This window comes from Benincasa hispida, chromosome 1 (genome assembly GCF_027475165.1).
Source record: "Benincasa hispida cultivar pf3 chromosome 1, pf3_genome.v1.1, whole genome shotgun sequence".
In the NCBI taxonomy this organism is placed as follows: domain Eukaryota; kingdom Viridiplantae; phylum Streptophyta; class Magnoliopsida; order Cucurbitales; family Cucurbitaceae; genus Benincasa; species Benincasa hispida.
Window position 1 is genome coordinate 8,616,911 of NC_143478.1, and position 72,089 is coordinate 8,688,999.

At 35.9% G+C, this 72,089-nt stretch overlaps 3 protein-coding genes and 1 long non-coding RNA gene across 5 annotated transcripts; all 4 read right to left on the minus strand.

The window, feature by feature from the left end:
• Nucleotides 1–750: 750 nt before the first annotated feature.
• LOC120081391 (pathogenesis-related genes transcriptional activator PTI6-like) lies at nt 751–5,819 on the minus strand. 2 transcript variants are annotated; one of them, XM_039036224.2, is made up of 2 exons: nt 5,679–5,819; nt 751–1,889 (listed from the first exon to the last, which is right to left on the minus strand). In XM_039036224.2, exon 2 carries the CDS (start codon nt 1,869–1,871, stop codon nt 1,023–1,025), a length of 849 nt encoding a protein of 282 aa, XP_038892152.2. In that variant the 5' UTR covers nt 1,872–1,889; nt 5,679–5,819; the 3' UTR covers nt 751–1,022. The 2 variants fall into 2 exon arrangements, with proteins under 2 accessions (XP_038892152.2, XP_090168257.1); XM_090312131.1 differs by having other exon boundaries at nt 751–5,541; nt 5,679–5,815.
• A 3-nt stretch (nt 5,820–5,822) lies between these two features.
• Nucleotides 5,823–9,630, minus strand: LOC120081397 (ubiquitin-conjugating enzyme E2-17 kDa-like). Its single transcript, XM_039036235.2, has 4 exons — nt 9,362–9,630; nt 8,476–8,603; nt 7,021–7,125; nt 5,823–6,159 (listed from the first exon to the last, which is right to left on the minus strand). The coding sequence occupies exons 1-4, from the start codon at nt 9,429–9,431 to the stop codon at nt 6,016–6,018; spliced, it is 447 nt and encodes a 148-aa protein (XP_038892163.1). The 5' UTR covers nt 9,432–9,630; the 3' UTR covers nt 5,823–6,015.
• A 1,426-nt stretch (nt 9,631–11,056) lies between these two features.
• LOC150038219 (uncharacterized) lies at nt 11,057–12,389 on the minus strand. The gene is made up of 3 exons (XR_016528559.1): nt 12,113–12,389; nt 11,980–12,021; nt 11,057–11,888 (listed from the first exon to the last, which is right to left on the minus strand). It is a non-coding gene; the product is annotated as an uncharacterized LOC150038219 (long non-coding RNA).
• A 47,991-nt stretch (nt 12,390–60,380) lies between these two features.
• On the minus strand, nt 60,381–61,895 carry LOC120090164 (Late embryogenesis abundant (LEA) hydroxyproline-rich glycoprotein family). The gene is given in 2 exon segments (XM_090310605.1): nt 60,381–60,721; nt 60,724–61,895. Coding segments are annotated over 2 exon segments (735 nt in total). The 5' UTR covers nt 61,430–61,895; the 3' UTR covers nt 60,381–60,692.
• Between the last annotated feature and the right edge of the window lie 10,194 nt (nt 61,896–72,089).

The window sequence follows — 72,089 nt, forward strand, 5'->3', positions numbered from 1 at the left end:
TCCTCTTGTTTCAATTGCATTTCTATTATCTCAAAAAGTTTCAATTAGATTTCTATATCTTAATTAAATTTAAAAAATAATCTCTATACCACTTTTTTCTCTCAAAAAACTCCCACATTTGCTCCCTTATTTTTACTCCATTATAAACTCCAAAAAAAAAATATATATATATTTTTTTTCAAGTACTAAGAAAGTCATTCTAAATATATCCTTAATTGGTCCAATAGAAAATAGTGATCCAAATACCACTCACCACGGTTGAAAATGACCTTATAAAGAGAGGAGGAGGCTTTTGGAACAAGAAGTTGTGTTATGAACTCAAAAGTTATGAATTCTGCAAAGTTACAAACTCCTAGAGCCATAATATTAGGAGTTAATATGACATGAAATTGATGTTTTTTTAGTCGTGGGACTCATGAACTCCTTGAACTAAACAAAGAATGAAGTTCAAAACTCCACTCTCTAACTCCTACTCTTTTGGCCAAACACTCTAGATGTTTTGTAAAGTTTGATCAAATTATTGCCTTATTGGAATCAGGTCATAGCTAAACTCACACTATACAGACTACAAAACTATAAATAAAACCAAATTTGAAAGAATTCCAACTACAACCACCAAAAATGGTAATTGAAATTCGAACCTAATTTTGTTACTTTGTTTTTCAAATTTCAAATACACTACTGAAATGAAATTTTGGTCAAAATTCAAAAAGCAAAAACCAAAGAGAATAAAGTATTTAGATACTCAAATAAAATTCTGAACCTACCCCCATTTATTGAACATATCTCAAATCTTGAAAAAGTCGGGGAGTACATAAAGTTGCTCCTCACTATTCTATTTCCAGACAATACAATTCACTCCAAAATATAAAGCTCATAAAACATACATTAGAATACAAAAATAAAACAAAGAAAAATGTAGAAATTAATGATAACAAATCAATAAATTAAAAAAAAAAAAAAAATTGCAAAACAAAACCCCTCTCACAGTCACAACTGCCCGTACAATCCCAGCTAGTTTGTCAGTCAGTCAATGCAATACTAAAGGTTGGATCTTGAAAATAATTCTCTACGTCCCATTTACATGAATCGAAATCCACCGAAATGTCTCCGAAATCTTCCCATTTCGGAATTGCCATTTCCATTTGGTCAGGAAATATCGGTTGTGGGCTTCTTAAATTGAACAGTAAACTGTTAGAATTCCGATCATATAGCCAATTGAAATCGTCTTCTAATCCTGATTCTTCGCTTAGATAATGGTCAATGGCTCTCCAATTTTGTTCTTCTAATCTCAAAACGGAAGTCGGAGAGCAGAGACTCCGAGATTCTTTGCTATCGGAAACCACCACCGCCGTACTCTGATTTTCCGGCGGCGGTGGAGTGAGATATGTGACAACAGTTGTTTCGGAATGGGGAGTTTCGGCAACGAAATTGGTAAGAGCGCTAGGACCTCTAAGGCGAACAGCGGCTCGGTCATAAACGACGGCGGCTTCCTCCGCCGTGTCGTAGGTTCCAAGCCAAACTCTCGTTCGCCGTAAAGGGTCTCTGATCTCCGCCGCCCATTTCCCCCACGGCCGCTGCCGAACTCCACGAAACTTTCTATGACTCTCCGAATTTCGCGGCGAGTTAGCTCTGGATTTCGGCGGCACTTTTTTGGTGAGAAGCCTGATCTCGGTCACGTGACGTTTGACGTGGCGGATAAAGGTTGGGTCTTCGTCTTCTCCACTCGACGAATCAGTTGCATCGGCGTCGGTGTAGGAAATTCTGACGAGTTTGGTCTCCGCCGCCGGTTTGTGGGTGATGGTCCGGACTTCTCTGAACTTAATTCCGCTGGAACAAACTCGACCCATTAATGGGTAATGGAATTTCATAGTCTTCTGGACTTTTAACTCGAGATTCGTAAAAAGGGAAAATGAAATAAGATCTTTAACGAACTAAATTTACAGAAGTAGGAAAGGGAATGGGAGTGAAAAGAAGAAGAGAAGGTTCTGAATCTGAGAGGAACAGAGCAGAGCAGAGGAAAGCAAAAGTCCCAGATTTATGAGTGTTCTGTCCTCTTTACTTTTTCGAGCAAAAAAAAATTTAAGTTGTAAGCATTTATTAATTAAGTATAAATTTGAAAGATTAGAGTCGCCGCATATTTCATCGGGACTTTGTGCTTTCGACACGTGGCCGTTCCTTTTCACCTTCCCGTTTTTTTATTTGAAGTATGAATTTGGACGGGAGCAGATATTTTGTTGGTTTGTTCTTCCTCCCAAGTCCTACGCATAGTAATGACATTTCTACGGGGTTTTTCCCTTTTTTTTTTTTTCTTCCTCCTCTCTCCCGCTACAGAAATAATTTTAAGTGGACTAAAGTAGACTTTTCAAATTCTTTTATAAAAAAACTACTATAGTAAAGGGTAACTAGAGTGCCAACTAGGGGAATTCAAAAAATTCGATGACTCAAAAAACCTTATCAAAGTTTGGGTCGGGTTAGATTCAAATAAATAAATGAAAATTTTATAGGTTGGATTGATTTATGGGTTCACATAATATAACCCAAATCAAACCGAATTTATTATTAGCTTTACAATATATTTTTTTTGTTACTTATAACACAATTATTTATACATATATTTATTTTAATTTTATTTAATTCCAATTTCTTTTAAATAATTTATTTTTCAACAACTTTTAAAAGTAGTTTCTTTGTACTTTAAAAAGAAAATTTTCACTATATAAATTGAAATTGAGTTGTTAATCTTAATTCAATATATGAAATTAATAAGATTAGATTTTTATATATTTACGTTTTGCTTCTTTTTAGAACAAAATTTTAAATAAATAATCCGATTAACTCGAATCAACCCAACCCAAATATTTCATGATTGGGTTAGATTGAGTTCATTTTTTAATAAGGGTTATTTGGGTTGAAGAAATTTACCAACCGAACATTTAGATTGGGTCTAAAAAGTCTTTCATCCCAACCCAACCCAACCCATGAACACCCTTAGTATCATCCCTCCAAATATAATTTAGTGGATGCATTTATTACTATTTAAGAGATGAGAGCTTCGATATCTACCTAACAATTATTTTTTTAAGGCTAAAATAAACATCAAAAGAAATTACAATTTAACCTCCTTAGGACCTCATCAGAATGATGCAAATATACGATCTGAAAAGATATCATTCAAGATAAAAGAAAGACTCAGAAAGGATGTCAAAGATGAAAAAGCATGAACAACTTTGTTCGCCTCTCGAAAGACATGAAAAAAAATAAGGCATTAATAGAAAATAATAGCCTAACTAACACTTATTGAACTATATATATTGAATAAAAAAAATAGAAATAAAGAGTTAGCTTTTTAATATTTTTTTGTTTAGGAATGAACTTAAATATATTTATGCCAAGTTCAACCGAACAAGAAGGACGTGGTTTCTCTTTTCACTACAAATGGTGTGACCTCTAAGATGATTGAAATTTCTTTTCACAACAAATGGTTTGATTAGTTTTTTTTTCTTTTTTCTTTTTGGTTGGGGTGAGGAAATAGCATAGAGTTAATTGACTTGTTAGAATGCCAATTGAATATCTATATTTAAATTAAGGTTTTTTTTTAAAAGAAAACAAATATTAAATAACATTATTTGCTCTGGGCGAAGCATGTGAGTCCAAGACATTAAAGGAACTGTCATTCTCCATTAGATATGTTCATAAAATTTATTTTCTTCACATGATTTCCCTTCATTCTTGGATTTAATGAAGTGAACTTGTTCAGAAGATTCATCACACAAACGAAACAGCCGATCATAACCCACCACTAATTTTTTGTTTTTATAGGCTCCTGATTTCTCTATCTTCAGATTAAATCAACAAATTATATTTCTTCAGTCTCCTCTCTTCTAATTTTCTTTAGATAGATAATGATTGGACGAATAGAAAACTAATGGATAAAAATGAGAAATACACATTTGAATTAGAAGTGAACGAGTTTTATATATGTGAAGATGTGAAGATATGAAGATAAAGAATAAAATATAATTTTTAGGTATTGGAGTGCAATTAAAGTCGCTACAAGAAAATGAGATGATCATAGATATAAAAGGGAGGGCCAATATCTCCATTGGTGTAAATTTTTTAAATGAAAACAAAAATAAAATCATAAAGGATGTGTTCAAAGTAGACAATATCATATTGTTGTAGAGATATGTGAAAGGACATCCCTAACAAGTGGTATCAGAGTCATACCCTTAAATTTAGTTATGTATGCGTGCAATCCCAAGTGACAAACAAAGTTTGTAAACCTCAACGACAATCACTGTGATCTATGGTTGTTAAGTTCTTTGAAAGAGGTATGCTTCCAAAAAGAAGAGCTAGCTGAAATGAATGCAAACTCAATATAGAAACTAGAGAGATGGGCAAGATAGATAACCATTTGAGTAGAGACTATGTGGTCTTTCATTTGAATAAGAGATTGTTGAGGGTATAACCAAATCCCACGTCAGTTAGAAAAGAAAAAAGATCATGAGAATACAAGTGAGAGAGAATATTTCTATTTCGTACAAATCTTCTGAGAAATCTGATCCATAGTCCTAGATATCTATAACACAGAAAGCCTAGAAACCAAACGTCTATTCTCAGAAGATTTGTAGATCCATAGTCCTAGATATCTATAACACAGAAAGCCTAGAAACCAAACGTCTATTCTTCCCTCTCATTAGATGACAAATGTTGGGTAATGATCCAAAACTAATAATTGGGAAGTGAAGGCTCTCAAAACCAAACAAAGTGAGCATGCACGTAATAACCCGACCCTGTTGTTGGCAGAATTGCCAAGGTGTATGATGAATCTTAGGTAGATATTATGTGCCTTAGAATTTAAGTTTCGAAGTATATGAATAGTTTTCGACAATTATTGGTTTGAAAGGGAAATCTGGGGTGTAGTTCATGTCCACCTACGTTTGAAGATAAGTTGAAGAGATGGCAAAACCATCTTGAGGATACCAAAGGACAACGCAACATTAAATAATTTAATTTCTTTTTGGGAATGGGATGTAGGAATTGTCCCACTTTCTTTATCAACCAAATTGTGTGCCCTTAATCTTTTCTATTGATAGATAGATATTAATAAATTGACGTGGGAGTGGTAGGTGCAAGAAAGCAGACATTTCATCCATATTTGTCAACTAAGACAAGACAATGTCAAGACGTTTTCTGATGGATCTTTAAACTTTTTCAATTTGATTCCTATTTGAATTGTGCTTCTTCCAATTATTCATTAAATTATATACTAATAAGTGTTCTAACTTTTTTTCAACTTAATTGTGTGTGTTTTTCTAATATTCATCTGTTTACTGATTAAAATCAGTATTGTCTCGAGCCATTTGAAACTCAACTTAAATATAGATTGAAGTTCTGTCCAAAAAGAGAAGTTCTAGATCCAAGAATATATGGATTTTCATAGCCAAAAGTCTAAATGGAGAGACCTGTAATATCCTAAGTTCTTAGGTTATGTAGAGCCCTTGCCTTGCCCGCCAGCCCACCCCGTTTGTTTCATCTCTACGTTTGCAGCAAAAGTAGTTCAGATAATTTTCAATTTCTAAAGAGAAATGTCTAGATCCAAGAAAGAAATATAAGGCAGTTGACAAAATGTATGGTGAAATAAGAAAGTTTAGAATGTGGAAAAGATTGCATACCCTCAGAATTCAAGTGGGGTGGAAATGCAATAGGAGCCGCACTGGCCCATAGCCTTTATCCTCCACCATCATAAGAAGCCATGATGCCAAATAGTTCCTTCACTAGCTTGAAATCTAGGATTAAGAATTCACAGGTCATGGAACTGTACGAAATCAATTCCATATAATTGATATATATTAGTCGTAACACAAGCTTAAAGCATCATGTTGATTTTAAATAGGACAACATAGAACTATCAATTATTTCAATCTCCCACAATAGTAGATTGTACTGAAAACTTTTATTTATACATAAGAACCAACAGCAACATCCCTCATGCCCTTCCCATAATACATACTAGCCCATGGCATATTTTTGAGTCCAGCTCCTTGCAGTTGTCTCATACTTGGCCCTATCCGTCTTGTACAGATGAGCAATTTCTGGCACTAGTGGATCATCTGGGTTCGCATCGGTCAAAAGGGAGCAAATAGAAAGCAACACCTGAATATGAAACAAGAACCCTTCCCAACCACTTAAAAACTGCATGTGGCATTAATCAAAGCTAGGAAAATAGTGAAATTGTTATGCAGAAAATGGTTGACAGAGTATCAATAATGTTTGCCAAGACACTGCAGAGTAGACAATGATCACAATATTCTAAAATAAGATGCAGCACACCATCCAAATCTTAAAAAGGTGTCTGGATTTTTAGCAGAGGGAAATAGACTCTCTCAGAATTATAGACCAGGCTTCCCATGTCAACACTGGACAGCGACCACTGATACACATGCATCCCTTAAATGCTAAGTAACCTTTGTAAGTTTACAGTACTAACTTCATAAAAATTGAAATCTAACCAGAATATCATGCTGTCACCTATCCTCTCCTTCCCCATCAAGATTTTGATGACAAAAGCAGCATGGCTGCATTTTGTATGCCCCAAACTTTTTCAGTAGTTGGTCTAAGTTGATAACTTAGCTGTGTTTTCACATGACGAGTTCTTGGATTTATTTATTTTTTTAATATCATGTCTGCTTCTCTTTACAATTTGGATTGAAGGTTATTACTACAATTGGAAATGCAAGGTTGAAAAATATTGAAATGAAATAAAGATGACATGTAATGTGAAAAACCGTTGAGCACTCAAGTACAATTGACATTCACATTATTAAATCAATATGTTGAGTAGTATCAGGATTTAAATCAACTTAATGGGTTTTATCTTTCCTCTTTAATATAAGTAAATGGTGACCAACAGTTAATTCAAAGATTTTGATCCAAAGCCATGGTGCAAATGAGGCATAAGATAATGGAATTCAAACATCAAGGACTTGAATGGTAGAATTGTCAAGAGGTCAAAACCTTTGATATAGTCAAAGCTGGACTCCATTGCTCTTTCAAGATGTCCAGACAAATACTACCATTACTGTTGATGTTTGGGTGGAAAACCTTTGTCCTGAAAGCAACCTAAACAAATAACAAATTGAAACAACGTAAAAACTAATTATAGGTAAAGACACCCTATATAAAGTGACATAATTAATGACCCATAGCAATAACAGTACAAGCTCAAAAGGCTGAAAATTTTATCAAGGAAGAAGGAAAATGAGAAGGGAAAGATAAGACTTCTTCTCCCACTAGAGCCAGTGAGGGATGCAAAAACTGTTTCTAATTAGCAAAACCTAATCAAAAGCACTACGAGAAGAAACAACATAAGAAATAAGATCTCAACATTGCAATAAAAAAAAAACCCTCTCCCTTGAAAATTTCGGATATTTCTTTCCAGCCAATTCTCCCAAAAGATGACCTTGATAGTCGCTCTTTCCTTCAAATGGATGACCTCCTCACACGAGAATAAAATATTTGATGCCCAACAGAAAACCACCTCGAAATTGAAATATCGAAAAACACGCCTCCACATGCTCAAAATACAAGGTCGCCACAAAAAAAAAAAAAAAAAAAAAAGACATCTTCAAAATTAGTCCTGCACACATTGCACCACTCAAGGGAGACAGAGATTTTAGGATTTCTACCCTGAAGTCTGTCGGGCATGATCAGCCCACCATGATTCAGGGTCTACAGAAAGAACCTATGGTTCCAAATTAGATCAAATAAAAACTCCTGAAATTAAGAAACAAACTCCCAGGATTTGCACTCTAGCCAAACTCAAGAACAAGGGAAGCTCCATCCCCAAATGGGTGTCCAAGAACCTAACAAGATATATCTATATTAAGCTTTATACTTATCTCACCTAAATCAGGTCATTACATATCTCACCTAAATCATTTCATTACACTTACCTTCCCCAAATCGAGGTTTTACATTTAGCTACAAATAATGCTTACTATGGTGAAATAGGCAGTAAGCCTATTCGACAGCAATAGCACGGAATTCATATTCACATGAAAAATGTGCGAAAATTATCAATAACCTTCCATGCGATATGTGGTTTATATATCAAGTTTTCAAAGTGTGGCCTTTGTATAGTCGATACATCTGCCACAAAATAGAATTTTCAGATATCAGATAGTAAACTATTTTCTCGAACAACATCCAAAAACAATCAACACGGTTAAGCAATAGCAACTGAACTGTTTAGCTCAAGAAGTGTGAAAACAACTTCCAGCACTGACTTCACTAAGTTATTTATCCGATAAGTACTAAAAACGGTGAGAACACACACATACTGTAGCCACTAGAGTAACAAATGAAACAAGAACCACACACGGTAACAAATTATTTCAATGACACAAAGCATTAATAACGGGCTACAGAAAATGTTGACTATAACCAGATATGTAAGATTTGATGCCATACCTTGGGAGGCTTGAATGGATAATCGGGAGGGAAGTGAATAGTAATTAGAAAAACCCCTCCTGCATAAGGACTGTCTGGAGGGCCCATTATTGTTGCTTGCCAATGAAATATATCTTCAGCCACAGGACCTATTACAGAACAACATATTGTCTTATATTGTGGCATTTCAAGGGAAGAAACAAAATAGGTTTAATGAAACATCGTCTTGGTAACAGCAGAATAATTATTCGGACAAAAATTTAATCATCTAGCAGTCTGAATTGATTATTTTTCTGCTCTAAACCGGACAGAGCGTAAATTTATAATCTCCTGCTTAAATCTTATGCGATTATACCGCTCTGAGTTTAGCACAAATTTTTAATCAACTTGATTTCAAACTTGAAGATTCTTAGAATCACGCTTTAGAGTATAGTTAAAGCGTACGTCAAACAGATCCACCGGTATCTATAGTTTCCTACTCAATAGAGTCTTGCTTTAACAAGCTTAGCATATGCAATAAATTGAGCTATAATGCACGGTTCAGTTTCTATATCCGAATTCCATTCCACATTATGATCATTTTGAGAAGAGGCAACTCAAACTATATTCCATACTTAACCCGTAAATTTGAGATGGCAAGTGAGTGCTACGAAGTCCAAAACCGACTTTCCTAGACTTCCAAATGCTTAGCTAATTATGAACATAATAGTTGAATTTCAGAATTGATACTATTTCACGCAATCCACAAACAAATATTTGGATCCACTTAATTTCCAAATGACAGAAGAAGAACAAAGTTGTCCGGAGTGTCCGATGCTTGATGTAAGGACGCAGTCACTAGATCGACCTTAAAAAGTGAAGAAATAGTCAATAGTAAAAAGGAACTAGAGTAGAAAGAATACTGAACCAGCGCTACAGGAAGTAGGAGGATCTTTCTGGAGATCCTTGAGCTCTTTCAGGATCCGCTTCGACGCCATGGACGGTAACCTGGAGAGGCCTCTCCGACGAGAAAACTGAGGGGAAAATGGCGGAAATGTTGCGTGCAGGAAGATGAACAACGCCAACGAACCTAGTTGGCGGAAAGCGTAACGTGGAGAATTAGCACTCGCTTTTCTCAAGATCAATGCAGCATTTTTTAAAAGTAATAATAATAGGGTTAAAAATACTATCTTGAGTTTTGTAATTTGAGATCCGTTCGATTTTAGTTTTATATTTTAAATGCCTAACGAACTGTTAATAAACCTATGGTTCGAAATAGATGTTCCGAGGAGAAAAAATAGATGGATTTTATGGAAATATGGATGAAAATTTTGAAAATTTTTATGAAAATCGAAAGAAATTGTTATAATTAATTAATAAAATTTTTATTGTGATTGAATTAGAATATAGTTGACAATTTTTTATCATCATTTTTATAAAGTAACATAACATATAGATGTTAAATGTTGGAGGAGAAATTTAAAAAAATGAAAAATAATTATAAAATAATATCAAATATTGGAAATTAATTTCATAATAAAAAAATATGAAATATTTGCAAACAAAATAATTATAAATTGTTTATTATAAATGAAGTGGATACAAAAATGAAAAATCATAGCATTAAACTAACCTAACATAATAGAAATAGAAAAATCATAACAGTAAACATAAGAGATACAAAAAAACATAACACAACATAATATAAAAAAAACGAAGGAAGAAAAAGAAAACTCTACAAGTAGATGGAGCTTCAAAGAAAATAAGATGAATATTAGAGAATTTACATTAATTTAAGTTTGAGGTAAAATGATGTGAAAATTCAATGGAAAATATTTGAATGAAAATATGTAGTTTCTTGAAAATAAATATTTTTTATGGTAAAAAAGAAATAAGAAAAAAAAAAAAAAAAAAAAAACCTTCACTTGCACTCCTTTGAGCTAGCATACTATTGCTAAAAAAAAAATCGCAATATTGATGGAAATTTCAAATTTTCAAGAAATTTTGAGAAATTAGGGAAAATTGAAATTGTCCCTACCAAAATTTTGAGATTGTTACTAGAATTTTCAACTATGATCTTAAGTTCAATCCTTTAAAGTTAGTTGTTATCGAAATTCACTAATCAATAATAATAATTTTCATACAATAAAATATAATATATAAATACATTTTCAAATTTTATAGTAAAAATGCTAATAGATAGCATTAAAAAAAAAAAAAAAAACCATAAACAAGAGTGACTAAGCTTAAGATTTATTGAAATTAGATGAACTAAAATTAGATATTTTAAAAGTGCGGGACTAAAATTGAACAAACTTTAAATTATAGTGACCAAAATAGTATTTTAACCTAATAACAGGTTAAATTATATAAAATAATTTAAAAAATAAACTTAAACTTTTAGGCCCCATTGATAACCATTTTGTTTTTTATTTTTTGTTTTTGAAAATTAAACCTATAGACACTAGTTCCACCCTAAATTTCTTCCTTTATCATCTATTTTTTACCCATGGTTTAAAAAACCAAGCCATATTTTGAAGACAAAAAAGTATCTAAAAACTTGTTTTGGCTTTTAGAATTTGGCTTAGAATTCATACATTATACTTAATAAAGATGCAAATTATTGTAAGAAATGGAGAGAAAATAATTTTTTTTTTTTTTTTTTGAAGAAATAAGTTATAAACCAACAGAATAGCACAATCACTCCTCACTAAGAGCAGAAGAGATGAACACGGGGATGTCATCCCCCAAAAACAAACCCGCAAGTCTTCCAACGAGGAGGAAGATGTACAGAGCCCAAAAAATAAGACGAAACAACCATATTGACTAGCGAGTGGCAACCAATTTGCAAGCCCTCGGGCATTTAGAAAAGGAAACAACCCCAAACATTTTAGCCAACATAAGAACATTATTAGAGAAAGTCTTTATTTCAGAATGATCACCATCAGCCTTCACCAAAGCAGTAATGCCCTCAGCCAAATTGGACTCCATCAGTGTGGGAGGCGACAACTCCATCGGTCCGAACTGAGCGATCAGAGACTTCAAACCAACCTCAATAGCTCTCATCTCCATAACCTTAATTTCCCAATGCTTATATACCCTTTGAAAGCCACCACCGATTAAAGACCTGGAAGAGTAACAAACAATCCACCCCACACCTCTCAAACTGCTCTTCTCGCACTAAGAAGCATTTGAATTCATCTTTCACCTAATGACAAAAGCCTCCCATTGAACATGACTCAAATGAATCTTCATCGAAGGATCAGACAAAGGAGCACAAGAACTATTTGCTTTACAAAAATATCTTCGAATCAAATTACAAGCTTGATCGACACAATAAGGCAAAGAATGGATGCAATTCTTAGTGATTCACTGATTATGATAGGACCAAACCCATAACAAATCAAGATGACCTTAACAATCTCTTCCTTAGACAAATTCTCCATAAGCCAACCCTAAAGAAGCAAAGGATTCACATAATTCTTGCAACAAAAAGGAAGCAAATCAAGAGAGGGGAAGAAAGAAGGCCAAATCTTTTTTGCAAACCTGTAATTCCAAATAATATGGACGGACGACACCTCCAAATTCCTGCAAAAGAAGCAACAAGGATTATCGATAGTTCATTACAAGGATTATCAATAATTCATTTCTCCCATAAATTCAAATTGGAGGGGATAACCTCTTTTAATATTTCCCACAAACAAATTTTTGATTTTGGAAGGACTTTAGCATTCCAAAGCTTCTTCCACCCCATCTTTTGAGGCTTCAAATACGAAGATGAAGCATCTTTTGACTTGTTTAATCTAGTAGCCAAGTGATACACATTTTTAACAAAAAGATGCCTTTAGAGTTTGACCCCCAGAAAAAGTCATCTTTAGAATCGAAGTTCTCTAAAGGGGTATTAAGGATAATGTCAACATTCTGATAAAGTCTTCCTTCCAATTTCTATTCCCATCAATGAGACATAACACTCGCCTCTCTTTAAGATCATCTGGCACCCTAATCGGTTTACCAAATCCATTTGGTTAAGCCAGATATCTTCATCAATAATAATATATCTACCACTCTCACACTCCATCTTACACATTTTTCAAAGAGGCTTCTACCCCAAATGATACTTTTTCACGTGAATGAGGGATTCTTGCCAAGACAAGCCTTGAGGAATGTTCCATTATTAAAATATCTTCCTTTGATAACCTTTCCCAAAAGGTTGTCTTGAATTCTACAAAGGCGCCAACTTTATTTAGCTAACATGGCCTGGTTGAAAGCGAAAAGTCTTTGAACCCCAAACCTCCTCCTATCTTGCTTATACACATCTTTTTTCAATTAATTCAATAGATCTTTTGACTTTTTGCGCTTGGTCTCCACCAGAATTGAGCACGACAATGATTTAGATCTTTGCAAATGGAATCAGGAAGTCTGAAACAAATCATCGTGTAAGTGAGAATTGCTAGAGCAATTGCTTTAATTAGGATCTCCTTCCCTCCAACTAAAAACAAATCTCCTTTTCAGCCTTGCAAGGTCTTCTATACTTTTTCTTGTAGTCTTTTAAAATTTGTAGCCTTGTTTCTTCCCACCTGAGTGGGCATCCCAAGGTACTCACCCAAAGAATTCACATTTGGCGCCCTCAAGCAATTCTTGAGGCCTTCTCACATTCTTACTAAAAAAACTATCGATTTACAGAGATTTATAGTCTGTCCCGAAGCCTTCTCATAATCAAAGAAAATATTTTTTATCACCTGGCAGCCTCCCTTGGTAGCCATGCAGAAAATTAAACTATCATCAGCCAAGAATAAGTGGGAAATAAAGAGACAAAAGTTATTGTTCTTTAGCTTTCAAAAATTATTTTTGGAATCTTCCCTCATTAGCAACGCTGAGAAACCTTCAGCACATAAAAGGAAGAAATAAAGGGAAATTGGGTCACCCTATCTAAGACCTCTCTCTGAGTAGAACGGTTTAGATGGCACCCTATTTATCATAACAAAAATGTTCATTGATCTAACACACACCATCGCCTTATCAATCCAACTTTCCCATCTTTATCATCGTCTTTTCAAGGAAAACCCATTCAATGCGATCATATGTTTTGCTCATATCAAGCTTTAAGAGTCAAAGCTCTATGATTTCCTCGTTTCCTATTTTTAATAGCGTATAAACACATGAAGCTCAGTAAACCATTATCGGAGATTAATCTCCTCGAAATAAAAGTAGTTTGATCTGGGGCGATAGTAACATTGATGATCTTTTTCAATCGGTTAGTTAGAGCCTTAGAGATCAACTTGTATACAACGTTACATAGACTTATCGGCCTGAACTCTATCATATTCTTCGAATTTTTCACCTTCGGGATCAGCGCAATATACGAATGATTCAGGTCCTCCATGCTTTGCCCCATATTAAGAAAGTTCATACAAGTTCGTTAATATCATATCTCATAATATCCCAATAATGTTGGAAAAAGAAGGCATGAGCCCCATCAAGACCCAAAGCTTTTCCCATCAAGACCCAAAGCTTTTGTGGGATACATATCCTTTGGCATTCTTTCAATGTCATCCTTTGCAAAAACCACATCCAATATTCGGTTTTACTTCATAGAGACTTTTGGTTCCATCCTTTCAAGCACTTTGTCAATATCTTTAGGATTAGGTTTAGTGGATTTGAAAAGGGTGGAAAAACTATTGATAGCTCTTTGGTCAATATCTTCTTCATCATTCCACCCATCTGCCGCTTTTATCAAAGATTTCGACAATTTTATTCCTTCTCTTATGCGGATTGGCTTGAGAGTGGAACCATTTGGTATTTCTATCACCCCAGTTTAGCCACTATTCACGAGATCTAATTTTCCAGTATTACTCTCCTCAACCAATAGATTTTCAAGTTCCATTTCCATCTGGTTAATATTAACGTCAGAAACCTTAGAATTCCCTTGGTCAAGAGAAGTTAGTTCTTGAGACTTTTTACATATGCATGCCTTCAAACTTCCTTTAAGTCTTTTCCCTATTCCAACCTGGCATGCTTCTAATAGAGTCCTTCACGTTTGCGATTATTGCTAAGATGATTTAGCCATTGATTCCTCACAATATCTTTGCATTCCTCAAAGTTGATCCAAATATCTTCGAATTTGATGCTTTTATTTTTCTTTTTCCACACTTTTCCTTGTGTTTCAAACTCTACAGTCTTAAGGATAGGCCAATAGTCAGAATTGTGATAACTAAGGTGTTGGACCAAAATACTCGACACCTTTTGCAACAACTCATGATCAACCAGAAATCTATCAAGTCTTTCTTTGACCATGATCTTGTATTTGACCATTATTCTCTACGTGAACTTGTCTCCGTTGTAGCCAAGATCCAAAAGATGACAGAAGCTAAGAGTATTTCTAAAACTGTCCATATATCATTGCATCTTTGAGAGGCCTCATTATTTTTCATCATAAAAATTAACTCAATAAAATCACCTTCCACCAACCAAGGAAGATTGGCAATACATGGAGACGTTTAAGAAACTCCCATGACTCATTTCTCTTCTCCTAGAACAGGTTTCCATAAAAACTGGTGAACCTCTGTAACCCATGGTTACTGCTATTAATCGAAGCATCAATATGCCCCATCAAAAAGAAATTTATATCAATTTTGTCACCAAGGTTCCAAAATAACAAGAACCCTCAATTATTACCTCTATTCAGAACACATAAACAACAATCAAACTATAACTTTCTCTTTAGCATATCAACAGAAAATCCTTTACATCTTGTTTTAGACACAAAAACCAATGAGCAAACTTGCCTTTGAACTTTTAGGCACAATAAGCAAACCATTTGAGGATTCTCCACACTCTGAACGTTCCAACATAATATTTTCATGGCATCAGGTGGGGCTGGACTCCAGCCTTGGCCGATATCCTTTTGCTAAATTCGAAGTTTGAGAAATATTGTTTTTTAGATTCTTGGTTCTCATTTAATTCATCTTCTCTGTGTTTTCCTCCATTTTCCTTTGTCTGACTTTCCTCCAAGAAGTTCACCTTCATCTCTCTAGCCAATCTTTTCCATGTTTAGGTGCACTTTTTTTCATCATTTTTAACCAAATTGCCTTGTTGATTATCTTCCATTATGATTTGGTTTTCCCCTTTATTCTTTCATGTCCCCTTTTCAGATTGCTCCAACTTGGGCCCTTCTATTATCATTCTATTAATATTTCCTTCAACCCAACATTTTCCCTCATTCTTAGGTGGCCCATTTTCTGACAGCCCAATTTTAATGTTATTTTCGTGGTTTTCTTTTTCCACATTTTCTTTTGAGTAACCAACAATCATTTTTTCCAACTTTTTTCTTACATACGTATACTATCCCCCACTATATACTGTTTCTCTCTAATTTTCTTGTCATCTCCATCTGTCACTATCTGTCAGCTGTCATTTCTATTGCCTTGTGGTTCTGACCTTTACTCTGTTGCCTTTGTTTGTGAAGCTCTCCGTTGAGTCTCTTGATTTTCTTTGTTGGCGTTGATCTATTTGGTCTTCCAATCTTCTTCCACTGCCTATTTCCCATCAGCCCATTTCGATCATTTCCCTCTTTCGTCTTGTTTTTCATTCTTCCTTAGGAGTCCCAAATTTTTTCCTCTTCTTAGATTTTCTTTTCCACCTCTTCCTTCCCTAGAAAGAATTTGGTTTCCCCCCTTTTATTGTTAGAGAAGCTCTCAACTCTTCTTTGTATGGGAGGTTGTCATTGATCGGTTTCTCCATGGCTTCTTCACAATCTTTAACATTGTGCCCGATGATTCCGTATTGATACCAATATATTCTAATCCATGATTCCTCTTCCATACACTACTAGAAAAGAGACCTATGATAACTTCGAAAAAATGTTAAGCTATAATAGGTCTTTTATAGTGTTTTTTGCAAAGTCGTGACAGCCTACGCTATTAAAAGTATGAGGATTTTTATAGCATTTTTAAAATTCCATAAAAAGTCCAACCTTTTTATAGCATTTAGTAACACACTATAAAATACTTGACTTTTTATAGTATTTTGCAAACCATGTTTGATCTTTGTAACATGTTAGAAAGTATTTTGAAAAAGCTATAAAAATGCTTTTATAGCCAAAATTTGAGGTTATTGTTTGTCTATTATAACATTTATTTGAAGCTATAACTATATGTTTAATGAAAGCTATAATAAGCCATTATCAAATTTTTATTGCTTTTTTTTATAAACATTTTATAGCTTCTCGATTAATGTTCATGGTGCTATTATTGTGTTTTATACTTTGCTACACACTAAAAGTGAAAAAAACATTTATAGTTCACATAATCAAAATGTGTATATATAAATAATCATTCATACAAGATTCATAACATATTGTCAAAAATATATATACATATATTAATTAGTATCATACATTTGGAGATGAACAAAACATGAACTTTATAAATTACAAAATATCGATATAAATAATCCAATTAACTCCAAGTTAATTGTGTTTGTTGTCTAGTCATTTCATTCATTAATAGTTATTCAACAATCCTACAAAAAGTCATTTAAGTAATAAAAAGTTAAGTAAATTTATTGAATCAAAGAGCAAAAATAATAAATAGATCTACAAACAAATTAAGACTTTATACTTCCAATAAATGACTAATAAAATCACTCAAACAATGCCTAAATGACACTATACAATTCATAAAACTTTTTAAAAAGCACCTAAGTGTTATTGATTGTCAAAACTACAAAAGAAGTTCCTAAAAAATGTCAAGTCATAATTTGACTCTCAAAACAACCTAAAAAGAACTTAACCACCTAAAAAGTGCCTAGATGTCACTTTAACTTCAAAACCACCATTTAAAATGGTATATAATCTAGAATATCATAACAAGAATCAATGAAGATAACATACCTATTTGTATTGATTTCAATATCCATTTTTCTCGATATCCAAAAAGCTTCCTGCACATCCCAAATAGATAATAAGAAGTAGATGTTGAAGGAAATCGAACACAAGGATTTTCATGAGCAGCAGAATGATCTTTCCAAATTTCAATCGTATATGAACGTTACAATTACAATTACAAACGGAAACATATGGTTATAAAAAATACAGAAATTACAGCATGCTATACAAAAAATCAAGGACTAGAATCAACACACTTTTGTAGACTCATCTTCAAGTTTCTTGATCACGAACGCTTGATCACAGCAATACAACAACACACGAATGTTCGCATAACATGACTGTTATACTGCATGAACACCGCACGCTCGAACTAAGCAATCGTCAAGGTCATGAACACCCTGAACACTACGAACGACCTCCACAGAACCTCGACAGTTTCGAGTTTAGTATGACACCACCAAAAAGGCTACCTTGGTATTCTCGGTATGAGAATCCAAAGGGTGGGCTCTGTGTGGACTTGGTTTGAGGCAGAAAATCGAAGGAATCACAATCATATAAACGATTGAGCAAGTGGGAGATGGAACAACCTATCGTATAGGTCAATGCCCAATCATTTAGGAAAAGTTATGCGATTGTCTAGCAAAAGCTATGTGATCGTTTAGCTCGTCGTTTAGCTGAGTGTCTATCATGTACTAACACTCTACGATCGTTTAGCTAACTTAAAGTTGTTGCTTAGTAAATCTAATTTACTTGACAACTTCTTCGTGAGAATTTTCCGAGAATGGAATTCTAAAAAAACACAATTTTCTTCCTTACTAAAATTAGGAAAAACATTTTTCTTTTTATCTCACGGTTACCATGAAACCATCAATAACCTCCCACTCAATTGGTTATTAGAGAAAAAGAGATAATTATCCAATAATTAATATTATTATAAATATAAATGATAACTAACTTACCATAATATATTTATAACCTATAGTTTTAATATTTCATCTCATGAAACATATAAACCATAGCTCTTTTTCTATTCCATGACATTTAATGTAAATCTCATTTACATTAATCCTCCACTTGATGTATCTCATACACCTTATCGATCATATCATATATAATCGAATTACCTCTTGTCAATTTGAACATTTCAAATCAACACCAAGAACTGATTCTCAACTTGAACCCATTGAGCTACTAAGGGGACCTTATGGACCTGTAGCTCAAAGCTCCAACGATACATGAATAACTGACTAAACTCTTTAGTCATGGGATCCACCATCCGTTAACTACCAGACACTCCACTAAAGACCGACAGTTGAACTCTTCTTACCACAGATATATTATGTGTCCATCTTAACCAATCAGCAGTGCGATAACCCTTCACAGATCGCTCGTAAGTACAGCTCGACCAATAACCGTTATGCCCCTATAGTTACATCTAACTCCTTAAGTACCATTGAATCCTCTAATGAACATAAGTCATAGTCCTACTATGACTGAGTCCTCTCTCCCCAAGAGAAGCTGTGACCACTATGTTCAAACCCCAGAATCAGCCCTTAAGGGAGCAATCTCTCTACTTACTTCTACTTCGGGGAAGGAGTGAATTTCATCTTGTGTAAGTGAGTTCCCAGCTCCCAGATCAGACAAGTCCCAAAAAAGGTAGGCATGTTGAGTTGGCAATCTGGCCACTCTCACCCATACTAATCAAAGGACTGCCCTCAAAGGTAGAAGTTCCCAAAACACTCAAGATTGAGGTCGTGTCACCTATGGTCGTTTAGGTGAGATGTAAGTCTCTACTATCAATGGTGTTATATACAAAGTCTAGTCATCTCGCGGTCCGGTTTTATACAAACTCTTTGTATAGGACACCTTCACTCGCATGTCTCCATATAAATGGTCAGGATCTACCATCTGTGTAGTTTACAACACTTGTAAACCTCTACAAAGAGGGTCGTATTCGTAGTGTCACCAGGATCAGGTATCACACCTTAATCCTTATATTACAGACCTAGTTAGGTTATCACTTAAGGCATGATCCACTTGTATATCTCATATACATGCTTAAGTTTTCATAAGATAACCATGGAGCTTTGTTTATTGGATATGAGTGAATGCCAGAATGAAATAACAGTTATTTTATTCATAAAACAACGTGTATAATTACAAACAACGAGACTCTGGGAGAATTAAGACCCGCTCATGTACACCCCTAGTGTTTGTATATGACTTGTTTCTTTTGTTATAACTGTCACTAGTTTTGTTGCTAAATTTGTGCTTAAGAATGTCCAACAGGTAAGTTAATGATTTTCACCAAATTTTCTTGAAGATTGTTTATTTTGTTTCTTTTAGGTGGGTTTTTATGTGGTTAAGTTTTCATATGATGTAGGAAGTGACGACTCGGTGTTATGTAGCATTAAATCCCCAAGTCAAAAGCGTAAGTGGAGAGTATTTTGTTGATAGCAATATAGCCAATCTAATCAATCAAGCCAAAGATATGGAATTGGCCAAGAAACTATCGGATTTCAATGTGGATCTAACCACCCCAAAATAATTGAATCTTAATGACAATTGGTACAATATTTTTTACTCTTGAGTGTTATAACAAAATAGATTGGGATTTAGTTTGAAGTAAGGTTGCCTTTTTTTTTCTTCTCATTTCAGATATTTAGAGATGAACTTTGGTAAAAGAAGTAAGCAATATGGATTAGTGAAGAATCTTGTAAATGGTGAATCATCAAAAGCTTATGTTCAAGCAATGCTTGAGCCAATAGACAGTTTGTATCTTCCTCAAAATTTTTGACTACTCATGTTTCTAACTTGCATTTCCTTTTTCTTTTCCCTAGGACAGTTTCATTACTTTTGATTCTTGGATTTTGAGATTATTCTAATCTTGAGTTTCAGATCTTGAAACTTGTAAAAAGAGTATTGAGTAAGCATTCATTTAGTTTCCATTTTGTGTACCACTTTACCTCTCAGTTTTTATATTTTAGTTTCTATTTGCCTCATTTGAGGAATTTTTGGCTTTGTTGATTGTGTTTTTTTCTTAACTTGTGTTTTTTTTATTTAGTATTATGTTTCTTATAACTTATAAGGTGGAGTGAGCAAACGTATAATTTTTTTATAAAATGGGATATTTGTAGCCATTCATTTTCCACCAGTATAAAATCTCAAAATCATTCTTATCTTCAATATCATTGTCAAACAAATAAGAACTCAAATCATTCTCCACTTCCAATGAACTTTCTTCTTCTCTCAATCTCTTAAAAGTTATCCATGGATCATCTATTTCATCGTCCACACCATGATCATTTTCATTTATAGTGACAATCTTTGATTGTTGAGAATCATTAGTACTATGATAACCTCGAGTGGAAGTGTTATATGATTTGTAAAAGTCATATAGATAATACAAATATACCTTCACACTCTCATCTATATCCTTAGCAACATCACTCTTATAAACATTGGAAAGATAATAATTCAAGCACGCACACAACGCGCACCACACACACGCACACAAATCCAAATATAAATCTCCACCTCTAAATCTCTTAAAACTTTTCATCTTAGATCCAAAGCTTAGTTTTTATCATACTTAATTTAAATTGAATTATTTCGATTTTAGCATCAAAATTGCAAGAAAATACCCAAATATTAAAGATAATAACCTTAAATTTACCTAAAAATTTAGAAGGTTACATCCCCCCTCCTCCTTATAATGAAAACATCACATAAGATATTTGAGTCACCACATTCTAATATTGTGCACCAATTTTTCAAAGGTTGTGGTTGGTAATGATTTTGTAGTTAAGTATGCCAGGTTATCCTTAGAACAAATTTGTTGTACAGTGATGTCGTCATTTTCTTCAAGATCATGGGTGTAGAAGAGTTTTGGTGAAATATGCTTTGTTGTATCTCCTTTAATATATCATCCTTTAATTTGGCTATACATGTTGTGCTTGTTGGGGTTGATGCCCTAAATCTCATAAGGTCTTATAGTTTGTAATTGTACTGTACAAACATTTTATGTATCTAATAAAATATGTGATGCTTTATTTGACATTTAGTTGCATTAATTCGCAAACCAATAAACTAACATCCAAGATTATCTTGTAGCTTAAACGTGTATGTAGAGACATACGGGTGGATCATGTTTAAGTGATAATCTAAATGGTCTGTAGTAGATGAGTAAGGCTGGGTACCTTATCCTTGTGACACTATGAGTATGACCTGCTTTGTAGATGTTACAATTGTTGTAAAGTGCTACAAATGATCCGATCCCGATCATTCATGTAGAGACATGTGAGTAGAGGTATTCTATACAAATGAGTTTATATAAGATCGGACCATGAAATGCTTAGTCTCATTATATAATGTCGTTCATAATAGAGACTTATATTTCACCAGGATGACCATAGGTAACATGACCTGAATTCTGAGTGAGTTGTAAACTCATGCCTATGAATATGATCCTTTGATTTGTATGGATGAGAGTGGCCAGATCGTGGACTCAATAAGCCTACCATTTTAGGAATTCGTCTGATTGGGGAGTTGGGAACACAGCTACACAAGAAGGAATTCACTTCTTCCTCAACGTCGGAGGTAAGTAGATAAATTGCTCCCTTAAGGGTTGATTTTGGGGCTTGAACAATGTGACGCCACACCCTTTCCTAACCTAAGAGAGGTTTGGTCATAGTTGGACTATGATTTATTGGTCATTAGAGGAATTATTGATACTTAAGGAGTTAGATGTAACTACAGGCGCAAAATGATATTTTTGGCCTAGCTGTACTTATGAGCAATTTGTGAAGGGTCATTGCACAGTTGATTGGTTCTATTCAATGGACACAAAAATATATCTATAGTGTGAAGAGTGCAGTTGTCGTGGAGTTCCTGATAGTTAACGGATGGTGAATAATTTAATTAAAGATTTTAATTAATTATTCACGTACCATTGAAGCTTCAAGCTATAGGTCCAAGAGGTCCCCTCTGTAGCTCAATGGGGTATTTATGAGAATCAATTTTTGATTAATTTGAATTGTTCAAATTAATTGAGGGAATTAAATATATGTGATATAATTGTTTTAATTTAATTATATATGATATAATTACTATAATATATTTGATACATTATAATATAAAGTTTATTTGAGAGAAATTAAATATTTGAATATGATTCAAATATTAGTATGTGAATTGGATTCATATAATTAAATTTAATATAAATTGAATTTATATTAAATATTATTGCTGAGAGAATTAAACTATGGGTTATATTGTATTGAATACAATATTAAACTATAGGTTATATGTTATATTTGATATAATATATAATTTAATATATATTATATGATAAAGTAGTTATCATATAAATATATATTAAAGTTTTTATTAAAATTAATTTTAATGTTTTGAAAATAATTTTAGGGACTCCCTCCCCCTTCTCTCTCTACTACGTTAGTGGAAGCCAGAGAAGTGGGTTGAATCAGTTCTTAATCTTCTTCATCCTAGGGTTGGGTTACAGAAAAGTTCTGTGATATTCTCAAGCTCTCCCAATCATTTTTTTCCTTCTTCATCTCTCAATTAATTTTCTCCCTTACTAAATAGTCAGAGCCCGCACACTCTTGGATTCTCATCCCAGAGAATACAGGGGAATACATTTTGGTGGTGGCCATTTGAAAATTAAGGCTTTCAAATTCGTGTTTTTACAGAGAAGAGGACACGTGAAGAAAATGTTCTTCAAGGGTAAGCCTCCTCTTCCCTATTCTCTTCTTAATTATTGAGCATGTTGTATTTTTATATTAATTGCATAACATTTCTACTATGAAGCACAGATACTTCATGTGAGGTAAAGAATCAGTATCAAACACGTATCAGATATCGATACTTCCAGATACTTTTCATATACATATCTGACACGCGATTTGACGTATATATTTCTACGCATACTTTTTTTTTTTTTAAAAAAAAAAAAGACAAGTAACTCATCTAATATTTTCCAATCTAAAACTAGACAACCTATTTAAAAAGCTCACTACTCGAGTCCAAAACTAAAAGAAAAAAATAAATAAATAACAGACCAAACCCTATAAACTCATCTAATCTCCATCTTCACATTTGAGTCCCTACAAAGTCCACCAAAATATGAACCATTTGGATATCTTCAACAGTTCAATGAGAAGTTATTCGTTTATCTTCATACTTCTCTCTCTAATCTTCTTCTTCTTCTTCTTTGCAATATGAGTCACTTTTCTGTTGCATTTTATTAACTATTGTACTTCAACATCTTATATATTGTTTTTTTTTTTATTGTATTTCAATGTTTGTATTCTATTTTGTGCTATTGTTATTTATGCAAAATTTATCTATATCCTAGATTTTTTTAAAATAAAAAAATGTATCTTCAACATATCAGTATCCTCATTTTTTAGAAATATATATAAAAATGACACATCCTTAGATGTATCCGTTTCTTAGTTTTTTAGAAATTGACTTGTATCTGATCGTATCCGTATGGTGTAGCCGTATCTATGTCTGTACTTCACAGAATTTTTGTATGTTTATCTGTAAAATTAAATGTTCTGTAAATTTGGGTTTTTGGGCCCAATCCCGTTTCCGCTCAAGGATCTTCAATGGTTCCTTTAGTGTTGTCTTCATATAATATCGTTGGATGATTTTTATTAGAAGACAAGCCACATATTCCATGAATGTTCTAAATTATTGATCTTAGTGATACACATTCTCTACTAGCCTCGTGAATTGAAGGAATTTCAGCATGATTCGAGGAATCAGCCATTATGGTTTGTTACATTGATCGTCATGATCGCCATGTAAACAGATAACCTGTTTGAGATCCATCTTTGTATGGATCGGACAAATATACAGAATCTGCCTAACCAATTAGATCAAAACTCTATTTATTTGAATAAAAAAAATCCATATCAATCGCTCCTCAGAGATAATATAGTATATGTTTAATTCTATTTCAATGTCTTTTTGTTGGAGAAGAACTGTATCTAGCTAATAAATTTACTGAAAATGCAATATCTGGACTTCTATTATTGGCAAGATACATAAGTGCATCAATTGCACTAAGATATGGTACTCTAGGACTAAGAAGTTTTTCATTATCATCTCGAGATCGAAATATATTACGTCTAGTGAAGAACTTCCATTGGAATGTTTAATGGATGTGTTTTGTCCATATAGAACCTTTTCAAATTTTTTTTTTTTGTATAAGTTGATTGTTGAAAAAAATATTCCACTTACTATATGTTCAATTTGCAAACCAAGATAAGATTTTATTTTTTCGAGATCTCTTTCATCTCAAGTTCTTTCTTAAGATATTTTATTGCCTTTGAAAGCTCTCAGAAGTTCAAATTATATTTAAGTCATCAACATATACAATTATAATAGCAAATTGAGACTGTGATTTCTTTATAAAACACATAGTCATATTGAATTGTTTTGATATTCTTCTTTCAATAAATATCCACCTGGGCGATTGTACCACATTCGTCCTAATTGTTTCACAATTCTAGGGAACTTGATTTATGGTGGTGGAAATATTTTGGTTTTGTTCATATTTGCTATGCATCGATGGTCATGCATTGATCATGCGTTGATGGTGCATGCGATGTTCAATAAGTTGAAGAATATGCAATATTCATTAATCGTGTATACGATGACCATATGTTCCTGTCAAGTGTTTTCTTGCTCTCTCGCCAAGTATAACAAGAATGCAAGTTTCTCGAGATGATCCAAGGTCGAACACAGAGACTTGCAACTAAGTGATGTTCATAAAGTAATGTGTTTGAGGCGGTGAACAAAAATAAAGAGAAAGAAGTTGATTGCTATGCGCTACTCCTACTCTTGGCTAAACAGACTGAGCAATTGAAGTTTAACTATGAGAATTGGTAGAGATGTGGTAATTGTTAATGCGTAATGAGATGCATGGAGAAGTAGAGTTGAGGAGAAATTTCACAAAGTTATTAAGTTTGGTTGCAAGGGTAATCCCAGCTCGCCACACTAACGCATTACACACCTCTCAGTGGTCAACTACATGCTTATATTGTTGGGTTGATGCCCTAAAGTCTCGTGTCCTGTAGTTTGTAAATAATTTGTACGAGCGCTTGTAATGTATAATATATGATATTTTACTTCACTTCTTGATTTTGCTGAGTTAACTGTTTTATTTGCTTTACCACAAACCAATAAACCCAAAATCCCTGGTTATCTAGATGTAACTTAAGCATATATGTGGTGACATACAAGTAGATCATGTTTTAAGTGATAACCAAAATGGTCTGTAGTATATGGGTATAGGAGGGAAACTTTATCTTAATAACGCTATGGATGTGCCCTGCTTTGTGGAATGGTCACAAGTGTTGTGACTTGTCCCAAATGGTCTTATCCTGATCATTCCTGTAAGGGACATGCGAGCAGAGGCATCCTATACAAAGAGTTTGTATAAGACTTGACCACGAAGTGTTAACGTATCGTTATATAACACCGTTCATGACAGAGACTTCACTTCACTAGGATGACCATTGGTAAGATGACCACAATCCTGAGTGAGTTGAGAACTCCTGCCATTGAGGGCGGTCCTTTGATTTACATGGGTATGAGTGGCCAGGTCACTGACTAAAACCTACCACTTTGGGAATTTTTCTGATTTGGGAGTTGGGAACTTAGTTACAAAAGATGGAATTCACTCATTCCCCGAAGTAGGAAAAAGTAGATAGATAGCTCCCTTAAGGGCTGATTCCAGGGCTTGAACGATGTGACATCACACACCTTCTCTTCGCTCAAGAGGTATTCATACATAATTGAACTATGTTAGATTGTTCATTAAAGGGATCGGTGGTACTTAAGGAGTGAGATGTAACTACAGGGGCAAGTACGGTCCATCGCGTTACTTGCCCAACTGTATTTACAAGCATCTGTGAAGAGTCATCATACTCATGATTGGTTATATCCAATGGATACTGAAATATATATGTGGTAAGAAGAGTTCAGTTGTTCGTCTTTAGTGGAATGCCGGATAGTTAACGGATCGTGGATTTCATGGATAAAGAGTTTAGTTAGCTATTCACGTCCGTTAGAGCTTCGAGCCACAGGTCCATAAGGTTCCCTTGGTAGCTTGGATAAAGTTAAGAATTAGTTTTTGGGTCAGTTTGAAATGTTCAAATTAACAAGAGGGATTTCGATTATATATATGCTATAATTGAACTGGTTAGTTATATATGATATAATTGACTAAATGTATGAGATACATTATTTTGGAGGAAATTGGATATAAATATGATTTATATCAAGTAGAGGAGAAATTACTATAGTAAATATGATATCAAACTATAGGTTAATAATATAATATGATTATATTCATTATTTAATTAATTAGGCGGTTACAAGATAATTGGCTAATAATTTCTCCTGAATCGTGCGAAAGTGGGAAGATTGATTTCAGTTCTTGTAACTGAAGAATAAAATGAAAATTGTTTTTATTTTGTGAGAGACGCAAAAAAATCGCTCACGGTGTGTTTCTAAACGATCGCTAACGTTGAGAGCCTATACGATAGTGTCCATTGTCCTAAACGATCGCACACTCGCACACTAAATGATCGCGCGCGATTTATAAACGATCGCTTACCTTTTTTAAACGATCACTTAGCGCACCGAGCAGACCAAAACGATCGCTTACTATTTGCTAGACGACCGCTTAGTAAAACCTACACAATCGTGTACCTTTTTCCTAAACGACAAGCACCTATGATAGTCATCTATTTTCTCCCACTTGCTTGTTCATTCTACATGATCGTCTTTTCCTCCTTCCTCTACCAATTTCATCAAAGTCCAGTCTTTGGATTCTCACTCCGAGAATACCGAGGGCTTCGAGTGGTGATGTCGTCCCCAATTGTTGTTGGTTCGTGCACTACCATTCGTGTAGATGTTCTTGGTGTTATTAAGTGACTGATTGCTGGGCGATAAGAAGCGTAGAGGAGTTCGCTTCCGCTGGATTGAGTTCGAGTGAAGATTGTCTTTAATTGGTACGTTTACTCAATCTGTTGTATTTTAATTGTGAAATCATGTTATAATTAGTGTTACAATGCATATTTGTTTGTTAGAATGTTTGTGTGGTAATTCGGTCACAATGAAATCGGAAAGATTCGAAACCACTCATGGATATTCTTGTCCAAGAGTTCCTTCAATTGGTATCAGAGCAAGGTTGCTGATATTCCAATTTCATTGATGCAAAGAATTTCATATATATTCATAGTGGGTGCATATCTACTCTTTGTTTAATTGTTAAATTGTTTGTGGATGTGCAGATTAATGGAGTTTTCTGGGATGAAACCTCAGTTTGATTAATTTTTTTGTATTTTCGGTGAATTGTAAAGGCCCCTGCATTTTTTGGCATAATTAATTGTTATCGAGTCTATAATTCAAAGTTAGTTTGAGTCTTGAGTCGTTCTTGAAGAAGTTCAGAGCAAGGGTTGCTATTCTTCGAAGAAGAAGACGATCAATGGTTGATCGGGTCGTATAGACGATGGGATAAGCGATCGCTGAGTATCAGATGCTTGGGTGTCGTTTAATGCACACGCGCACTAGACAATTGTATAGCTCAGCAAGCTTCATCGCTTAGTAACTGACTAAATGATAGCGAAGTAATGCATGGTAAATCGTTTTTCGTCGCGTTAAGCAATCACCTAAATGATCAGGCTTCGTAGCCTCGTTATCGTCTAAGTGATCATTTAGCTTTTTGCGGTATCGTCTAGTGTGCGTTAACCGATCATTTACTTGCGGTGTTTACTAAACGATGGAGTTTTTCCTAGTGGTTCAAGACTCGGTTCACCTTGAGGGTAAGATGACCTTTTACTGGAAAAGGTTATCAAGCCAAAGAGCCTCTTGAGTTAATTCATTCTGACCTTTGTGGTCCTATGAATATGTGAGCCTGAGGTGGCTATGAGTATTTTATCAATTTTACTGATGATTACTCTAGGTATGGGTATGTTTATCTTATGCATGGAAGTTTAAATCCTTTGAAAAGTTCAAAGAATTCAAGGCTGAAGTTGAAAACGCATTGGATAGATGGACTAAAACACTTCGATCGGAACGAGGTGGAGAGTTTTGGGACTTGACATTCTAGGACTATTTGATAGAACATGGAATCGTTTCCCAACTCTTAGCACCTGGTACACCTCAGCAAAATGATGTCGCAGAGAGGAGAAATAGAACCTTGTTGGACATGGTTCGCTCGATGATGAGTTATGCTTCCTTACGAGACACGTTTTGGGGTTTCGCAGAGGAGACTGCGATTTACATACTCAACTGTGTTCCTTCCAAGAGTGTTGCAAGAACACCTCTGGAATTGTGGAACAGGCGTAAAACTAGTTTACGTCACTTCTGCATTTGGGGTTGCCCTGCACATGTGCTTGAGGCAAATCCCAAGAAGTTGGAGCTACGGTCAAGGTTATGCCTCTTTGTAGGCTACTCCAAAGGTACATGAGGAGGTTATTTTTATGATTCGTTGGAAAATAGGGTGTTTGTTTCCACGAACGCTACTTTCCTAGAGGAGGATCATATTAGGGAGCACAGTTTATGAAGTAAAGTCATGTTGCGTGAACTTTTCAATGAAACTACTGAAACTTTAACAAGAGTTGTTGAAGAGCCTGCTTCATCAGCAAGAGACCACCTCAAGAGTTGAGGGAACCTAGATGCAATGGAAGGTTGCGAACCCGCCCATTCGCTATCTGGGTTTCACGGAAATCCTAGTTATGGTAGCAGATGGCGACGTTGAGGATCCGTTGTCTTATTAGAAGGCAATGGAGGATGTCGACCAGGATGAATGGGTCAAGGCCATGGATCTCGAGATGGAGTCGATGTACTTCAAGTATGGATCTTATAGATCAACCTGATGGGGTAAGACCTATAGGTTGTAAATGGATTTAGAAGCGCAAACGGGGTGCTGATGGAAAGGTACAAACCTTCAAGGCTCGACTTGTGGCAAAGAGTTATACCCAGGTAGAGGGAGTCGACTATGAAGAGACTTTCTTGCCTATTGCTATGTTAAAGTCGATCCGCATCCTCCTGTCCATTACAGCTTATTATAATTATGAGATATGGCAAATGGACGTCAAGACGACCTTTCTGAATAGCAATCTTGAGGAGACTATTTACATGGTGCAACCTGAGCGATTCCTAGCTGATAACTTGTAGAAATACAAGTTATTTATATTGCCTTATCTAGATATTGCAGCCAAAAGAGAATAAATATGCGCCAATTGTATGAAAATTAGCTTAGAAATACAATAATTCTGAATTATCGCAATTACACCCACTAACATCATTAAGATGGAAGAAAATGAGATTTCTACTATGTTTTGCAGGAAACCAAGTCACCGCTTACGATTAAGGTTCAAGACAAACTGACCAATGCATTTATGTCACATTGCGCCCGTCAACCAACAATGAAGACGATTAATGCAATGACGGCACAATGCGACAGTCGATCCAGATATGACTTTCAATCGCATGCGGTAATAAAAACAACACCGCATGCGAACACTCGATCGAAAGATGCAGCTAAGCAATGCAAATGCGGAGGATTGTGCCACGTGTACGCCTAACAGTTGTGCAGATTTGACGGTCTGATTACATAACAGAAGGAATAATATCCCTCCATCTTCGGAATTTCCATAACAACAAGTGGGAACCACAAGGCCAGAGTCAAAGATCTTCACCTATAAATACCCCATAGAATTCACAAAAAGAAGATAGACTTGATATGGGTATAATTCATACGAAGGCTAAGTGCTGCTAAATTACTGAGAGAAAGGCTGAGCTGAGTATTGAACGGAAGGAATTTGGGAAGAAAAGAGACAAGGCCGAAAGGTGAGTCTCAGTGCTATTCTGCCAGATCTCCGCCGCGAAGCTCTATACTCAGATCATTGCTACCGGTTGAGCAAGCCTAAGAGAGAAGCTCATCCCTCCGCACGATCCATCCATACCGACAAGCAAATCTCCATCCAGATCGGCGCTAAGACGTTGGCGTTTATTTTTATTTGTTTCTAACTCTATTTTCATCAAGTGTATTTCACCTTCTTTATCTCTTCATTCACACACCATGTATCAAATGCTAAATAGATATATTGAATGTCTCGATCGTTTTCCTTACCACTTCTCTGTCTATTTCCGTTCCTCCGTTTATATCTTTCTTCATAAAGTCTTCTTAATCCCTTGGTAATTAATATGAATTAAACAAGTAACTTACTCTGTGCTAAAGAAATAAGAACGTTTAACTAAAGCATGCTAGACGACATCTTCACCTGTGAGAGCAGAAATGAAGATGCCATTATGATCTGTCAAGAGAAGGTTAGAAGAATGCGTTAACTAAAGCAAGAAGTGCCTCCAGAGATGGAGCCAACCTTGCGTTCATTACGTTTCTCTCTGTTTCACCACAGAGATGTGGGAGCGCGACCGATCACCGAGAGGTGTACGTCAAGGGAAAAGTGGAACCGTACTTATACCTTTAGCGCAGTTAGGAAACTTGCGATGTACTGGTTGTTCAACAAGTTTATAGCATCGTTGCCGGGGATTGGTTAACAGTTTATTGTTTGAGTGTGTTTGTGGTATTTGCAGGATAGATCTCATTGTACTGGTTGTTCAACGCGGAGAGCAGTTTGACGGTTTATGAGTACTGGTGCTGAATCAGAATTCGAAGCTGACCCTAAGATCGAGCGTACTTTTCGCGCACGGGCATGTCAGAATCAGATAAGGCGAAAGAAATCAGCGAGTATGGCAGATAATAACGACAATGCGGTTCTCGTAGTAAATTAAGAGGCTGCTAGGCCAGCGCAGGATCCTGTCTTCCTAGCAGCTGATCGCAACATCCCCATGAGGAATTATACAGCACCCAACCTATATGATTTTTCACCTGGGATTTCGAGGCCTATTGTTTAGGAGAACGCAAGGTTCAAAATAAAGCTAGTGATGCTACAAATGATCCAGAATGCAGGGAAATTTGGGGGTCTACAAGGTGAAGACCCGCATACCCACCTGACCAGCTTTGTCGAAATGTGCGGCAACTTCTCTCTACCTGGTATAACCCCGAAGAGTATAAGACTATATTTGTTCCCTTACACCTTGAGAGACAAGGCTAAGAGGTGGGCTTACTCACTGGAGCCAAATGAAATCACATCATGGGATCAACTGGTGGAGCAATTCATGAAGAAGTTCTTCCCACTGGCCATCAACGCAAGGAGACGAAAGGACGTTTTGAACTTCAAGCAGATGAAGAATGAGACCCTGAGCACCGCCTGGGTGCGATTTAGAAGATTGGTGAAAAACTGGCTGCATATCGGGATCCCCGATTGCGTCTTGATGGAAACTTTTTATAATGGCCTGAATAGATCAATGCAAGGTGTTGCTGACGCCTCCGCGGTAGGAGGTTTTATGGATAAAACATACATAGAGGCTATGTTTATCCTTGATCGCATATCGCCGAACATGGATGACTGGATTGATGATGGCTATGGAGGCCGAGGTACCGAAAGAAGAAAGAATGAAACTGCCATTGTCTCTACAGAGACAATGACCACGTTGGCTGCATAGATGGCCTCGGTGACCTCCATCCTCCAATCGATGGCAATCAATCAAGGAGTCATCTCTCAACAATCAGCGCAACCTGCTGCGTCGGCTCAAATGGTCGCATTAAGTTGCGTCAATTGTAGAGGTGCTCATGGAGCTGAAGTGTGCCAGTCGAACATTTAGCAAGTATGCGCCATCCAAAACAACCCCTTCAGCAACACCTATAATCCTGGCTGGATGAGCCATCCCAACTTCGGTTGGGGAGGTAATCCCAACCAAGGGTGGCCAATTAACCATCAAGGTGGTGGACGAGGGAATCCCCCTTTTCACCAAAATTCAAATCAAGGGCAGCCGAGATAGTTGCATCACCAACAACCCTCATCTTCTAACACTTCTGAAAGCTCTTTGGAGACCCTGCTGAAGCCATATATGGAAAAAACGACGCAGTAATGCAAGCGCAAGCGTCTTCAATTAGAAATTTGGAGAACCAAGTGGGCCAACTGGCTTCCGAGCTGAGAAGCAGAGCACCAAGAACATGTCCCAGCAATTCAGAAGCCCCAGGATCTACAGGAAATGAGCAATGTCCCTAGGACATTGGGCAGACAAGTAGGACCGCCTGCAGAGATGTGGGTTGCACTCATTCAAGAAACGCATCTGTCGGTTCATATCTCACCACTATGTTTAATGCTTTCTTAAATTCCCGTCTCTTTGAATTCTTGAATTTTGTCTTCACTTGCTTATTTAATTCATTCTTGACTTTATGAATTTAATTCTTCATTTATTTCCATGGAATTTATTTCTGTATAATCTTTAATTCTTTAATCTTTTCTGTAATTAATGCTTTGAGCTTTAAATGGTGAATGATTGAGTAATAAAGAAAAATTTATTGCCACAAGTCATAGCATTTACGTTGATGAAAAAAAGAGAAAAAAATAATAAATAAAAATAATATCTTATAATCAACTAGTATGCAAGGCTATAATGGATGCATTTTGAACCACTAAGATACGCTTTGCGTTCTCCCAACTAACTGTATTGAGCTGAGGGGTGTGTTACGCTCGTATATGCTCTTTGCCCATCCTTAGCTAAATGCACTATGTTGAGGTATCCTCTAGAAATGTGTTTCGTTAAGGGATGTGTTGCGGGGATGTATACGTTGTTGCCCATCTGCGAAGATGCATTTGCGTTGGTGAGCACATTGCATTAATCTTCATCTTGTGTCCATTCGAATAAAATATTAAATAAAATTCTTTTTGTAATGTGGGGAAGTCCAATCCTTTCGTATTCCAAAATAATGATGATTCGGCAGACGAAAGACTTTTTTTTTTCTAAAATCCCATAAATGAGGGAAGTCGAACGACGCGCCTTTTGAGTGTCTCGAGGCCTGTCGCCACAAAAATCGCGTTGGGGCTACTACGACCCAACCTATAAATCGGACCCTTACCTCATTTTGGAAACATTACCTCATCTTTGCAATCAGAAACCCTAGCGCCTTAGCATACAGACTTCCTTGTTCCCCAAAACCCCAGCATTTTACCAGTTCTTCCGAGCTTAGCTTCCATGATGACCAAACTTCCAACAACTTTGCTTTACCATCCACCCCTACCTCTAAACAAGTAGCCATGCGAGAGGCAGCATTCCTTGCTGCCAATCGCAGACTCGCCGCCCAAGCCCTCACCGTTCCGAGAATCGCCGGTAGAACCCAGAGAAACCCATTGTTCGTCCAGCCTCCTTAGTTCAAGAGGGGGCACAACACTGAAAACACCCCAGTTCCAACTCCTGTCGTCTCAACTGAGAGTGAGAAAAAGAGGCATGATGACAAGAAAATGTTTGTCAACATTTAAGTCATTTGGAGTAAGGAGGGGGATTACCCAAGGCAGGGGTTGTAAACCAACCACTGTCCACGGAGGAGGTGGTGGCGGTGATGGCTAAAGAAATGGTGGTGGCGGAGGCAATGGTGGTTGAAGAAGAGGCAGGAAGAGACACTCCGACCTTAGAGACTCCTCAGGTAACTGCCAACGCAGAAACCTATGACGAACCCTCCAGAATTGCGATGGAGGAGATTGTAGTGGAAGAGACTAAGGAGGCTGAAGTTGTGGTAGAAACTCCTGAAGTTGTAATGGAGACGCAACTAAAAGAAGCTGAAAAGGAAAAGAAGAAGAGGAAAGGAAAAGGGAGAAAGGCTGGAGAAGCTGAGTCATCTCATCATTGCAAGGAGAAAAAGAATAAAGAGAAGAAAAATGATGATGAAGATGAGGAAAAGAAGAAGGAAAGGAAGAAGAAGGAGAAGGAAGAGAGAAGAATGCGTCGGCGTGAAGAAAGGCGCCTAAAAAAGGAAGAAGAAAAGAAGCAAAGGGTTGCAAGCCTGAAAAGGATGGAGAATCAACCTCCGTGAGGGAGGATAGGGGGGAAATAGCACAATTGATGGAACCAGCGCGACCTAAAACAACGCAAATGGTTACGGCAGAAGAAGGCGAAGAAGGAGAAGATACCCCTCTGATGCGGCGTCGCAGGGAGAATGCCGCAAGAGTCTTCTGTTGACCCTCAAAGATTAATAATCACATTAGATGAAAAAGAAAGAAGAAGAAAAGAAGAGGACGAGAAGCAGGGGAAAATGGAGCGGACGAAACTCATCACCACAGAGGTGATAGAAGAAGAAAATTGCATGATGAGGATGTTCACCACAATAATGAGCTCTCAAGGCTTGAAGAAATAAGGCGGATTGGAGAGGAACAATGCCTTTTGTTGGCCTTTGAGCAGTTTGTGGAGGAGTTTGAGAGAGAAGAAAGAAAAGAAGAAGAGGAAGAGAAAAAGAAGAGGGAAGAAGAAAAGAAAAGATTGGAAGAAGAGAAGGAGAAGAAGCGCGAAGCTAATAGAAGGTGCTTACAGAAGAAGAAAGGAAAGGAACTTGCCGAACGAGAGAAAGAGGAACAACGTAAGGAACGGGAAAGAAAATAAAGGCAACAAACCCGCCTTGCATTGGCCAATGGAAAGGGCAAAGCAGTCATAGAAAGTAGCAAGCCCGCGTTGGCGAAGACACGTCCATCCAGAAAGAAAGAAAATGACGACTTATTGATGGAGATGGCCTTTTACCCTGCGCCAACACCACTACCTGACCTCATCACGAGCGTGATCGTGGAGCATGGTTGGGACACATTTTGCCAGTGCCCAGCCATTGTTGTTTCCAAGGTAGTGCGTGACTTTTACTAGGGACGACTTCATGGCACCAGGGATACGATGACCATAAAAGGGCTAGTGGTGCCTTTCAGCGCAAAGGACATCAATGAGCTATACCAAATGAAGGATAACCTGGATGCACCGGGTAACAAAATCATTGATGATCCTATAGAACAACAATTGGAAGATGCGCTGCGAGTATTAATGCAACCAGACACGAAGTGGTTGGTTTCTTTAAAAGGCACCAAGACCCTTGTGTCCAAGACTCTGCTTCCAGAGGCAAGGCTTTGGGTTTATCTGGTTAAGAAGTGGTTGATCCCAACTTCCTATGACAAGACCATTTCAAGGGATTGAGTTATGGTCGCATACTGCATTGCGTGCGACATTCCTATCGAGGTGGGTCGGTTGATTGCAATCCAAATTCGAGGATTTGTGGGGCACATTAGAGGACAATATTTCTTTCCATGGACTATCTCAAGTCTGTGTCTGTCAGTGGGCGTAGGCATTGAGGAGGAACCTATGAAAGAAGTCCATGGCCTCATCAATATCAAAATCTTGAGGTTGCTCCTCAAAGACTCCCCGCATTGCCCAGAGTTACCTTTAAAGAGGCCCGCAATCGATCTCAATGCGCCGCAAGAACCCAGGCCAAAGAGACAGCGCAGATATGATAAGGGAAAAGGGAAAGTCCAAGAAGAAACAACACAAGATCCAGAACCTTTGGACCCCTTACCCTTAGTTATCCGCCCTCCAAGCCCTTCGAACTCACTCGCATAACCTTCTTCTCCACTCAATGAGCATTACACCAACCTTCTCCTTACTCCAAATTTTCCAACCGCATACCCACCAATTTACTCACCAGCAGCTTCATCACCGCAACCTTCCATTCCACCGCCGCATATTGATGACCCACACGATTTGGTTGAAGGCACCTTTGCCCAACCCCAAAACGATGCTGGTGAGACATCGCAGGCGCAATCTTCCATCCCTTCCTTGGCTGCAAGGTTAGCTGAAATGCGGTCTCTCTTTTCCCAACAGCAGTTTTGCTCAACAAAAAAACTTCTTCAACCAAAGATTTGATGTGGTAATGGAGCAAATTGATGATATACAGTGCAGTGCTGCCACGTCTAGGGAGGCGTTGATCAATACTCAACGCAATATTTTTAAAGTCCATCGCCATCAAAGACAGATTGCGGAGCGCAACCATGAATACTTTAACTTTCTCACAACTCATCTTCATGGTCCCATGATGCCTTCGTATCTCCGACAGCAATAATTTTGAAGATGCTCCTGCAACACCACCTCAGAATCCTCCTCCAGATCGTCCGGCTCCTAAAAAATAAGTTTTATATTTTTTGCGGCCATTCTATATTTTTATTCAATTCATTATTTTAAAAAGTTAACGAAATTCTTTGATTCTTGTACATGCATAAATTTTGTATTGCGTTAATTTGTAATTATTTGTATAATTTGTTAATATTCAATACAATTGAGTACATATTCATTCCTTTCTGCCTATGCCTTTTTCTTTATCATCCTTTGTCAATATTTGCGATGTTCTTAATCTTTTACTTTTGTGTTCTTCATTGCGTTACTATGATGTAATATATGTTTATACTTAGAAACACTTTCCATACTTTGTAAATTCTGACTAACACTTAGTTAATTCTTAGTTTAGCAGTACTTTATCTTTTATCTTTCAAAGTTCTGCTCAAACCTTATTTTTGAATTTTTTTTATTCTAAGTGTTTGTCTAGTCTATCCAAACAACGCAATGAGGACCTTGCTTATCTTTAAATTTAGGGGTGGGGAAGGTTTGAACAGATAAGATCAAGAATATGCGATGATTAAGAAAATGCGTTCATTTTTCATAAAAAAAAAAAAAAATTATGCAAAACTCCAATGTCAGCGCAAGGGAAATCCTTAAAAAATATTCCCAACCTGATAAGAGTTTAGTTATGAAAGGAGCTTGCTTGTAGTTGGATGTTCGTATGACACCCGTAGGAGCAAGCCAAAACGAAGGTGGGTTTCCAAGAACAACGCAATAAAAGAGAAAATAAAAGAGTGTAAGAGACAACTCCTCTGATTATCATGAGTTAAAGTTGAGATTGGCACACAATCGTAGTTGGATGTTCGCATGACACCCGTGGGGACAGGCCAAAACGAAGAGTGTAACCATGACCAATTGTCTCTAGTAAATGACACAAAAGTTTTGACCACTGTATGTAGATATATCAAGTGTTTTGACAAGAAGAGATAAACATTCTATTTTGAAAAAAAAAAAAAACTAGAAAAGCATCTTTGAGCAGAATTTTGTTATATAGAAGAATAAAGTAGGGCTTTATTTAGAATTAGCAAGGATAGAAGGAAATTGTATTGTTAAGAAATGTGCCTGAGTGTAACATTTGGAGCAGCCAATCGACATAAAAATATAGGAGAGGAATTGAGCTTTATTGCCTTAATAGAAGATATGCTTGAGGACAAGCATATATCTAAATTTGGGGTTGTGATAACTTGTAGAAATACAAGTTATTTATACTGCCTTATCTAGATATTGCGGCCGAAAGAGAATAAATATGCGCCAATTGTATGAAAATTAACTTAGAAATACAATAATTCTGAATTATCGCAATTACACCCACTAACATCATTAAGATGGAAGAAAAGGAGATTTCTACTCTGTTTTGCAGGAAACCAAGTCACCGCTTGCGATTAAGGCTCAAGACAAACTGACCAATGCATCTCTGTCACATTGCGCCCGTCAACCAACAATGAAGACGATTAATGCAATGACGGCGTAATCCGACAGTCGATCCAGAGCTGACTTTCAACTACATGCGGTAATAAAAATAACACCGCATGCAAACACTTGATCGAAAGATGCAGCTGAGCAATGCAAATGCGGAGGATTGTGCCACGCAAATGCGGAGATTTGACGGTCTGATTGCATAACAGAAGGAATAATATCCTTCTATCTTCGGAATTTCCATCACAACAAGTGGGGACCATAAGGCCGGAGTCAAAGAACTTCACCTATAAATACCCCATAGAATTCACAAAAAGAAGATAGACTTGATACGGGTATAATTGATATGAGAGCTAAGTGCTGCTAAATTACTAAGAGAGAGGCTGAGCTGAGTATTGAACGGAAGAAATCTAGGAAGAAAAGAGACAAGGACGAGAGGTGAGTCCCAGTGCTATTCAGACCAGATCCCCACCGCGAAGCTCTATATTCAGATCACTGCTACCAGTTGAGCAAGCTTGAGAGGGAACTCATCCGTCCGCACGATCCATCCACACCGGTAAGCAAATCTTCATCCAGATTGGTGCTAAGATGTTGGCGTTTATTTGTATTTGTTTCTAACTCTATTTTCATCAAGTGTATTTCACCTTCTTTATCTCTTCATTCATACACCATGTATCAGATGCTAAATAGATATATTGAATGTCTCGATCGTTTTCCTTACCACTTCTCTGTCTATTTCTGTTCCTCCGTTTATCACTTTCTTCATAAAGTCTTCTTAATCCCTTGGTAATTAATATGAATTAAACAAGTAACTTACTCTGTGCTAAAGAAATAAGAACGTTTAGCTAAAGCATGCTAGACGACATCTTCACCTGTGAGAGAAGAAGTGAAGATGCCATTATGATCTGTCGAGAGAAGGTTAGAAGAATGCATTAACTAAAGCAAGAAGTGCTTCCAGAGATGGAGGTAACCTTGCGTTCATGTTTACCTTTAGAAGAATAAATAACCTTACGTTTGTCCATGTTTCACCACAGAGATGTGGGAGCGCGGCTGATCACCGAGAGGTGTATGTCAAGGGAAAAGCGGAACCGTACTTATACCTTTAGTGCAATTAGGAAACTTGCGATGTTTGTATTAATTATCTTTTCTGTTTCTGCTTCGTACATAAAACTTATCCCCGCAATACACGATCTTTGTATAGTCTTCACAGCCGGCCTTAACCTCAGTATCTTGTATCATAAAACCTATATTTTGTATCATCTAAGTTTAGATTTACTTTAACGTAATTTATTTTATTATCGCATCTTTACCGCTTTCCTTTACTTTATCGCAACTTTATATACTTGTACACAAATACTTTTATTAAATTTGAAAACCTGGTCGCATGTATCACAAGCATAACACAATAACCTCAAATAGTCTATGTGTTCGACCTCGGATCACACCGAGAAACTTTCGGTGAAATTATACTTGGTTTCAACGCAAGGAAACTTGTGACAATGCACGCATACTATAAGAACATTGTTAATTAACGCATATCTAGAAGTAGTATCAAATGGACTTGTATCATGCATCATATATCGTAGTACGTGTGCTTAAAATAGAAACAATAAAAATTCTATCCAACAATAGCCCAAGGTCAAGAGCAAAAGGTTTGTAAGTTGAATTGGTCCATTTATGTGCTGAAACAGGCGTCTAGATCTTGAAACATACCGTTTGATATTGCGATCAAGTCGTATGGCTTTGGCCAAAACATTGATGAACCTTGTGTCTACAAGAAGATCATCAACGCATCAGTAGTATTCTACTTACTACAGTTAAGAACTTGTTAGTGACCCAATTTCAAATGAAAGATTTAGGAGAGACTCAGTTTGTTCTGGGTATACAGATCTTTTATGATCGTAAGAACAAAGTGCTATTACTGTCTCAGGCATCATACATTGACAAGATGTTGCTCAAGTACTTGATGCATGACTCCAATAGGGGCCTACTGCCATTCAGGCATGGAGTCACTTTGTCTAAGGACACGTGTCCCAAGACGCCTTAAGAGGTTGAGGAGATGAGACGGGTCCCATGTGCGTCTGTCGTTGGCAGTTTGATGTACATGATGCTCTGTACTCCTCCAGACATCTGCTACGCTGTGGGCATAGTAAGTAGGTATCGGTCTAACCCATGCCAGGGTCACTAGACAGCAGTGAAGAACATCTTCAAGTATCTTCGAAAAACGAGGGACTACTTGCTCGTGTATGGATCTAGGGATTTGATCCTTACTGGATACACGGATTCTGACTTTCTGACTGATAAGGACTCTCGCAAGTCCACGTCAGGGTCAGTCTTTACTCTTAACGGAGGAGCTGTAGTGTGGTGAAGCACTAAGCAGGGGTGCATCGCCGACTCCACTATGAAGGCGGAGTACGTAGCGGCTTGCGAAGCTGCTAAGGAGGTCGTTTGGCTCAGGAAGTTCTTGACAGAACTAGAAGTTGTTTCCAGATATGTCTAAGTCGATTACCCTCTATTGTGATAATAGTGGGGCAGTGGCGAACTCCAAGGAGCCTAGGAGTCACTGGCGCGACAAACACATAGAACGAAAGTATCATCTGATCCGCGAGATAGTACTCCAAGGAGCAGAAGTACTTAACTACAGGGGCAAGTAGATAGATAGCCCCCTTAAGGGCTGATTCCAGGGCTTGAATGATGTGGCCTCACGTACCTTCTCTTGGCCCGAGAGGTATTCATACATAGTTGGACTATGTTGTATTATTCATTAGAGGGATCAGTGGTACTTAAGAAGTGAGATGTAACTATAGGGGCAAAACGGTAAATTGGCCTAGCTATACTTACGAGCATCTGTGAAGGGTCATCGTACTCATGATTGGTTATATCCGATGGATATAGAAATTTATCTGTGGTAAGAAGAGTTCAGATGTTTGTTTTTAGTGAAATGTCTGGCAGTTAACGGATGGTGGATCTCGTGGCTAAAGAGTTTAGTTAATTATTCACGTCCGTTGGAGCTTTGAGCCACAGGTCCATAAGGTCCCCTTGGTAACTTGGATAAAGTTGAGAATCAAATTTTGGGTCAGTTTGAAATGTTCAAATTGACAAAGGGAGTTCGATTATGTATGATATAATTGAACTGGTTAATTTATACGATATAATTGACTAAATGTATGAGATACATTATTTTGGAGGAAATTGGATATAAATATGAAGTAAAGGAGAAATTACTATAGTAAATATATGATATCAAACTATAGGTTAAGAATATAATATGATTATATTCATTATTTAATTAATTAGGCGGTTATGAGATAATTGGCCGAGAATTTCTCCTGAATCGTGCGAAAGTGGGAAGATTGATTTCAGTTCTTGTAACTGAAGAATAAAATGAAAATTGTTTTCATTTTGTGAGAGACGCAAGAAAATCGCTCACTATGTGTTTCCAAACGATCGCTTAACGTTGAGAGCATATACAATAGCCCCATCGTCCTAAACGACAGACCCATGCCCTAAATGATCGCATGCGATTTCTAAACGATCGCTTAGTGCGCCGAGTAGACTTAAACGATCGCTTACTAAAACCTACACGGTTGTGTACCTTTTTCCTAAATGACAAGCACCCAACTATACGATAGTCATCTATTTTCTCCCAATTGCTTGTTCGTTCTACACGATCATTTTTTCCTCCTCCCTCTACCGATTCCATCAAAGTCCACTCTTTAGATTCTCACTCCGAGAATACTGAAGGCTTCGAGTGGTGGAGTCGTCCCCGGTTGCTGTTGATTTGTGTGATGTCGTTCGTGTAGACGATCATGGTGCTGTTAGGCGACTGATTGTTAGGCGATAAAGAGCGTAGAGGACTTCAGTTCCGCTGGATTGAGTTCGAGTGAAGATTGTCTTCAACTGGTACGTTTACTCAATCTGTTGTATTTTAATTGTGAAAGCATGCCTATAATTAGTGTTACAGTGCATATCTGTTTGTTAGAATATATGTGTGGTAATTCGGTCACAATGAAATCAGAAAGATCTGAACCCACTCATGGATATTCTTGTTCAAGAGTTCCTTCATATATCTCTATAATGCATGGTTGCGTTAAACATAAGATTATTCCTATCTCTAGAAACACTACTTACTTTGCTTAGTGAGTTCCACTACTTACCTTCTCAGGCAGTTGATTATAGCTACTCAACTCATAGACAAGCATTGTGATAGCCTCACACTAAGCAAAGAGGATTGACTCACTATACTCATGCAACGCACACCTTTTGGTGGTTTGCTACATGCATCATATCTTTATGCTGCATGATTGAGTATGTGATAACTCTTGCAATCTGCACTTAACTCATTGCGATAGAAGTAAAAGATGGTAAAGTAGAAGATGATGATGAAAATGATGTTGACGAAAGTGAAGAGATGCATTAATTACAAAATGTATTAATGTCTTAAGCCAAAATGTAATACAATACAGAGGTAAGAAGAGAGGTGGGAAGCTAGATGTAGGCAATCTCTTGCTTCCATCAGATTTGTGTCAAGGCTGTCGGTGATGCCATGGATGGGCGGTGGAGTAGTCTCTTTCGAGCTCTATCTCCAGTGAAGCTCCAGTTGTCAACCGAAAAGGGTTGTGGGAATGAAGAACTCTCAAAGACTGTCTACTCATACTCTCATTTGTGATCACAAGAATCTGTCTAAGGCAGAGTCCTGATTGCCTTGAATTTGGGCTTTAAGGCTCTATTTATAAAGCTCAAACGCCGACAACATTGGTAATCCACTCTGAATCACTGTCATCACTGACGTGCTAGGTGAAATGTTATCATGATCTTATCTTTTTTATAGTCCCAAGGTATGCGTTCATGATTGTTTCTTCTGAAGCATCAACGCATTCCACCCACTTTGCGATCATTCTTCTATCACGGCAAACACTCTGTAGTTGTAGTATTCCATGCGATGAACTTGTCGTCATGAAGATCAACACATGCAATCAACTTTACGATGGTCTGGGATCAACGCATGCGATCGATTCCTGCAACAACTACAAAAATAGACATTTTGACACAGAATAACGCATGGTATAGGATTAGTGGGAATTTTCAGCGCTGATCAATGCAAGCTCATTTTTTCACATAAATCCTTAGTCATTTTAATGCATATTTTTCCCATCAACCCTCATAATTCTAAGTAAAAAGCTGCAATAGATTGTATTTCTACAAATTATCACACCCCCAAATTTAGAATCATGCTAGTCCTCATTATATTAAGGAAATTCAGAACTTGTCTTTCGACTCTTCCTTCACGTTGACCAGCTTCTCAAAATATAATTCACTTGAACTTCTAACCTTGGTAGCAACACTCTCCTCAAACTTAGCCACTTGTTCTAAGAGATATTTTCTAAGTTTAATTTTGGCAAGCCTTTGCTTAAAACTTTTTACTCATCGTAAACAACTATGAGCTTTTTACAATGTGATCGTTCAAAAAGATTCCAAGCTTTGCTACTTATCATTAGATTGAGGCGTTGAACCTAGTTACGTTCTTCATTTTGGCTTACCCCCACGGGTGTCATGCGGGCATCCAACTTCAGTTGTGTGCCATATTCAACTCAACTCTCGTCTTAGCTAATTTTATTTTGCATCAGATAGAGGAGTTGTTATTATGCATTGATTCTGGTCACCTACTTTCATTTTGGCTTACCTGCACGGGTGTCATATGAAGTATCCAACTACGGGTAAGTACCTTTCAAAACTTAACTCTTATCAGCTTGGATTTCCCCTTTGCGCTGACAATGGAGTTTTTAATTATTATAATCACATTTTTTTAAGGAACATTATCATAATGTTTATATTGAACACATTTGCCCGGGCCGATCCTACCCCTAAATTTAAAGAGTAGAAGGGTCCTTTCCAAAAAGCTAAAGACAAATTCATTTAGAAATGCGGTAAAAGAGATTTGAGCAGAGGTTTGCATATAATAAAACTGAAGACTGTCAAACTTTGAAGAAGCTACTAAAACACGATGAGCCATGCGACGTCTAGTGAGTAAATTTAGTGAACTTACATAAGTATCATCATAGATGCTAATTTATCAGTGCAAAAGAAGGCAAGCAGGTAAAGGAGAATTTCAAAAAGGATAATGCATGAAAGATAACAAGAATAGAAAGATGCGATTAGAGTGTCGATTGCGTTAATAATTTATAGTTGATGCAGAGAAAATGGTCATGCATTGAATGAGGGAGAGAACTCTTCTTTCGAAACAACACAACGAGAGGAAATTATTATCGCATAAAAAAGGAGTGATGCAACACCACATCCAAAAAAAGCAGCCGCAAATCCAAACCAACAATAATCAAATAAATCAACTAAAGAAGTTATGATGCCTTATCTGCCTCATCTTTGAAGCACGAAGGTGTATCCAGTCCATCTTCAAAGCTCGATGGTGTATCTTGGTGACGGGAAATTAGAAGTCAATTTTACTCGACAACTAAAATCCCATGGACACGGTATGTAATGCATGTTTCTAATATATGCGTTGATAGTCATGCGTCGATGGTCATGCATTGGAATGAATATGCGTTAATAAATGTATGCAATGACCATGCGTCCTGTCACAAGTTTTCTTACGCTCACGCCAAGTATAAAGCGAACGCAAGTTTCTCGGGTAATCAGAGGTCGAACACAAGGACTTATAGCTATATGTATGCGGTAATGTGCATGCGGCGTTTTGAATAAAAGAATGGATAGGAGGTTGCTAAGTTAACCCTACTCCTACTTCTATCTAATAGACAACGCAATGAAAATATGTATGAAAGGAAGAGATACGACAACACTTGACATGAAATAAATGTATGGGAAAATAGATAAAATGCAGAGATGATTTCATTGCAACTCTTAAGAGTGACCGCAAGGGCAACCTTAGTCAACGCAAACCATGCGATCATGCTACACATACTAAAAGCCTAAATCTAGGATGTATGTGGTATGTATGCATAAATGTCGAGATGACCGCATACCGCCACCATATCCTACTTCCTAGACGCATGAAAATCCATTCTGTAGGGTGCATACGCTGTGTGAAGCAAACAAAGCTTATCCCTAAGTTCCCCATTCTTGCCTATGCGTTCCAATCCGCTCTCCCGAATCTTAGATTTGTGTTTTAGACTACTCTCCCAAGTATGCCTAAATGATGAATGATGTGCTCATAGGACAAGGTAACCACATGAACTTTACTAACCTAAGATTGTTACTATCCCTAGTGAACAATGTATACATTACTTAATGCGACCAACCACTTACCCTTCCGGGCAGTTGATTGTTGTTGACTTCACTCATAGACAAGCAATGCGTTAGCCTGTAGACAGATGTTGCAGCAGCTTCACACTAAGCAAATAAGATTACTCACATACTCGCGCAATGCACACCTCTCGGTGGGTTGCTACATGCTTCATATACCTAACCCACATGACTAAGTATTAATTCCTTAATCACAAAATGTCATACAATACAATATAAGAAAAGAAAGGACAATGAAGTGACCGGCTGGAAGCAAAGACTTGCTTCCAGCGGATGTGCGTCAAGGCTGCCGGTGGTTCCATGGATGGGCGGAGGAGCTAACTCTCTCGAGATCTAGCTCCAGTCAAAGGCTCCAATCGTCACTCAGAATGGATGAAGGAGGTGAAGAACTCTCAGCCATCTTCTCACGCAGTTTGTCTGGATCACGGGGAAAATCCTCGATTCACAAGGATCATCCCTGGATAACTTAAATTTTTTTTCATCGGCTTCTATTTACAAAGCTTGGGTTGCCGAAAACATTAATTGGACTGCTCTGAGTCTGACATTCGACACGTTAGTTCTTTCTGAACCTCTGCCACTAACGGCATGGTAGGTGAAATGTCAACATCAACTTTTGGTTTTTCTCGAGGTAGATGTGTTGATGCATTCATTCCACCAACCTTGCATTTATCCCATTAGCATGCGTTGTCGCGTAGCCACAATCATTCAATGACCGCATTCGCTTAATACCGCAACTCTACATGATGATCACAATCGTTTGACGAGCACAACTCCATTGTGATAGATGCATATGGCTGATTACCACAACATTCATGCGTTGATCGATGCATTTGCCTTTGCGATGGAGTGTTTCTCTGCATGCGGTCGTCTATGCGGTGGTCCGGTTTCTGCATTGCATCTATTTCCTGTTTTAGCTAAAAAAATAGAACATTGAACGCATAATAACGCAAAATAACGGGTTAGCGAGATTCAACATGTTGATCGACGCAAGCTCATTTTCTCGTGAATTCCTATCATGATTGCCACATATTCTGCCTAACAACCTTCATAATTCTAAGTAAAAGGCCTAAGATGACATGCATTTCTGCATGTCATCATATCTGTCCCATCTTCAAAGCTCGATGGCATATCTTCCCCATATTGAAAGCTCGATGGCGTATCTACCCCATCTTCAAAGCAAAGCCCAATGGCGTATCCGCCCCATCTTCAAAGCTTGAAACCGTATCCGCCCCATTTTGAAAGCTTGATGGTGTATCTACCTCGTCTTCAAAGCTCAATGGTGTATCTGCCCCATCTTCAAAGCTTGATCGTGTATCTGCCCCATCTTCAAAGCTCAATGGCGTATCTGCCCCATCTTTAAAGCTCAATGACGTATCCATCTCATCTTCAAAGTTTGATGGCGTATCCACCCCATTTTCAAAGCTCGATGGCCTACTCACCTCATCTTCAAAGCTCGATGGCGTATCCGTCCCATCTTCAAAGCTCGATGGTGTCTCCACCTCATCTTCAAAGCTAGACAGCATACCCACCTCATCATTAAAGCCGAATCAAGGAGTGCCATAATAGTGTTGTTTATACCTTTCTGGGGTCATCCTTATGTGAACCAAACCATGATATTATAGGGGATCAAAGAGTGATATAATAGGGTTATTTAGACCTTTCAGAGGTCATTTCTATGTGAACCAAACCATGATATAATAGGGGATCATCTCCAAAATGTTGGTGCGGCTTCACTCTCTCCAAATTATTGGTGTGGCTTCACTTTCCCATCTTCAATCGAGTTTGACGCATCTTCAAGTCCAAGTTGCAATTAAAGATAAAGTCGGGACCTCCATCTTCATGTTCTATCTTCAAGTTCAAGTTGAAATAATGATAAAGTCAGGGCCTTGGTAAAGTCAGGGCACAAGTGCACCTCCATCTTCAATCAATTTTGTTTTCAAAGGCAAAGTTTAATGTGGCAGGCTACACTCCATTTTCAAAGGCAAAGTTTGATGTGGATGACATCTACTCTTACAGGCTACACATTCATTCACATACGAGATGTGTTTAGTAGGAGTCAGATCGTTGGCGGTGAAGCTGATGACCATCCCTGTAGGCTACACATTCATCCACATAGGAGTCTAGCAAGAGTTACATCGATGTTGATGAAGTTGGCAATCATTTCTGCAAGCTACACATTCATCCACATACGATGTGTGTCTAGCAGAAGTCAGATCGTTGTTAGTGAAGTTGATGACCACCCCTATAGGCTACACATTCATCCATATAGGAGATGTGTCTAGCAGGATTCAAATCATTATTGATGTGGATGGAGACCACCCTTGCAGGCTACACATTCATCCACATAGAAGATATGTTTAGCAGGAGTCAGATCATTGTTGATGAAGTTGGCGACCACCCTTGCAGACTACATAGTCATCCATATAGAAGATAAGTCTAGCAGGAGTTAAATCGTTGTTGATGAAGCTAGAGACCACTCTTACAGGCTGCACATTCATCCACATAGGAGATGTATCTAACAAGAGCCAGATCGTTATTGATGAAGCTGGTGACCACCACTACAAACTACACAGTCATCCAGATCAAGAGCATCTGGGCTGAAACAAGCATCTATATGACTCAATCAGAGGGGTTTGTAGTTCCAGATTAAAATCAAAGAGTTTGCAAGCTTAATAGGTCAATTTACGGGCTGAAACAAGCATCTAGATCTTAGAACATCAAATTTGACACTATTGTCAAGTCGTTTGGCTTTGATTAGAACGTTGATGAGCCTTGTGTTTACAAGAAGATCATCAACAGCTCAGTAATTTTTCTGGTACTATACATGGATGATATCCTACTCATTGGGAATGATGTAGGGTATCTGACTGACATTAAGAGTTGGCTAGCTACCGAGTTCCAAATGAAAGATTTGGGTGAGGCACAATATGTTCTTGGGATCCAGATTATTCAAGATTGCAAAAACAAACAGTTAGCCCTGTCTTAGGCATCGTACATTGATCAAATATTAATCAGGTATATGATGTAGGATTCCAAGAGGGGTTTGTTACCCTTCAGGCATAGAATCGTTTTGTCTAAGGATCAATGTTCTAAAACACCTCAAGAGGTTGAGAAGATGAGACGGATTCCCTATGCTTCTGTTGTAGGAAGCTTGATGTATGCAATATTGTGTACCAGACTCGACATTAGCTATGCGAAGGAATTGGCAGTCGGTATCCGTCCAATCCAGGATTTAATCATTGGACGGCGGTCAAGATGATTCTCAAGTATCTTCGGAGAACAAGGGACTATATACTTGTGTATGGAGATAAGGATCTGATCCTTATAGGATACACGGACTCTGACTTTCAGACCGATCGAGATTCTCGCAAATCGACATCGGGGTCAGTGTTTACTTTGAATGGAGGGGTTGTAGTCTGGCGAAGCATTAAGCAAGGATGCATCGCGGACTCCACTATAGAAGTCGAATACGTAGCAGCTTATGAAGTAGCTAAAAAGGTTGTTTGGCTGAGGAAATTCCTTTCAGATTTGGAAGTTGTTCCAAATATGGATTTGTCGATCACATTGTATTTTGATAACAACAGAGTTGTATCAAATTTGAAGGAGCCTCAGAGTCATCGTCGGGGTAAGCACATCGAACAAAAATATCACTTGATCAGAGAGATTGTGCATCATGGTGTTGTGATAGTCATGAAGATCGCATCAGAGCATAACGTTGCTGATCCCTTTACAAAGGCCCTCACGGCTAAGGTGTTCAAGGGTCACCTGGAAAGTCTGGGTCTGCGGGACATGCAGCATCTTGTCTAGGGCAAGTGGGAGATGATAATGGGGTATCCCTTAGTTTGTTGTATATTGTACATTTTTATATTGTATTGTACATTAGTCTCCCGAGTCATTAGGACAAGTGGGAGATTGTTGAGATTGATGTCCTAATTCTCGCGGAGTCTCGTTGTTTTGTAAAGATACACATTGTTTAATGAATAAAATAAGTGTTATTTAATTCTACATTTACTCATATCCAATAAATAAAACTCCTTGGTTATCTTATGTGAACTTAAGCATGTATATGTGATATACAAGTGGATCATGCATTTAGTGATAACCTAAATAGGTCTGTAGGGATACCTAATCCTAGTGACACTACGGATACGACCCACTTTGTAGAGGTTTGCAAGTGTTGTAAACTACTACAAATGGTAGATCCTAACCATTCATGTGGAGACGTGTGAGCGAGGTTGTCCTATACAAAGAGTTTGTATAAGACCTGGACCACGAGATGACTAGACTCAGTATATAACGTTGTTGATACTAGAGACTTGCATCACGACCATAGGTGACACGACCTCAATCTTAAGTGTTTTAGGAACTCCTATCTTTGAGGGCGGTCCTTTAATTAGTATGGGTTAGAGTGGCCAGATTGCCAAATCAACATGCTTACCTTTTTGGGGACTTGTCTGATCTGGGAGCTGGGAACTCAATCCACAAGATGAAATTCACTTCTTCCCTGAAGTAGGGATACGTAGAGAGATTGCTCTCTTAAGAACTGATTCTGGGGCTTGAACATAGTGGCCGCAGCTTCTCTTTGGAAGAGAAGACTCAGTCATATTAGGACTATGACTTATGTTTATTAGAGGATTCAATAGTACGTAAGGAGTTAGATGTAACTATAGGGGCATAATGGTTATTGATCGAGCTGTACTTACGAGCGATCTGTGAAGGGTTGTCGCACTGCTGATTGGTTAAGATGACACATAATATATATGTGGTAAGAAGAGTTCAACTGTCGGTCTTTAGTGGAGTGCCTGGTAGTTAACGGATGGTGGATCCCTTGACTAAAGAGTTTAGTCGGTTATTCACGTACCACTGGAGCTTCGGGCTACAAGTCCATGAGGTCCTTTGGTAGCACATTGGATTCAATTGAGGATCAGTTCTTGGTGTTGATTTGAAATGTTCAAATTGACAAGAGGTATTTTGATTATATATGATATAATCGGTATGATGTATGAGATACATCTAATGGAGGATTGATGTAAATGAGATTTACATTAAGTATCATGGAATAGAAAAAGAAGTATGGTTTATATGTTTCATGAGATTAAATATTAAAACTATAGGTTATAAATATAGTATGATAAGTTGGTTATCATTTATGTTTATAATAATATTAATTATTAGGTAATTAATTCTTTTTCTTTAATAACCAAGTGAGTGGGTGGTTATTGGATTCATGGTAACCGTGAGTTTAAAAGGAAAGTGGTTTTCCTATTTCTAAAATGAATTTACAAACTGATAAAAAGTTTTGGAGTTTTCTCTCTTGCGTAAAAGAAACTCACGTAGTCGTTAAGTAAATATGAATTTATTAAACAACAATTGGGTGAGCTAAACGATCGTGCAGTATTTACTAAATGATCACATAGTTTTGCTAGACGATCGCTTGCCCAAAGTAAACGATCGTGTAATGTCTGTAGGCGACAGACCTTGCTAGACGATGAGCTAAACGATCGCTTAGACTTATTTAAACGATTGGGCATCGACCTATACAATAGGTCTCCGTCATCTCTCACTTGCCCAATCATGTACACGATTTGTGTTTCCTCCTTCATCTGCCTCATTCCAAGTCTAAACAAAGTCCACTCTCTGGATTCTCAAACCGAGAATACCAAGGTAGCCTTGTTGGTGGTGTCATACTCAACTCGACACCATCGAGGTTTTCTGGAGAAATCGTCCGTGGTGCTGTGGAGGCCGTTCGTGTTGCAGAGGAGTTCGTGACCGAGGCAATCATTGAGGACGAGCGCAGTGTTCGTGCTGTTGTGTTGCGGTCGTGTAAATCGAGTGTTCGAGGTTGTTGTTGTTCGAGTGTTCGTGTGCAACGGAGCGTGGGACGCTTATGCAATTGTTCGTACAGTTTTCCCTTTGAGCATTTATAGTTTTTCATGTTGTAATTTCTCTGTGAATTGTATAACTGTTTGTTTGAAGTTGACTGTAAATGTTATGTTCATTCATGATTGTGATTTGGAATTATCTTTCTTCCGCTGCTCCTGGAAATCTCGAACCTGATTTCCTTCACCAGGCTGCACCTAAAGAGGCAGGCAAGCTGGTTTCGATTAATCCTCAAAACAGCTTCATCTTCAAGCTTAGCTTGATGTCGCCATCTCGTTTACTTCACCACTCTAATAGCCTAGCTCCTGTGAAAATAAAAGTGGGGGCAAGCTATTAAAAAAATAGTGAATAAAACAATTAAGCAGAAGAAATGGTTATAATTGCAAAAAAAAAAAAAAAAGAAGAAAAAGAAAAGAAGAAAATATTAGATTCAATTCATTGTCTAAATTTGACTTGTTTCTAAAAGTGAGGGAACAAAACAAGTTGAAAAAAAAAACAGGTATAGCATTTGTAAAAAAAATAAAAATAAAAATAAAAGGTTAAAAAAAGTTTAAAAGAAAAAAAAATTTGCTTAAAAAAAGAAATTAGAGAAGAAACAAAAAAAAATAAGGAAAAAAAAGAAGGAAATAGCGACTTAAAAAAAGGTTAAAAAAAAAAAGAAAAGAAGAAAGACATAAAGGAAGAAGAAGGGAAAAAAAGAAAAAGAAAAAAGAAAAGAAGAAAGATGGAAAAATAGGGAAGATAAAAAAATAAAAAAGAAGAAACAAAAATAAAAATGCAAAAAAAAAAAGTGAAAAAGAATAGGTTTGATGTGGATGAAAAAAATAGAAGAATGCGTATAATTGAAAGTCATGAAATTCTCAAGCACTTCTTTACTATTTATATAGGAGAAACGAATCAAATCACAATGACAATTATTCAAATTTAAACCATATACCAAATGTTTCTCGACCATTTTAAATTGTGGGTGGTTATTAGAATTTACTATTTGTAAAATTCAAAGATTTGTTGTGATTCTATAAAAAGTCAATTAATGCACAAAATTCTCAAGATAAGAAGGAGAAGTTTCAAAATATCCCAACTCAATTTTGATGGTTCACAAATTTAAGTTATTTTGGAGTAAACTTTAAATTAAATCCAAGCCGAGTTTCGGGTTGAACTCTTCATCTTAGCTTAAAGAAAAATGATGGTATATTACGACATTGAGCCCAATTTCTTTCTTTCTTTTTTTTTTTAGTTTAATTCAAATCTAAAAAAAAAAAAATTTTATTGAATTCAAATTATATCGAAAATCAATTCGGTCTAAAGTTAAGATTTGGAAGCTCCAAAGTTCATGTCAAATCCAAATGGGAAGGAAATAAAATCATATTCCAAAAGCGATGACTAGGTACCAACAAAATTTTATCCCAAAATCAAATTAAAATTTGGGTTCACTTCAAGCAAATACCAAATCAAAGTTGAAGTAAAAACAAAGACGATGTCTAAATTCTACTTCAAATTCGCATAAAAAAAATTTTAAAAAAAGATTAGTAAAATTTGGGATACGACTCAAAATTCAATTTACAATTAAAGTGGAGCATAAATTCTACTTTAGTTCAAATAAAAGTTTACTCGAGAACAAAAAAGTCAAGAACTAAAATTTATCTTTCGTTTATTTGGTGAAAAGTATGTCAAACAAACAAATTTCCAAACCAAAATTTTGAGCTAAATTCTTATATTTTGATCTAAGATGATGCATCAAATTAAATGAGTCAAAATCATACTTTGATTTTAAATTATCTTTTTCGAGATTCATCCACCACATAGATGTGCATAAATTTTGAAAAATGGTGCATTTGTTGAATGAGAAATTTCGGCGAATCACAAGTTCTCACATCATAAACGAAAGCCCGAGCCTATTCGGAAAACTATAAGTTTGATTGAGCTGAGTAATTAAAGTTACTTGGGCCCAACCCAATCAAGCCCAAGGTGAAATTTTGGGCAAATTAAAGATTAAGATCGAGCTCAATTTTTCGGCCTAACAACAAATGGGCCCAAGCCCAACTTTAGTCCAATTTGGACCCAATAAAGCAATTGGGCCCAAGTCTATGTAAGCCCCATGAGAAACCTCTATTACCTCTTCATTTGAGAGCGAGTTGGAAGAATTGAAGGCCAAAATTCTGAAGATCTGAAGTTCTAAAGATCTGAATAACACAACTTCTTCAAAGCTTTGAAGATCAGAAGACATACTAAAGCTCTGCAGATCAGAAGAGATATTAAAGCTCTAAAGATTTAAGCTCCCAAGATCCAAGACTTAAGCTCCCAAGATCCAAATACTAAAGCTCCCGATTCTTGAAAACCAACGCTCTCAAGCTCTCAAGTGCTGAAGACTGAAGTTTCTCAAGTTTCGAAGACTGAAGCACTCAAATTTTGAAGAATTTGAGATCTAAACTATTTGAAGTTTTGAAGATTAGAAGAATTCAACTGACTGTATCTTCATAACCTACAAGATGAAGATTCAATCTTCTCAAACTCAAAGAAAAGCTCACAAACCGATCAACAAGCCAGAGGTCAATCCAAACTGACCAACAAGCCACAAGCCGATCTAAGCTGATCAACAAACTATAGGTCGATCCAAGCTGGTCAACAAGCCCGCCCAAAAACTGCTCCAAGAAGATCAACAAGCCTAAAGGTCGATCCTCCAAGAAGATCATCAAGTCCAAAGGCCGTTCATCCAAGCTTAACATTAGAGTTTACTTTTCGAGAGAAAGCATCTAAGGATTATGTATTAGAGATTGTACTCACGTTATTGAAATTAATACAAATATAAAGTTCAAATTCTATGAATTAAATTTCTCTTGAAATCTCGTACGAACACTACCCCATATATATTCAACTTAAAAAATAAAAAAAGAAAATAAATTCCTGTTAATCAAGTAATAAACTGTTAAATTTACAAATAAATTTTTATCTTCCTCATTAAAAAGTGAGAAAAGGGGGTTATTGCATAATTAGCAAAATATATTTACAAAATTAGGCCCGTGTCATCACTTTTTTTTTTTGCAAAAAGGGCAAAATAAGCCCAATCTAATCCAATTAACAATGAAAAATGTTGAAAACATCCTTCAATTATGCGCACAACACAAGGAAAAAAACGTATGCGCACTTTTTGAAGTTGACATTAATATACTTCATTAATGGATTTGGAATATTAATTAAATGATATACCTAAAATGATGTCTATGAGTAGTGCACTGATATATTATAAAATTATTAAAATAGTAGTATATTAGGTACTATATTAAGCAATACGCCATCTAAAATGGAACAAAATACAAAAAAAAAAAAAAGAAAAAAAAAAAAAAGAAAGATAAAATAGTGTAGCAAGTATCCATTTGTGACAAAAACTAAAATAAGTGATAATCAAATTTATTAATTGAATGTTTATTGTTGTTAGATATATACTTTGGAATGTTGATTGATGTTAGATGTACCGTTGATGTACTCATGTCTTTACCTAAAGGTATTACTACTTATACACTTATATCTTATTGATATATTACTACTACACTTGAATATCATGTCTACAAAATGAAACATATGGTTTACTTCAAAATAAAAAGGTACTAGCAGAATGTTTTTTATTAGATATATTGAACATTGATCCCTGTATGTCACTTGAGTTGAATTAGGAATATGTGTTTGTTTCTCCTTTATAAAACAAAACTTTCATTACTAAATTTTATAGCACTTGGGCTATCGTGGTAAAAAAATTGATACAATTTTCTTTTGGATTAATCGAAAATGCTAACTTAAGTCTATGATAAGACATATGTTACAAGTGGATTCTAGAATCAAAGGTAATAGAATCTAGAAGGAGTAGGAGAAGATCAAAAGGACATATCAATGGGCGAATTGGGCCTAGTCGGCCTCGATTGGCCTCCAAGAATTGTCCAATAGCCAAAGGCCCAACATGATTAGGTCTTAAAGGATGAAACCGAGCTTGCTTAGGTAGAATGTTGGGATGGTCGGCCTCGGTCCAAGTAAGGTCCACACAAGTTCTGCCCAATATAGAACCCTAATAAGATAAGGAAAGAGAAATAGTAGATAAAGTGTATTTATCTATGTTGGATTTTATGCCCTAAAACTCATAGATATAAAATGTAAATAATTGGCTATCATCAATAAAGAGTTATCGATGTTATTTCAATAAGTGTTATTGATTGTATTATATTTGTTTTTGTCTTAATAACCCTAATCCAATAAACTAACATCTTAGGCTGTCTTACGAGTCTTGTACTGTATGTGGCGACATAGAGGGAACAATGTTCAATATATAACCTCAAGGGTCTATAGTATAGGGACAAAGATGGGTACCTTGCTTGGGTCCAACCCAATCAAGCCCAATGTGAAATTTTGGGCTAAATTAAAGATTAAGCTCGAGCTCAATTTTTCGGCCCAACAATAAATGGGCCCAAGCCCAACTTTAGCCCAGTTTGGGCCCAATAAAGCAATTGAGCCCAAGCCCATGTAAGCTCCATGAGAAACCTCTATAAATAGAGGTCTTACCTCTTCATTTGAGAGGGAGGTTGGAAGAACTGAAGGCCAAAATTCTGAAGATCTGAGTAACACAACTCTTTCAAAGCTTTGAAGATCAGAAGGCATACTAAAACTTTGAAGATTTAAGCTCCCAAGATCCAAGACTTAAACTCCCAAGATCCAAATTCTGAAGCTCCCGATTCTTGAAAACCAACGCTCTCAAGCTCTAAAGTGTTGAAGACTGAAGTTTCTCAAGTTTCGAAGACTGAAGCACTCAAATTTTGAAAAACTGGAGATCTAAACTATTTGAAGCTTTGAAGATTAGAAGACTTCAACTGATTGTATCTTCACAACCTACAAGCTAAAGATTCAACTTCTCAAACTCAAGGAAAAGCTCACAAACCAATCAACAAGCGAGAGGTTGATCCAAGCTCATCAATAAGCCACAGGCCGATCCAAGCTAGTCAACAAGCCCAAAGAGTGCTCCAAAAAGATCAACAAGCCTAAAGGTCGATCCTCCAAGAAGATCATCAAGCTCAAAGGCCAATCATCTAAGCTTAACATTAGAGTTTACTTTTCGAGAGAAAACATCTAAGGATTATGTATTAGAGATTGTATTCACTTTATTGAAATTAATACAAATACAAAGTTCAAATTCTATGAATTAAATTTCTCTTGAATTATCGTGCGAACACTACCCCATATATATTCAACCTAAAAAATAAAAAAGAAAATAAATTCATGTTAATCAAGTACTAATCTGTTAAATTTACAAATAAATTTCCATCTGCCTAATTAAAAAGTGAAAAAAGGGGGCTATTGCACAATTAGTAAAATATATTTACAAAATTAGGCCCGTATCATCATTTTTTTTTTTTTTTTTTTTTTTGTTGCAAAAGGGCAAAATAAGCCCAGTCTAATCTAATGAACAATGGAAAATGTTAAAAACATCCTTCAATTATGCGCACAACACAAGGAAAAAACGTATGCACACTTTTTGAAGCTGACATTAATATACTTCATTAGTGGATTTGGTATATCAATTAAATGATATACCTAAAATGATGTCTATGAGTAGTGCATTGATACGCTTCGTTTTAGATATATTATATAATTATTAAAATAGTAGTATATTAGGTACTATATTAAGCAATACACCATCTAAAAGGGAACAAAATACACAAAAAAAAAAAAAAAAAAAAAAGAGGAGAGAGAGGATAAAATAGTGTAGCAAGTATCCATTTGTGATAAAAACTAAAATAAGTGATAGTCAAATTTATTAATTGAATGTTTATTGTTGTTAGATATACACTTTGGAATGTTGATTGATGTTAAATGTACTATTGATGCACTCATGTCTTACCTAAAGGTATTTACTACTTACACATTCATATCTTATTGATATATTACTGCTACACTTGAATATCATGTCTAAAAAATGAAATATATGGTTTACTTCAAAATAAAAAGGTACTAGCAGAAGGTTTGTTGTTAGATATACTGCTAATGTACACTTAGAATGTTAATTGCTATTGGATATATTACTAATATACTCATGTTTGACTTTAAAATGTTTACTGATTGATGTCTAATACACTTATGTGTTATAAGTTATATCTGATATATTGTTGATACACTTGAAATATCATGCTTATAAAATAAACACGCATGCTTTACTTTAACATATGTTATTAATTGAATGTTGATTATTGATACACTTGACATGTTGATTTAGTTAGATATAATATTGATATACCAAATTTATAGTAAATAGAAAAATTAAAACTGGATTTAAAGCAAGAAATCAAACCAACTAATCAAAATCTAAATCAGAAAAAAAAAATTAATTTTACTAAAGAACATTAAAACGAGAAACAAAGATATCCTGTAATCAAACAAAATAAAATAAAATAAAAAGTAACATACAAATAAAATTGAAAAAAGTATATATGTGATAAGTGTATTAAGATCATGTTGAGGGAAGACAAACAGTTATTGAGAGAGAAGAAATAAGATTCAAAAATTGAAAATACATATATAAAAGAGGACTCAAAAATTGATATTTAGATATATCAATCAACAGATACACTTAAAATGATATACATCAGTACATCCAACTACCAAAAGCTAAAAGCTTCAGAAAAAAGAAGAGTACAAATTCTAATAGTTGAAAAGGAAAAAAACGACATATATATATAAACGAAAATTAAAAGTTGATTTTATTGCCATATCTGTGAGAAAGTGTGTGACACGCTCTTTTTTTACCAACTTTGAATCATAACCAATCCTAATAGGATTTAAACAAGTTAATTAAAATTAATGAAAACTTTTTTTTAACGTGAATCCAGTTATATAAATTAACAAAATTTTCGTTATCAAATAATTTAAACAATAAATTCATGCAAATAAATACAACCCAGAAATTAAAACTAACACTTTTAAACACCTAATTTGATTTTAATAAAAAGATTGGTATGAGATTTAAAGATCAATTCAACCCACATAAATCTACATTAAACAATTAATTTAAGGAACAAATATTGCAATTAATTTCATGCAATAAAATATAACATTAAATTAATTGCAAAATTAGAGTGGTTCAACAATTTTATAGTGGTTCGACACAACCGGCTTACGTCCACTTCCCAAGTTCCTTTTGGGTACTTCACTAGGAGTCTTTTGACTCTTTCCACGACATAGAATCAAACTATTACAACGTTCTTTTTTCGAACGCAAGAACAAATCCGAACCTTTCCACGATTGAAGATCAAATTGTTACAACGACTCTTTTTCCAAGATCAAGAACAACCCTTACAAAATGTTTATAAAAATAAAGAGCACACTTGACAAACTCTCTACAAAAGTGAATTTACAAATTGTAACAACAAATTAATCCTTACAACATAAAATACCTCTCTAAAAAAATGAAAAGAAGAAAATTGAAGCTCAAAAAGAGTAACAATGGAAGTTTTGAGTCATGGAGGATTGAAAAATAATGTAAAACTGTTGTTATAATTTTGGAGAAGATGAGAGTTTAAATAGAGAGGAAAATTTGTTGAAAACCACATTTAATTTATACCATTAGATGTTGGTAAAAAAAAATTGAATGGTTGATATTTAAACTCAACTAGCCGTTAGACACAAACAAAAAAATAATATAATAATATATATCTTTTTAAATCATTTTTTTTAAAAAAAATTCAATAAAAAGTAATTTCCACCATGTGTCCAAAACTAGCAATTAGACACAAATATAAAATAATATTAAATTCATTTTTAAATTCATTTTTTTATTTAACAAAATCAATTTCTTTTAATTCTCTTTTCTTTTGATAAAAACTAAAATCCACCAATTGCAAATTTAAAGCCCCATGTGTCACTCACTCTATACCTCCGAGTGGCAATCTCTAATGGATCCAATTTGATAAGAACACTTATGTCACATCAGTTTGATATTTGTCCGTTAAACTTGTTTCGGTCATACCTTTTTCGTTTGAAATCCGATTTGAGTGATTCAAATTTCGTTGGAATCATTGTTTCAAGCTCTACGCAATAGGTACTTCAAAACACTCAAATTGTTAATGAATAAAAACAGGTTTGTTATCATCAAAATATTAATTAATTAATAAATTAAAATTAGTTAATTTGAGATTAAAAGCAAAAAAGTCAACAAACATAACTAGCGATTTAAGCTGCAAAAAGAGATCAAAATTCAATATCAACTTAATGTTATATTCCACCAAAAGTAATATTTAACACGCCCAACAATAAACCATAAAAGTAGCCTAGTCTAACTTTAAATAATTGCCTCTTATCACCTTGATTGTAGATCTCAGAAAGTAACCCATCAACTAATTCAACTAAAATGGATAAACGCTAAACTCAAAAGTTCTTTTTATTTATATAACACTTATTTTAACTCTAAATTGATTGTTTTGTTACCTAATTTTTACTAATATTTTCAAAAACCAAGTCAAATTTTAAAGTTTAAAAAAATAGTTTTAAAAACTTATTTTTATTTTTAAAATTTGATTAAAAATTCAACTCTTATATTTAAAAAAGATGCAAATTATAAAAGAATTGAAAGAAAGTAGACTTAATTTTCAAAAACCAAAAACAAAAAACGAAATAGTTATCGGACGGAGTCTAAAATCTTTAAAATTTATGCTAATTTTGATCTAAATGGTGGCGGATGTTGCCACAAGAACTCACCAGAAAGAAGAAGAAGAAACTTGGGTAGAAGGAGGAGAGAAGATATAGATGAAAAACCCTCATCCTAAAGTTAAGAGAACAAACTCTAGAAAAATGTTATATTTCAAGTATGATTTTAGAAGCTTTCAATACAATCTTTAAAGCTAAAAAGAATTATGTAAGCCCAAAAATATACACCAAATGACTAATTAAATCTAAAAAAATTAATTAAACACTAATTGATCTAATAAATAAACTAATAGAAAGAAACTTCCACAACCAATCAACATTAATTAATCTATATCTATGAAAACATTTGAAACATCGAATTGGTTACTATAGTAAGTACTTATTATAATTTGTACTAAAAGTATAAAATTGTGACATACACTATTTTAAACTTCGTAATAGGATAATGTAACAAATAGGGAGGGAGAGAGGATAAGTAAAATATCAAATGTTAGAGAGATTTTAAATAATATTGTTGTAGTTAATTATAGATTGTAATAGTTGAAATAATTATTGAAGGCCTACGGATAAGTTATAATAACCCATTCTATCTATCGAAATTGGGGCCAAACGGCTCTACGTATGTATATGTAGAGAAAGTGTCATTTTTATAGAATTTTTTTTTAACTTTTTTTTTCTTTGTTTCTTTCTTTAAAAAAATAAAATGGAATTCGAGCAATTTCTTCCTAACGCAGGCAATTATAAATTAATGTACTAAAATCTTTTACATCTTGTCTTGAAACCAACATGTTCAAAACAAAAAAGAATCACAAGACATAGTATGATTTCATTTCTAATATTAACACATTTCTCTTCAAATAAAAAATGTAACCAAAAATTGAGGCCAAAAGCATACCTATTTTGTTTTCTATGGGTAGTAAATCGAATAAACTTTTCTGTGTTCATAGAGTTTAATAATCAAACTGTAATTACCAATCTTAAATTTATTTGAAGATTTCATTCTTCTTTTTCTTTCTCTCTCTCTGTTTGGTTACAGAAACCATCTGCGCAAATGAATGGGCATTTCGGCATGTTGCCTCTGTCCAGACGTTTCAAACTCACACCTCCACACGTCACTTCGATCTTCACCGGCGGAATTCTCCGGCCATCCACCACGAATCCGATTTTCGTACGTGCTTCAACATTCACCACCAGCTCTCCGGTCCGATTGCCGGAGTTCAGGTTCCGGCCCGCTCCGTCGTCGACTGTTTCGTTGCTAACCACTGTTTCGATCTTCAAACTCGTTGTGTTTTCCTTCGATTGAATAAAGCTCGGTACGATCATCGATCCTAATTCAGTACGAGTACCTTCTCCGGCGGCGATTTCAACCTCGATATCGCCGTAATTTAGCGATAACTTTGAGTTAGGGTTCTTGATTTCGATTCGACCGATTGTTTTGGCGTTTAAATACGAGCCGTCCGATTTGTCGGTGACGTTGAATTTGGAGATCCGGAATGATTGAAGATGAAACACAGGAAGTTTAGGTTCAAACCAGAGGTATAAAACGCCACCGACGGCGACAATCACCACGATTAAGAACAGGACGAAAAGGCAGACGAAGCAACAGCATCTCCGGCAGCAGCTCCGTCGCTTCTTGTTCTTCTGGCTTAAAGGAGACGGTAGTATCAGTTTCCTCACCGGCGGTCTTGGCACCGGCAGAGCAGTGTGATTTGGATCTTTATACCCTGGAGGCTTCTGGAGGATAGGTTTCAATGGCGGCTCTGCCATATTCTCTGAACAACTCAACAAATTCTTCACGGAAATCTGATTTAATTACAGTCGGAATAAAAAATCAATGCAGAAAACGAGACAGAGAAAAAGGAATCGAATCAATTCAGTTAATCAGTCAAGTACATGCATCACATTAAATAATAGGAAATAGAGAATTTCGTTTCCTTGGGAAAGAAAGAGGGAAAAAAATGGAATTCCATCTCATCGTAATGTGCAACGGAACGGAACATATCTGGGAAACAGGAGATCGGAAATGATCAAGAAAGAAGAAGAAGATGAAGATGATCACCTTAGAAGAAAATCGGTGACCGGAGATCTGCCGGAACTCCGATCATCCGTGGAGAAGAAAATGACGGAAAATGAGAGAGGGAGAGAGAGAGAGAGAGAGAGAGGAGGAAGAAGACTGAAGTCTTGTGACGGTGACGGAAATTTGGGCATGCAAGGCCTTTCGACTGATTGCGTCACAGAAATTCCAATTTGGTATAAACATATTATCATATTTATACATTTAATTCGATTATTTTAAGTATATTTCAATAATTTTAGGTTAGAGGTTTGATGTCTCACTCTACATATTAAAAAAGAAAAATATATCTCAAATTTAAAGAGTCCTTTATTAGGATTATTCAGGAATGGTTTATTAAATTATAAAAATTAAATTCCAGCTTTTTCTAATTTATAGAGACTGAATTTACATTTTAACAGAAATTTATTTAATTTTAAATTTAGAAAAATCAATTTATTTATTAAATTCCATGTTGTATTGTTTTAACACTAGTAACTGTCTCGTTTACAATTTAAAGTTTTCTTTTGTGTAAATGAATTTAGATCCTCCCTTAAAGTTATGATTTAAAGTCATTAATACATAATATTTAGGCATGTGTAAAATTTAATGCACAACATTTATGTAATGTTGAAATCAAAACAAACATATTTATGTAGATATAAGAGTTTGAAGCCTAGTGACAGATATATATTATAGGTACAAGGTACAAATTAACTTTGGGGGCATCATGAGTTTGTTATTAAATAATTAATTCAAATTGATGATAAGAACTAAATTAAGAGTTTGATAAAAGTACGTAGAGATTATTGATGAGAGCTTATCAAAATCTTATGGACTAAATTTTAACGGTAAACTATCTCATTAACGATGATCAATTTTGTAATTTAACATAAATTTATTCTATTTCAAATTATAAATTTTGGATCATTATACTGTAGTTACAGTTTTCCTTTCGTATATATTAATTATTTTAAAAAATTATATTTTTAACTTTCATGTTATATTGTCTAACATTCTAATAATTGTGTAATTTAAAATTTAAAATTTCTCAAGTAAATTAGAATTATGTTTTAAATACATTAACACATAATTTTTGGGCATGTATAAGATTTAATGCGCAACATTAAAAAAAAATGTTGGAATCAAGTTAAACACATGTATATAGATATAAGAGTTGAAGCCTAATGTATAGATATATATTATACGTGCAAGTTTCGGGGTAATTATGAGTTTGTTATAAATAATTAATTCAAATTTAATGCTAGGAACTAAATTAAGGGATTGTTTTTAAATATAGAAAAATGAACCAAAATATTTATAATTATTGCAAAATTTCATTGTCTATCTACGAGAGACCGCGATAAACTACTATATGTGTCTACCTTTTTCATGATAGATATAGATAGTAGTCTATCGTGATAAACTACTATATCGTGGTCTATTCCGTTCTATCGCGGATAAACTGTGATATTTTGCTATTATTTTAAATATTTTCAGCAGTTTTATCATTTAAAATAATTTTTCCTACATTAAGAGTTTGACAAAAAAAAAAAAACATAGTGACCGTATAATGAAACAAGTATGTTTCGAACCTATAAATTTGAACCTTTCATAAATTTTGTATTCCAATTTCTAAAGTCCCATTTGATTTTTATCCTTTGTTGAAACTAAGGGACTTAGGTGATTGTTTATAGTCTTGGGGTTATGATAGTAATTTACCTTACCCTAATTATCTTTCTTTTTTTGTGTTAAGGCTTGTCAGAGCCTATAAATAAGAACTCTCGTGTACCTTCCATATTATGTTAAAAAAAAATAATAAAAATGAGACTCTATCATGGTTTTTTCTGAAGCCGCTTCATCCTGTCGTTGGAATCTGAAGCCATTGCTATTGAGTCTTCCGCCCAACACAGAGGCAAGTCACTAGCCGCGTATAATGTGTCAGCTGCAAGCTACAGTCCAACTCTTAAACAGTCGCCAGCCGCATACCTGTTGTCGCCGAGATTTCCTTCTCCTATGCCGCCAAGCTATAGACACCTGGATTGATTGGTCTATCTTCGACAATGGTTCAACAACAGGTTGTTAATCTTTAGGCGAGTTTTCAACAAAAAATCGCTGCTCTTAGGACAACCCTAGGCATTTCCACAAACTTAAATTCAAGTGTGTTGAATTCAAACGTTCCTTCTGGTCTACTGATGTATCTAGAGAATATGATAACCTCTTTCCCTGCTTTAACTACTGCAAACTATTTGTCTTGGTGTATGGGAAATTCCACAGACTTAATTGCAGGAGAAAAGTTAAATGACTATACTTATTTCTCCTGGTCTAAATCCATTAAAATGGCTCTTGAGGGGCGTCACAGGTTTGGGTATCTAACTTGTAAGATACCTAGACCTAGACCAGGGGATCCTCAAGAGCACATTTGGAAAGGAGAAGACTTCTTGTCACAATCACTGCTGATTAATAGTATAGAGCCTCAGATAGGGAAATCATTGTTGTATGTTGCAACTGCTCGAGATATCTGGGATGCAGTTCAGAAATTATATTCTAAAAGGTAGAATGTGTCTCGTCTTTACACTCTACGTAAACAAGTTCACGAGTGCAAATAGGGGACGATGGATGTCACTTCGTCCTTTAATAAACTGTCCCTAATCTGGTAGGAGATGAACTTGTGCAATGAAATTATCTGAGATTGTTCTTGTGGAAGTGTCCAATATTCCAAAATTGAGGAAGTAAATCTTATGTATGAGTTCCTCTAGTTGGTTTGAACTCCAAATTTGTTGTAGTGCGAGGTCATATACTAGGACAAAGACCTATACCCTCTCTTATGGAAGTGTGTTTTAAGGTTCATCTTGAGGAAGACAAATCTAGTGCTATGAACATCATAACTATGTCTGCTACTAATTCAGCTGGTTTTAGTGCGAAATTATTTGGTAATGATGGTCACAAGCAAAATAGAAAACAGACTCCAGTGTGTGAACATTGCAAGAAACCCTGACATACAAAGGAACATTACATGGTAGACCACCGATAGTAGACAACGCCGTTCGAATGACAAGCCCAATCTTGGTCGAACTCTTGTAAGTGAATCTGCAAGTACTTATTAGCCACAACCTCAGATGAATTGTCAAAATGACTCTGGTATCTCTTCCCTTAGGATAATAGCTCAATCAGGTACATCACAATCCTTAATTCTCCTAAGTATAAATGACAATAAACCATGGATACTTGATTTAAGGGCTATAGATCATTTAACTGGGTCGTCTGATAACTTTTTATTATATCTTCCGTGTATTGGTAATGAAAAGATCATAATTGCATATAGGTTTTTTGCTCCTATTGTGGGCAAGGGTCATATTTCTCACTTCCATGGTTTAACTTTATAGAATGTGCTGCATGTACTTGTTAGTTTAAAGAAACACTCAGCGGAAGAAAACATGATCATTAAGCATTCTAATTCCTCAATTTTGGCATCAAATTAAGCATGTTCATGGGGTATCAAAAGGGTTTCATTATATACCTTTGAAGATCCTCTTCTTTAATGAAATACAGCTACAATCTTCTCCAATTCAGACCATGGACCACCACTAGAGTTTCCCTACTATTCTCAAGGAGCCTTAGATTGAGTTGTGAGACTCAAAACAAGCTTGAATTTGGGAATTGAGAGGAGAAAACACACTGATTCTGCATTGTTGAAGAACCTTTCTTCAACCTGAAGAACACATCAAATACCACTTATTTGCATAGTCTTTTCCGCTCAATCAAGAGTAGTTTTATTCAGGCAATTCATGCAATCAGAATGCATGCATGGATTCCAACTCCTCCTTCAAAGTTGAGCTGGAAAATGTGGTGCAAAGATGAATAAGGTGTAAGCTTGAAAATGGGAAAATCCCACCATGAGATTTTTCTCAATTTTCAATTTCTTTTTTATTTTGAATTTTGATTTTCAAAATCAAACTTTTTCAAGTTTTAATTCTTTAATTAAAATTGAAATTTTATTAATTTTACAAAAAATTAATTCAATAATCATTTTTCTATAAAATTAATAATTAATAATTAATTTAATAATTTAATATCAAATATTAAATTAATTTTGTCACCAATTTCATCACCATGAATCCCCATTCATGAAATTAATATTTAAATCATATTTATATATTAATCAATTCTCTAATTACGTTTAATTCCAAAATTAAACGTATAATTTTATCACATTTAATTACTAATTCCCTTAATTCGAATTTGAATATTTCAAATCAACTTATCACACTATTCTAAGGCTAATTTGTTTATGAGCTAGTAAGAGGACCTAATGGACCTATAGAGCATGGGCTCACAGTCTAAGATTAAATGGGTGAACTTTTTACACCGAATTAACCCTCATTCGTTAAGTACCAGGTCACTTCACTAAAGCCAAGTAGTTGCACTCCCCTCAATGTAGATATATTGTGTCCACTCAATATAACCATGACTAGTAAGTTAACCTTTCACAGGTTATTCGTAATAACGGCTGGGTCAAATGACTGTTTTACCCTCGAGATTATTTCTTATTCCTTAAGTTCCACTGATCCTCTAATGAACAATTGTTTGTGATTCAATCAACAAACAGAATCCCTCTCAAGCCACTGAGGGGGTGGGGCTATTGGGATTGGTGTCCTAATTCTTCCGGAGTCTCGTTGTTTTGTAAAGATACACATTGTTTAATGAATAAAATAAATGTTATTTAATTCTGGCATTTACTCATATCCAATAAACAAAGCTCCTTGGTTATCTTATGTGAACTTATGCATGTATATGTGATATATAAGTGGATTATGCCTTAAGTGATAACCTAAATAGGTTTGTAGTATAAGGATTAAGGTGGGATACCTGATCCTGGTGATACTACGGATACGACCCGCTTTGTAGAGGTTTACAAGTATTGTAAACTACTACAGATGGTAGATCCTAACCATTCATGTGGAGATGTGCGAGCGGGGGTGTCCTATTGTATAAGACCTGAACCACGAGATGACTAGACTCTGTATATAACGTCGTTGATACTAGAGACTTGCATCTCACCTAAACGACCATAGGTGACATAACCTCAATCCTGAGTGTTTTGGGAACTTCTGCCTTTGAGGGTAGTCCTTTGATTAGTATGGGTGAGAGTGGCCAGATTGCCAACTCAACATGTTTACCTTTTTGGGGACTTGTCTGATCTAGGAGCTAGGAACTCAATCCACAAGATGGAATTCACTCCTTTCCCGAAGCAGGGATAAGTAGAGAGATTACTCCCTTAAGGGTTGATGTCGGGGCTTGAACATAGTAGCCACAACTTCTCTTTGGAAGAGAAGACTCAGTCATAGTAGGACTATGACTTATGTTCATTAAAGGGATTAGTGGTACTTTAGGAGTTACTATAAGGGTATAACGATTATTGGCCCAGCTGTACTTACGAGCGATCTATGAAGGGTTGTTGCACTTCTAATTGGTTAAGATGGACACATAATATATCTGTGGTAAGGAGAGTTTAGCTGTCGGTCTTTAGTGGAGTGCCTGGCAATTAATAGATGGTGGATCTCATGACTAAAGAGTTTAGTCAGTTATTCACGTACCATTGGAGCTTCGAGCTATAGGTCCATAAGGTCCCCTTGGTAGCTCAATAGATTCAGTTGAGGATCAGTTCTTAGTGTTGATTCGAAATGTTCAAATTGACAAGAGGAATTTTGATTATATATGATGTAATCAGTATGATGTATGAGATACATCTAGTGGAGGATTGATGTAAATGAGATTTACATTAAGTACCATGGAATAAAAAAAGAACTATAGTTTATATGTTTCATGAGATGAAATATTAAACTAAGTCTCGTCCCTAAGGAGGAAAAAAGTAAATTTCTTCTTATATTATTATGTTCTCAACTTCCCACTCGGTCTCGTCCCCAAAATGGTAGGCATATTGGGTCAGTGAACTGGCCACCCTCACCCATGCAAATCAAAGGACAATTTCTCATAAATAGGAGTTCATATTATACCTAGGATTAAGACTAAATCACCTAGGTCATCCTATTGAAATAGAACCTAACTAATCAACGATGTTACATCTAGTGGTTACTATTTCGCGGTCCAGTCTTATGCAAATCCATTGTATAGGATACCTCTACTCGCACGTCAACTACACTAACGCGTTGGATCATTGTGTTTGAATCAAATACAAAATGGGTTGTATCCATAATGTTACCAGGATAAGGTACTCGGCCTTATCTCTATACTATAGACCATTCAGGCTGTATCTTGAACATTAATCCCTCTATGTCTCCACATACAGTTCAAGACTCATAAGCCAACCTTGGATGTTAGTTTATTGGATTTATGGTTATTAAGACGAAATAGATAAACAACATAAACAATAACATTTATTGAATTAACATCTATAACTCTTTATTGATGACGGTCAATTAATAATATTTACTATCTATGAGTTTTAAGGCACAAACCCCAATAATTTCAACAATTTTACACCACTATTGAGACTCAACTCAATACCAAAATTGATATTCTTCGAAGTGACAATGGTGGTGAATTTCTCAATAATACCCTTCGTTAATTTCTGTCTTCTAAAGACATTGTTCACCAAAGTTTATGTTTGTATACCCCTAAACAGAATGGGGTGGCTGAAAGGAAAAATTTCCATTTCCTCAAGGTTTCCCGATCTCCCATGTTGTCTACTTCTTTTCCATATTATTTGTAGGGAGATGCAATTCGTACTACAACTCATCTTATTAATCGAATGTCTTCTCGTGTCCTCTAACTCCAAACTCCTCTTGAATGCCTCAAGGAGTTGTACCTGACCACACGGCTTATTCCTGATGTTCTTTTATGAGTTTTTGGGTGCTCTGTCTTTGTCCATAGTCATGGCCCTAACCAAACTAAGTTTACCTCTCGTGCTCAGAAATGTGTCTTCCTTGGGTATCCTCTTCACCAGTGAGATTATAAAATCTCCCATTCTTCTTCCCAAAAGTACTTCATCTCCATGGATGTCACATTTCTTGAGGATAAACCCTTCTTCCCTATTAGTCATCTCCAGGGGGAGAGTATTAGTGAAGGGTCTAACTGGTCAACATCCTCAGCCCCTATTGATCTTCCTAAACCTATCTTGAGTTCCCATGACACTGTTCTACCTACTAAACAGGTTCCTTGGCTAACATACTATAGGAAGAATCTCAGAAAGGAAATAGTATCCTTTACTGTTTCGTTGACTCTGGTCCATGAATTTGAACCAACATAAGCTCAAGGTACTACTAAATGTATCCTTGACAATAACAACTTGTGCCTTAAGGATGATATTGTTGATGTAACTGAGAATGACAAGACTGAGTGTTAGTTCCATAAAATATCAGGGTAGTTGATAGTGATGAGACTAAAACATGAACATAAGAGAGAGAGTCTCTATCTCAGGCTGAAAGATGTGACCAGAATCCTACTACAGGTGGGAAAGCAGATGAAAAGTCAGACAAACCTGGGATTATGATGTTTATCTTAACATGCCCATTGCCTTAAGAAAAGGCACCAGGTCTTACACTAAGTATCCTATGTATAGCTTTCTATCTTACAATAATATGTCTTCTAAATTCAGGGCTTTTACTACCAGTCCTGACATAGCAACAATACCAAAGAAAATATACAGGTGGCTATGGAAATTCCTGAGTGGAAGACTGTCGTTATGGAAGAAATGAGAGCTCTTGAAAAAAATAATATGTAGGACCTTGTTCCTCTCCCAAAAGAGCACAAAACAGTTGGGTGCAAGTGGGTTTTTACTCTGAAGTATAAATCTGATGGAACTCTAGACAGGTACTAAGCCAAACTTATAGCAAAAGTATTTACTCAGACCTTTGAGGTAGACTATTCAGAAACTTTCTCTCCAGTAGCGAAGTTAAACACAATTCGGGTTGTTCTCTCTATTGTAGTAAATAAAGATTGGCCTCTCCAACAACTTGATGTAAAAAATGCTTTTCTAAATAGTGAATTAGAAGAAGAGGTGTATATGAGCCATTCTTTAGGTTTTGAAGCTCAGTTTGATCATCAGGTGTGCAAACTCAGGAGTCTTTGTATGGTTTGGAACAGTTCCCAAGAGCTTGGTTTGACAAGTTTACTACCTTTGTTAAGTTCCAAGGGTTCACTCAGGGACACTTTGATCATACATTATTCACAAAAAGGTCAGTGTCTAGAAAAATTGATGTTCTAGTCGTATATGTGGATGATATTGTCTTGTCAAGAGATGATATTTTTTAGATCACCAGACTAAAAAAGAAAATGGCAGACGAGTTTGAAATTAAAGACTTCGGGAATCTAAAGTATTTCCTTGGAATGGAAGTGGCCAGATCAAAGGAAGGGATCTTTATATCACAACAAAAATACACTCTAGACCTCTTAAAGAAAACAGGCATGACTGGATGTAGACTGATAACTTGTAGAAATACAAGTTATTTATACTGATTTATTTAGATATTGCGGCCAAAAGAGAGGAAAGTTGCATAAATTGTATAGAAATTTGGCTAAGAAATACAATAAATATAAATTATCGCAATTACACCCACTAAGACCACTAAAATGGTAGAAAAGGATATTTTAAGTTTGTTTTGCAGGAAACCAAATCATCACTTGCGATCAAGGCTCAAAGAGAAACTGAACAACGCATCTCTGTCGCATTGCGCCCGTCAAATCAATACTGAAGAGACGATCAACGCAATGACGGCGCAATGCGACAGTCGATCCAAAGCTGAATTTCAACCGCATGCGGACACATGATCGAAAGATGCAAATGAGCAGCGCAATCACGGAGGATTTTGACACGTGTACAACTAACCGTTGTGCATATTTGACGGGCTGATTGCATAACAGAAGGAATATTTATTCCACCATTTTCGGACTTTCCATAAAAATAAAGTGGGGACCACAAGTCAGAGAGTCAAAGCCTTCAGTCTATAAATACCCTTAAAGAATTCACTGAAAGATATATATGATATGGGGGATAATTGATACGAGGTTATGGAGAGAGAGCTAATCTGAGTGCTGATCAGAGGAAATCTGAGAAGAGAAGAGACAAGGCCAAGAGGTAAGTCTCAGTGCAATTCTTCCAAATCCCCGCCGAGAAGCTCTGTACTTAGATCCCTTCCACCGGTTGGGCAAGCCTGAGAGGAAAGCTCATCCTTCTATCCACTCCATCAACGCCGGCAAGCGATTCTCCATTCCAGATTTATGCCAAGGCATTGGTGCTTATTTGTATTTGTTTCTAACTCTGATTCATCAATTGTATTTCATCTTCTTAATCTCTTTATTCACAACCATGTATCAAACGCTAAATAGTATTATTGAATATCTCGATCGTTTCCATTTTCACTTCTCTGTCTATTTTCGTTCCTCCATAAATCATTTTCTCCATGATGTTTTCTTATTCCCTTGGTGATTAATATGAATTAAACAAGTAACTTAATCTGTGCTAAAGAAATAAAGATGTTTAGCTAAAGCATGCTAGACGACATCTTCACCTGTGAGAGCAGAAGTGAAGATGCCATTCTAATCCGTCGAGAGAAGATTAGAAGAATGTGTTAACTAAAGCAAGAAGTACTTCCAAAGATGGAAGCAACCTTGCATTCATTACGTTGTCCTTGTTTCACTACAGAGATGTGGGAACGCGATCGATCACCGAGAGGTGTACGCCAAGGGAAAAACGGAACCGTACTTATGCCTTTGACACAATTAAGGAACTTGCGATGTTTGTACTAATTATCTTTTCTCTTTCTGTTCCACACATAAGACTTGCCACCGCATAACACGATCTTTGTATAATCTTCACAGTCAGTCTTATCCTCAGTATCCTGTATCATGAAACCTGTATCTTGTATCATCATAGTTTAGGTTTATTTTATCGCAATTTACTTTATTATCGCATTTTTATCGCTTACCTTTACTTTATCGCATTTTCAAATACCCGTACACACAACCTTTATTAATTTGAAAAACCCCCGGTCGCATATATCACAAATATAACACAATAACCTAAAACAGTCCCTGTGTTCGACCTCGAATCACACTGAGAAACTTTCGGTAAAATTATACTTGGTTTCAACGCAAGGAAACTTGTGACAACGCACAACATACTACAAGAACATTCATTAATAACGCATATTTAGAAGTAGTATCGCATATCATCGAATAAAATTTATGGCAACAAGTTTATGGCATGGACTTGTAGCTTCGATTTAAAATTTGCATTTCAATTTGTCATAGACCTTTTGATATTTCTATAGAATTCAATGCTAAACTAGGAGATTCTGATAACAAAGTTACTGTTGATAAAGAGAGGTATCAACATCTAGTGGAAAAACTAAT

Coding starts and splice junctions, on each gene's coding strand:
- LOC120081397 (XM_039036235.2), bottom strand. CDS start 9,431: ATGGCGTCGAAGCGGATCCTGAAAGAGCTCAAGGATCTCCAGAAAGAT. Junction 7,126..8,475: donor ATCCATTCAAGCCTCCCAAG/GTATGGCATCAA, acceptor TTATTTGTTTAG/GTTGCTTTCAGGACAAAGGT. Junction 6,160..7,020: donor CAGCTTTGACTATATCAAAG/GTTTTGACCTCT, acceptor TTTCATATTCAG/GTGTTGCTTTCTATTTGCTC.
- LOC120081391 (XM_039036224.2), bottom strand. CDS start 1,871: ATGAAATTCCATTACCCATTAATGGGTCGAGTTTGTTCCAGCGGAATT.